This window comes from Phodopus roborovskii, unplaced genomic scaffold, assembly GCF_943737965.1.
Source record: "Phodopus roborovskii unplaced genomic scaffold, PHOROB, whole genome shotgun sequence".
NCBI lineage: Eukaryota > Metazoa > Chordata > Mammalia > Rodentia > Cricetidae > Phodopus > Phodopus roborovskii.
Genome location: NW_026126709.1, coordinates 47,362 through 119,450, shown reverse-complemented (window position 1 = coordinate 119,450; position 72,089 = coordinate 47,362). Strand labels below are relative to the sequence as shown.

The following is a 72,089-nucleotide window of genomic DNA, read 5'->3' as shown; positions in this document are numbered from 1 at the left end:
GTAGCATTTTCTTTTATGAATGTGGCAGCCTTTGAATGTACAGCATTGGTGTTTAGAATTTAGATTTTCTGGTGATGGAATTCTCCTCTAATGAATAAGAAATAACCTTTTTCATCTCTATTGACTGATTTTGGTTTGAGGTCTAACTTGTTAGATATTATCATAGCTACACCTGCTTTCTTTTTGGGTCCATTTGATTGGAGGATCATTTCTCAATTCTTTACCCTGGAGGCAATGTTCATCTGTGAAGCTTAGAAAAGTTTCTTTTATGCAGCAGAAGGACGGATTCTGTCTTCATATCCATTCTGTTAACCTGTGTCTTTTTATAGGCGAGTTAAGACCATTAATGTTGAGGGAAAGTAAGTACCATTGATTGTTTATTCTTGTTTGATTTAGATTTGTTTTTGAAAGTGGTATTTTAAATTTATTTGCCATACTTTTCCAATGGTTCTTTTGAAGTGGGATTATATATTGCCTATGTTTTATGTGTGTTGGGTTAAAAGTTTCCTTCCAGAACTTTATGTAAGGCTGGATATCTAGATACATATTGTGGAAACCTGGCTTTTTCATTGAACAATTTGTTTTTTCCATCTATAATGATTGAGGGTTTTGCTGGGTATAGTAGTCTGTGTTGCCATCCGTGATTCTTGAACCAGTAATTACAGGTATATGGCAATATGCCCAGGTTGATTTTCCTGTTTAAAATGTAACTACAGAAAATTTAAAGTTCTAGAAATCATGCCCTACTTCATTCCTATCAAACTGTTTTGCCAGTGTCAGACTTTGTGACTTACAACTAATGAGAAGAGTTCCTGGAACAAGGTTCTTTGAGAACACCGAATTTCCTCACCAGGAAATGGTGAACTCTATATATCTACATTGTGGAACATTGATATACCATATTTGTTAAGCATATCATGTTACCTACAATTCTTCTTCATGGAAATTACCGCTTTAAAGGAGAAATTTTATTTAATTCCTGCTACTGAAATGTGCACTGAATGGTAAGCACTGACATCCTTTGATTCATATACATATGTGGTTTTGATCATATTATCCCAGAAGCTCCATGTCACACTAATAAGTCCTAGTCATCGTTCAAACTAGCAACAACTTTATCCATAGTTCCAACGCTGAAACATCTACTCTCAAATGCAATCCAGCCCTTTTCGCAACAAACCTTGTAGGTAAAAGTGTTCCTCCTTCTCATTCTGCCTTTGTCTTTTATTTATAACATTGTTTAATCTTCAAAATCAATTATACTAACTTTACAGAAATCCTGAAGTAGGTTCTTACTCAAGATGTAGGCAAGTGGTATATGTGGCCCAGGAGATCTGCTCTGTTTTAAGGTCTACATTTGAACTCTGATCTTTTCCATGTCTGCTTAGAGGTAGGCTCATAATCATTTTATTCAATGTTCTAACATGATGAAGGAAGTACCACTCCTATGTAGAATATGGGTTTTTGAGAGGACATAGGTAAGTCACAAACATTTCATTCTTCAAGTGCATTAGCTATGATCAGGATGATCCCAAACAGTCTGAATGAGAACAGGACCAAGGTTAGTTTCAGATACAGGAATATTATTTAATAAGTTTGTTAAGTCTCTGTGCTCATACCTGTGATCACTACAGATTTGAAAGCACACATATGGCTCAGGAAATATTGTGGCATATGTGTCATGAAGATCTGACTGAGTCAGGGACATTAGACACAGAGAATGGAAGGCAAAAGCCACTTATAAAAACACAGGTCAAAGACACATTTAAGTTGTATGACATCTCTGTACACTAGCCTTTGGATTTTACTTCAAGGCATAAAGACAGGTTCTCTTACTGAGGACTGTGTGCATTCATTAGGCAAGACCTGCTGGCCAGGGAGACCCAGGGATTTCTGACTTCATTTCATCAACACTGAACGTGTGTCACCATTCTTGATTTTTCTTTTTTCATATGGGTGCTGTGGGTTGAACTCAGATCCTCATGCATGTATGACAAGATCTTAACAAATTGAGCTCTCTCATAAGTCCCAAACTGCTGTTGTTAATAGATTTTTTTCCCAGTCTGAAGGAATCTCTTATTGGGGTGTTGTCTCCCTAAAAGTAGATGTCCTAAGAACAAGGGTTCATTTTTGGAGTAAAGTGCCCTTGCAAATAAGAGAAGGCCTGTCCACATGCCACCTAGACTGCCCCCTCGGTAGCTGACTTTGTCCTACTCCTAACAGGGATGATGGAGAAAGACTTCATAGGGGGCCCTTTGGCTTGGCGTCCTTAGCCAATGGAAAGAGAAAATGTCAGGAAGTTTCCTATCATGCTGGGGCGCTATTATGAGCACGTGGCAAAGGCAGACCTATCCCTACAGGGACCCAGGGCATGGCCACGCCCCCTCGCCTCCGGCCATGTCCTCCAGCCTGCTGGCATCCTGCTTCAGATGAGTCCAGAGTTGAGGTTTCCTCAGAGGCAGCACATCCACTTCCTGGCCGCGTCAGTTGGAGTCAGGGTTCTGAAGCTGTTAAGTGGACCACATGTGCAGTATGGGAGACCAGCGACTGGCAGCGAGCAGGCCTACCCGCCTCAGCTTTTCCTGGTCTCTGTCAACTCTTCTTGCATTGGCTTCCACAGAGGTGCTTGATGGTTTCGCCCCCTTCTTCCTTGTCATTGGTGCTTTTCTCATCAGTGCCCAGAACCCAAACCGGGGTAGCCCGGGGTTGCGGTGTCAGAGGCAGAGGCAGCTAGGCTGGCTTCCAGGGCTGCCCCGGTTCTACTGCGAGGACTGTGCGGACTGGCAGGATGCCTCTGTGTGGGCAGGCAGCCTGAGCTTTGTCGCCACCCAGGAATTCACCATGCACATCTCCTTTCTGCTGCTGCCTAATGGGCTATGGACTTCAGCCCTGCTGAGAGTGCCTTTTCTACCCCGCTGTTGACCCAGCTCGGCATATGCCTCTGTGTTTTGCCCATGGTGGCTGGAGTTCCTCATGAGCAAGTAGGGTTGGTTCCTGCAGGAGCTGCATGTGGAGTTTGCCTTGGAGAATGACCTGAGCAGAGGCAGCATCTTGGGTGATGGCAGTGGTGGAGGAGGCGCTGACAATGCCACTGGAGGTGAGGAAGGTGAGGTGATGTATCTCTTTTCTCCCTGGCTGGAAGTGCTGTGCATCTACTTGGAGCTGATCTTATGCTTGCTGCTCAGCAACCGAAACAACAGATAGGCTTGCCTGAAGACAACGAGGGTGTCACACTTCCCCTGCCTGGGGAAAATTCCATGGGATAAACCAGCAGGTCTTAAAGTGGTTTCTGTAGATGCAGCTGTCGGTTCTGACATGGCTATTTCCTGAGACAAGGGGTGATTGGGGGACTTGACCTGACATTTATCAGACACCATTCCAGGCTCCTCCCAGGCAGGGTTCATTCATCCATTCTTGGCAGTGAGGTAGAGCAATGTCATATCTAGGGACCAGCTGATTTATTCTGAAATCAACTAGACCTGCAAAGGTGCTGTAGGTGAAGAGCAACTGTGAGTCCAGTAAGAACCATTTTTACAGTTCTTTTGGGTGGATATATAACATGTCTCCAATTCTCTTTTTCTGTCACCCTTACCAGGTAATCTTCTATGCTAACATATTAGTGAGGCCACATGTGTCTGCCCTTCTGGGTCTGCTAATCACTTCTCTGTTCACAACTGTCAGTCATCTGTGATTGTCAGGTTTTCCTTACAGAATAGTGTCTGTGTGTGTGTGTGTGTGTGTGTGTGTCTGTCTGTCTCTCTCACTATATGGGTGATTGTTTTGTTTGTACTCTAGGGTATTCCTTTTTTAACTGATTAATTTTGGACTGAGGTTTAGCCTTGGTAAGTGTTCATTTCTGGCATACTGGAAGCCATGGGTTTAGTCCCCAACAACAATTAAATTGGCAATGGTAGCACACCTGTTCTTTAATACTTGGAAAAGGCAAAAGGATCCCAGTTTAAGGTCACCTTGGCTGTTTATTTAGTCAGACCCTCCAAGGGGAAGACAGCTGAGGAGGTTCTAGATGGTGTGTGTTGATGCCTGGAAAGAGTCAAGCCCATCATCCCTAGGGTTGTTTTTGAAAGAGCAGCTTTCTTCATGGGCTCAAACTGCATCATTGTAACTGAATATAAAAGACAGGAAGGGTTTAAATTTCAACCCTGAAGCCCTGTCAGTTGTTTTGACCACTCCTCCTCCCCCACAGGACAAGCTGCAGACCTGTGTTTTTCCTTTGCAGGGAAATGTTTCTACAGACCCAGTGCAAATAGATAAATCATAAACTTGAAGTGAGGGTAAAGCACCCAACCCAGGTCATTGATACTCTCTTTTAGATCGATTTTTTTTTTGTTTTTAGAATCTGTGGTCCAGCCACCTGTGCCCCCCCTGCATGTGTTTGTATCAGCCCTGTGGTGGATGCATGCTTAGAGATTTATTCTTCCTTATGAACACCTGGCCTTAACTCAGCTTTTATCTAGTCAGCTTTTCTAAATTAAATTATCCCATTTCTCTTTAACTACGCTTACCCTCTGGGCTTTTTTCCTTTTATTATTCTATTGCCTTTCTTTCCTTCTTACTCCTTGGCTGTCCACTGGTATCCTCCTCTATTCCCTTGTCTTACCTTGATCTTCTTTAGGTTTCTTCTCCTATTTGTTCTCTCTGCATGCCAGCTCTGCCTATCCTTTCCCCTGCCTAGCTATTGTCCTGTTGAGCTCTTTATTAAACCAATCAGGTGTTTTAGACGGGCAAAGTAACACAGTTTTACAGAGTTAAACAAATGCAATATAAAAGAGTGCAACACATATAAAATATTCCACACTCTTCTTTTCTAGACACTATCCTTATTCTCTAACTCTCCTGGCGTTAAGGTCTGTGGAATCTCCTCATAACTCCTGTTTGAAAACTAATGTTTCACCACACTTAGTCCCTCAGTAAGCACAATTATAAGTTGCCAGAAAACATTGTTGGAAGCTTTCTGCTTCGTATTTTATGGTAGCCAGTTTCATATGAATAGAGTTGGCCACAGACACCTGTGCATGTGTTTGTATCAGCCCTGTGGTGGATGCATGCTTATTTGCTTATCTTCTTTGCCTTGAAGCTTGTGGCAGCAGTGTCTGAAGATATGACAGCAAGCTTTGATCCTAGTGAGCCATCTATTAATATAAGTGTTTCAACATGGACTTATCTTACTGGAAAGAGGGTCCTGACCTTTTCTCTCAAGTCTTTATAACTTGAATACCTAACTACAACTCCCAGAATCCTCCTTTCCCATCTGCACCCATCTTGATTTCCTATTTCCTATTGGTTAGTGACTTGGTTATTTACTAACTAATAAGAGATACATATTTACAGAATGACATCTCCCATCAATATTTCATAGACTTTCATTTTGTTTATTAACCATAGGAGAATTAATAATGGTGGCTCCTTAAAATACTTTGATTTAGGGCCAAATATATGTTGTCTCTAGAATGAGACTGCTTCAGAGACTTAAATATGATAACACACAGTGTAAAATTTGAATAGGAGATCTTACTATGTAGCAGTATTTTCATTGGGGATAGAATGCTTTTGGGTAATTCATTTACAGTACAGCCATAAGAAATTTGGTATATTAAAGCTGGTAGTAAAAGTCATATAGATTTACTTGAAGGTATATTTGTGTTAATGTAATTTTGTTAAAAATTTCTTTCTGATTCAAAGCCGACTTTATTGGAACAGGTAGTATTTTTTTTTTATTTAATATCTTGTGGTTGTATATAATTTAAAACCTTATAACACTTGTGTCATAATAACAATAATCTTTCTTTTGATTTCTCAGTAAGAGAGAAAAGACTGGCTCTTGAACTTTCAAGGCAAATCAAAGAGAAATGTGATCTAATTGAGAAAGTGAGCCTTGCTCAAGAGCAGGTAAGAGGTGTTTGAAAATACCATCCACCACTTTGTGGAGCTTATGGGTTATTTTGTGCTGTAAGTGCTTTGTTTCAGAGAAGTGCTGTATTGCTCCTCACCTTCATCACTTACCCATTTTCTTTGCAGTCCCCCTGGTGATATGTAGTGCTTTTCTTCTCTGAGTAACTAGTTGGAGCACCTTGATTTGATTGTTGTTCATTAATATATTCTGAAATGGCCTTTTAAGTCTGTTTCATCCCAAAAGATGACTTTATTTTTATTGTGTGTGTATATTTATGTCTCTGTGTGTGCATGTACCTAAAAGGTGTGGTGATCATAGGATGTGGAGGAGTCATGTTTCTCCTTTTACAAAATGGGTCTCTGGCATTGAACTCAGGTTATCAGTCTTGTCAGAAATCTCTTTAATTACTGAGACAACTCACTGGCTCATTTCTGCCATAATCTTTTTCTCTTTATGCCATTAGATGAGGGCTTTTGCTTTTTAATATTTTATATATTATATGTAATATTTTGTTAGAAATATGGATTGCAAATATCTTCTACTCTGTGGCTTACATTTCTGTTTTGTTTGGTGTCTCAGAAGATAAAGGTTTCGAATTTTAATTTTAATGTATTGTGAAGTGTCATGAAATTTTTTGCTTATCAAGATGCAAAGGTACTTTTGCCTGTTGTCATGTAGAGACTATTTACTGTTTTCATTTGGGAAGTGTATTAGATTGCTACTGCTGCTGTGCCAAAATACTACTTTAGCAGCAGGAGTGACTTTCTTTACAGTTCTGGGAACGAGTCCATGGAGTATTAGGCAGGCTTTGCATCTTCTGTGGCCTGTCCCATGACTTGTTGTTAGTGCTGTCTGCTTGTTGTGTCTCACTCAGTCCCAATGCTCTTATTGTAGGGAATCAGTAATATTAGGTAAGGGGCATCTTAACTATCACATTTATGCTCATTATTTCGAAGGGCTTTGTCTCCAAATAGCACAAATTCTGAGATGTAAGAGACAGGATTTCTCTGTTTAGCCCTGGGTGTCCTGAAACTCACACTGTACACCCGGCTGGTCTCAACCTCACGGATTTTATCTTCTTTACTTATTTTGTCACATGATGTAAATATCTTATATCCAGTCACCACACATTACTCTCTTGAAAGACCGGAGAAGCCATTAATCTTTTCAGTGAATAATAGACGACTCACTTCTTTTGATATGATTTAGTCACTCTTGCTGCTAGAGTTTTCATTCCCAGCAGACTTGGGACAACATTGTTTGTTTCAAGGGTTAAGTTCTGCAAAATGTTGTTCAGGCTGGTGGTTGCAGCTTTTTTTGAGGAACTGGCTTTGATCAGCATGGTGTTTAGATTGCAAAAGTAAGCTCAAAAAATCCAAGGGAAGTTTACATATGTGGAAATAGATTCTGTTTGTCTTTTTGGTATCTATTTAGATACAATTTGAGATAAAATTTGTATTTTCACTCACATGTTGCCTTGTTAACTTGACAATTTGTTAATAGAAGCACAGAGTTTAGAGGTAAAAATAAGTATGATTGAAAAGCTAAGGAGAAGATTGTTATTAAAATAAGTTTTCTCAAAATTAATTATTTTAGAGAAATATGAAATGTTATATCTGGATCTTAAACCATACAGAAAAAGTCAGAGGAAACAAAAACAGTTAGAGTTCATGTTATTAACTTTTTTTAGGGATGCAAAATAAGCTTATCAGAACCTATAGATTTATAGAAACAATTCATTCTGTTCACCTAAGAATGCATTGAAAAGACCATTCCTTTTTTTGACATAGTTTGCTCCATGAAAGAGACATAGAACTCTCACAAATTTGAGCATAGTAGGACACAAGTAAGTTGTGACCATATTATTTTTTTGTTACCATGGTAGTACGCATTAACTATAACTAGACCTGAGGTTTACATTGTAAATAGTGGCATGGTGTTACATATTTAATTCCTTTCTATGGACCATTCCCTTTCTACACACTCCACCATGGCCAGTTTTCAGGCAGTAACATGATCTCACTGAATGGAGAGTTTAGGAGAGATGGACAGTTAACAATTCTCCTGTTTCAGAGGACACAATGATTTGTGTTAGCAGATAGATTATGATGAGATGAAGTGCCTCGATACTGTTTCAGATGGAAGGTTTGTAAACATTAAGTTGTGAGCCTGTTTAGTAAGTAGAATCAGCCTATTCCTACCAATGATAAAATAGAAAAGAAATCATGCCCCTTTGATATATGCTTCAGTACAATGTTGAAGTTTCGTCATCCTCTGGATTCAGTAGGAAGTCTGTGTCTTATGATTTAGTATGCCCTTGTAGAATCCAGAAGAAGTTTAGACTCCATATACATACTTTAATTTTTCTTTATTTGGACATAAAAGTTTTATTGGAATGCAAGTGTATTAATTCCTTCAGGGGTAGTCTTTGTCATGGTTGCTGATGGGAGACTGGAATATATTTTTTATAGAAGTTGCTGGCAATCGCTAGACCTGCTGTCATTTTAATATTAGGAAATTAACAAATGTACAAAGTGTTTATGAATTTAATTATACTCAACTGACTTTGACCCAAACTAAAAACTCTTATGTCTGGCTTGTAAAAGTTAAAAGTTAGCTTTCTATTTTAGGCAACCTATAAAATAGAGAAAGATAAATCCAAACTCCAGGATGATATATTCCTCGTAGAAAAGAAAGTAGAAGAAGGGAGAGCTCAGCATTATGAATGAGATGAATTCGTGAGTCTTGTTTATTCCCAGAGAATTATGGATCTTACATATTAATATGATATTGATTAAAATATTACATGAAAGCCTGCCATAGTGGTGCCAATCATGTGTTGACAGCACTTGGGTGGAGGATGCAAGAGTTCCAAGCTGTTCTTGTCTGCACAGGGAGGGGACACACTATTTTCAAAAATATAAATAAATGAAGTTAATAAATTAAACTAAAAAACAACCAACCAAATAATAAATCTAATCAAAGAAAAATTAAACAAAACAAGAAATTAATGTATGTAAAAATAGAATGTAGGCCAGGTGTTGCTTGCAAACAATTTCAATCCCAGCACTCAGGAAACAGAGGCAGAGGCAGACAGATCTCTGTGAGTTTGAGGCCAGTCTTCTCTATGGAGCTAATTCTAGAACAGGTCCTAAAACAATACATAAACACCCTGTCTTGAACCCTCACCAACAAAAAATAAAAATGTATGTAGAAGACCATGAGAACAAAAATTTCCACATCTGATATTATTACCTATGTTTGCTTGTATGTTGCTTTGCTTATTGTTTTCAAGACAAACAGCCCTTTATAAAAGCCCTGGCTGTCTGGAAACTCACTGTGTAGACCATGCTGGCCTGGAACTCATAGAGGTCCACCCTCCTCTGCCTGGTGTTTGCTGGGATTAAAGGCATGTTCCCCCACTTCTCCTAAAATTTTACTTTTTAGATGTTATGAATATAAGTGGTGTTTCATATTACTGTTTTCTTCTTATTTCCATTTGATGAGACAGTCTTAGAATATAGCCCTGTCTCTATAACTGTATAACTGTATAATTGAGTCTCAAACTCCTGACCTTCCTGCCTGTGACTCCTAAGTGCTGGGATTACAAGTGTATTCCCCAACGCTTTTACATGGAAAATTTCCATATTTACTGTAGAAGTAGCCATATATACTATGACTTCAATTATCATAGTGAAGGATATATACTCATATATACACATATATAACACACACATACACACACATATATATATTATATACATATATTTACTTAGAATATTTATAAATGTTTTACTCCAAATTCTTGTATAAGCAAACACTTGATGTGTGTAAGATTATTTAAAATATGAATTAGTAGGTTCATGTTGAACCTGAAAAGTGCTATGATACATTGAATTTGTGTAGAAATACTATTATTATGTAATTTGTAAAATCCTTGTAAACATAATGTAAGAAATCTGACAAGGCCTCTTTGCTGGCCTCTCACTTTTATTAATAATCAATTAACAATGTACTAACTAATGCATGTTTTCTTGGAGCAAAAGGGCCTCATTAAATACTTACTGATACTGTCATTTCAGATGAGTGATATTTCAAAAGCAAAATAATCTCTAGAAAATGAATCAAAAGTCTATCAAATCACAACTAGATGAAGTAAGTTAAGTTGAATTACTTAAACTGGTCTGTTACTTTTGAAGAACATTTAGGTTTTTATATTATTATTAGGTATATTAGTGAGAGTTTTCTAGAGGAATAGAACTTAGGGGATGGCAGCCAGCTATCTATCTATCTATCTATCTATCTATCTATCTATCTATCATCTATCTATCTAATCTATCTTTCTAAAGGGAATTTATTAGAGTGATTGTCAGGCTGCATTCTGGTTATTCCAGCAATGAAAGTCTAACAACAGAGATTCTAAGAATCCAGTATTTGCTCAGTGTATGAGGCTAGATGTCTCATCTGATACTCAGTATACACAGCAATCCCAAAGATGTAGGCTACGATGCCAGTGGGAGTGAGGACAAGCAAGCTTCCTACTTCCATGTCCTTTAGATAGCCTGCTGCCATAAGGTGTAGCCCCAAATATAGGCGGATCTCCCCATCTCAAAAGGTCCAGATTAAAAGTGAGTCTTCCCTTTTGAAATGATTTAATTTAGAAAATTTTCTAACAGCTTCCTTGGGATTTAGTTAATTCAAAATGTCATTGACAACCAAGAATAGCCATCATATTAGGTGAAAAAATAATACATTAAGATTTGAAATATAGCAGATATTAAATATGCATTTAATTTTAACTGAGTAACTTTGAATAAAATTCATTTTCACCTGAATATATTTAAACTAGGACTGTATCTGAGCACTCTTTAAGTTGTGTTAACATGTAATGATAGTAAATATAGTTACTTCCTGAAGTATGTAGTTTAGCGCAGGAGACAGAATAAGTAGTGTGGGATCTTTCTGGAATATCTACTCCTGAACTAGTGAGCATGAAAGAGCGTTGTCACCAGTGTACTGTCTGCATGACACTTCCAGAAAGCCTCAATTCTGGTTCCGGTTTCTTTTCTAAAATCACAAAGTGGGCAGGGAAGCTAGCTAGAGTTTTCTGAAGTGTACATGGCAGTAGCAGGTTGCTAAGGGCAACAACCCATTGTTTCAGCTATTTCTCCAGGTTATTCCCTTCCTGGTAGCAAATGAAGCCATGCATAGAAAATAGTCAGTACAGGCAGTGTTTTAAGTAAGTCACTAAATAAACCAATATGTCGGTATTTAGTAATTGTTCTTTTCTAATTCAGTAGTTAACAAAAATGTCTGCATACTACATGGAAGGTTCAATAATTTGCTCAAGTCATGTTGCAAATGAGTGTTGTATAAAATTGGGGTTGATACTTCCTCTGCTGTTAATAGTGGAATGTTTTGGCCTTAGATTAAATTTCATGTTCTTTATTGGAGACACAAACAGGAGGTTTTCTGTTAACTTGTTATAAACTGTGTATTTCTATTATTTAAGCCAATATTTGAAATCAATGAAAAAATAACTTAAGGGAGTAATAAGAGATACCTTGAATGAAAATTCTCAAATTCTGGAAAACCTGCAGCAGTTTTGTAATATACAGATATTCTCTGTTTGATCTGAATATAGCCTCTCAAGATCTGGGCAACCTGTGACTTTCATTGTTGTCTTGTAATGTTTTATGAAATAGTACAAATCACTAGGTGGGTTTGGGTGGTGTATGTAATCCTTGCATTTTGGCAGGCTGAGGCAGTAAAAAGGCAAATTTAAAGCCAATGTGGGCTATATAAGCAGAACTTGTCTCCAAAAAGCACATAGGCTGAGTCTATGGCTTACAGGTTAAGAACACAGGCTGCTCTCCTAGAGAACTTGGGTTTGATTCACACAGCACCTGAGTGATGGCTCACAACCATTCTTAACTTCAATTTCAAGGGATCTGAAGCCCAATTCTATCCTTCCAGAGATAGCATTTCGTAGTAGCAATGGAGCCAGTCCTGGAACTCACTCTATTGACCAGGTTGGCTTGGAGCTGACAGAGGTCCACCTCTCACTGCCATTGGAGTTCTGGGTTAAAGGCCTGTGGCCCCACCTCCTGTTTTATGTTTATTTTACAAAATGCCTGTTTTGATATGCCCTAACTGTACTTGTGTTTGAGCATGCAACAGGCAGAGTGTTACTACCATGCTTAAAGATTTCTATTAAGCTCTAAGGAGTACTTAAAATAGGGAATAATCAGCTCCTACACTGGTGTGGAAAAAGTAGCTTATTCTCAGGTTTTCTGGAATGTCATGGACCACTTTCCTCACTGCCTGACACTCCCAGGAATAGAACTGTGCATGATGCAGCTTTACTGACTGTTGATTGTCATTTTGTTTCAGAAGGCAACTTTGCCCACCTCTGGTCATTCTGAATGCAAAGCAGCTGACTCTGGCATGACTCCTCCAATGGTTCCAAAGGTTAGAGGCCCTAGAGTCCCTAAAGGACCTGCCTTTCCAGGGAATTCAAGAGGCCAGATCACACCACCTCCTCCTCCAGGAAACATCAGTGGAGGTCCTGGATAGTATGTCCCACCATGGGATTTTGGAGGCCCATAGTTTCCTCCAATGCCAGGTAGGCATTGCTTAAAAAGTCCATGTGTGTGTGTCAATATTTATCTGTGCTTTCCTTCAAGTTTGTTTCCTGTTACTGAGATAAACACTGGCTAGTACCATATTGAGAGGGAAACAGGCTATTGTGGAGGCTAACAGGTTACAGTCCAGCAACAAATGAAATCAAGGCTTCACCTTGATACACCTTAGGGTATTTTGAAATTGTACTTTGCTGTGATAGGCCAGAAGATCAGTAAATTTACAAGCAGATTTTTTTTTTTTGTTTTTTGTTTTTGTTGTTTTTTGTTGTTGTGGTCTTGTTTTCTTCTCCCCAAGGCAGGGTTTCCCTATAGCTTTGGATCCTAGTATGAGTGTTTGGAAAACAGAATTGGGGCTGGAGCTAGTGGGTTAAGATGTGTATGGTACAGGGTTCAACTTCCACTGTCTTCTACCCATATCTTGCAACAGGGGGTAATGTGTACCAACCAATGGACTTTACATCTGACCTTCCCCCAAGAACCCAGGTTTTCCTGACTCTCATACGCTAAAGTAGAAAAGAGCTCTCTCCAGATGTGATTCCCCCTTTCCAACAATCTGCACCTGAACCTCTAGCCTGCACTGGGACCTCCTGAAACACAAGGAGATTTGGAACTTTCCACGGCAGTCATTGCTTTTCATTTTCAATTTTAGCAGCTGCGGTTCCTAATGATTCTGTTATTGTTGAAAGAGAAGCTAATGTGATTATATTTTCAGGATAGTAGTTTGTAAAGATAAATGATGTATATATTTATCTTATGAGTAAATTATTTCTATATATGTTATTATGGATAGTAGCTTTTACTTTTATTATCAGCACATCCATAATCTTTGTAGTTTTATTCATGTAATCTCATAGTTGTGGATATCTTAAACTCAAACTGCTGTGTCTTTAGACTAGAAATGTGTAAAAAACATCTTGTGGTAGACAAGTGTAAAGTTAACTGTATGTGTAATCAAATACATTTTAATTGAATTAAAGACTTGTTTGCCATTGATTACAATTAAACATTCCAATGTCCTATAAACTTGGTTCCATAAATTAGTCATTTTACTTTTTATAAAATAGGGCCTGGAGTTAGTGGTTATTAAGTGTGCAGTACAGGATTATCTCCTTCCACTTTACTTCACCGTCTCTTTGAACAGGGAGAAATGTGTATGCACTAAGGGGCTTTCCATCTCATTTTCCTCCAAGAGCTGGGTTCTTTCCCTCACTCTTTAATCCTCAAGAAAATCTATGGGGATATTTTCGTACAAGAGAGTTCATTGGCCCACCATATCCTCCAATGCCAAGTAGGCTATTTTAGAGGTACTTGTATGTGTCAATGTTTGCCTGTGCTTTCCATCAAGTGTGGTTCCTGTTACTGTGCTAAACTCTGGCCACAACCAACTTGAGGGGGGTGTTTGTATTGCTCAAGTTACAGTTCAGCAACAAAGGAAGTCAAGGATTCACCTTGTTTCTTCTTAAGGAATTTTGAATTTTTACTGCATTTAATAGGTCAGAAAATCAGTGAATTTACCAGAGCATTTTGTTTTTGGTTTTGCTTTTCCCACGTTAGGCTTTCTTTATGGATTTTGAGCCTGTCCTTGAACTCAATCTGTAGATGAGGTCAGTATGCTTACCTGTCAAGTTAGGACAAGCACAGGTGAATCTGATGGTGAAGTTCTCATTGATCCTACGTAGTTAAGAAGTGTACTTTTCAATGTTAAGATTTGTTTTGGAGTCAAAATACTGTGGTGTGAGTGTTTGGATATTCCATTCTACCCTTCACCAAAAGCAGAGTTTTCAACTCCTCTCACATCCTGAAAATAGAAATGAGTTCGATCTAGACTTGAGTCCCCATGCCAAACAAACTGCACCTGAACCTCCATTCTGCACTGGAACCTCCTGAAACACAAGGAGACCTGGATGTTTCCTTGGCAGTCATTTCTTCTCATTTTCAGTTTTAGCAACTGCTGTTGCTTATTTGATTCTTTTGTTGCTCAAATGGAATCTTAATGCAATTGTAAATTCTGGATAATATTTTGTAAGTAAGGATGATTTAAATATATATCTTATGAGTAAATTATTTCCATGTTATTTCATTCTGTATGGTATCTTTGCTTTTCATTATTACCTCATACATAATTTTTATGCTATTATATGTGTAACCTTATAGTTGTGGATATCTTAATCTCAAAAGGTTATGTCTATATACCTGTGTTGTGTAGAAAGTTCTAGTTGTAGACAAATGTAAAGTTAACTGTAAATTTAATATGAATTTTAATTGAATAAATGTTTTGTTTCACATTGAGTGTAATAAAACTAGGCAGTATCCCATTATCATGGTTGCATAAATTAGGACCTTTTACCAGTACAGATAATTCAACTGTTCCAGAGGGAAGTGTCTGTGGCTGGAGAGATGGTGGCTCAGTGGTTAAGACTGGCTGCTACTCTAGACCAGATGACTTGGGCTTGGTTCCCAGCATCCACATTGCAGTTCACTGCAAGGCATTTTTCTCTCCTGGGAGGTGTGCCTTCCTGTTAACTACTCTCTTTGGCTTGTATCCTATGACTTTGTCAATTCTAACATGTTATTTCTGTGTATCACATGCATGCATGATGACTGAGAAGGACAATGCATGGCATCAGACCCCCTGGAATTGGTTTTACAGATGGCTGTGAGCTGCTGTGTAGTTGTTGGGAATTAAGCACACGTCCTATGGAAATAAAGCCATAGGAGTTGTGCTTAACCATGGGAACCATCTCTCATATATCAGGGATGTCATCTATTGTATGTGCTCATGCTAATTTTTTGTGCCTTAGTAAGGGTTTCTGATATCTGGCTAGAATACAAACTGTACTCTGTTCCATGTCTAACTTCTCATTGTTTTTAAGACATTTATATATATCCTCTTTAGCAGTCAAGGATATTAGGCAGGCAAATGTTAATGGATATGTAAAAGTCTACCAGTAAAATAATTTGTGTTCTTGTTCATAATTGTTGCCTCATGTGATCAGTTTTCACTCAGTAGATTCAATCTGTCAGGACCTCTTCAACTATCACTACCCACCGAAGCTGTTAAAGATATATATATATATATATATATATATATATATATATATATATATGCCATTAAACTGAAATCATGATTTTCACCGTGTCACAGAGACTCCACAAGAGTTGGTGTGGCAATTAACCACGGAACCCATTGCTCCAGCCGTATCTTGTGTTATATTTCCAGGTATCCCATCTGACCTGATGTATGTGTTGAAGGTTAGCTTTGCTGCCATAGTAAGGTTTTCTTGTATCTGGCTGTATTACAATCTTTACTCTTCTCCATATACAACTTCTCATTGTTGTTATGTCATTTACATAATCTGGTTTAGCAGTGAAGGCTATTAGGCAGGAAAATGGCAATAGATATGTAATTACTAGCAATAAAATAATTTGGGTCTTGTTCTTAACTAGTTACTTTATTTATGCCTTTCACATTTGTTGATTGAATCTCTCGGGACTTCTTCAACAATCACTCACTATCCATTTAACTGGGAAAGATGTGTATCTACTATAGGTATTAGAGTAAATCATATTAAGAACGTATAAGTTTCAAACATTTAAATTTATTTTTTTCATTCATAGATGTTTTTCCATTTTTTAATTATTTTTATATTACATATCCATCCCAGTTCCCTCTCCCTCCCACCCTCTTTCCCTCTCTCCTGCCGTCCCATGCCCCATGACCATTCTTCCCTCCCATCCCCTCCCCAATCTACATGTAGGGTGATGCCTTCCAGGAGGGGTCATCTAAATTTGTCAAATCATTTGGCATAGAGACTAGGCCTTCTTTCCTATCTCTACGTTAAGGCAATATCCCTCCCTGAGGATTGTGCTCCCAAAGTCCTTCTGTTTACAAGGGATATATCCTGGTTCCAATGTCCGAGTTCCCTTTGACTGCCCAGGCCTTCTAACTGAGACTCATGTTCAGGGGGTCTGAGTCAGTCCAATGCTGGATTTCTAAGTATCAGTGTTGGGCCCATTAGCTCCTCCTTCTTAGGGTCAACTTTCTCTATGTGTTTCTGTAGCCTGGTCCTGTCCTCCCTCTCTGCATCTGGATTCGTGTTTGACTCAGTGTTTAGTTGTGGGTGTTTGACTCTGTTTCCATCAGCTATTATATGAACAATCCATGATGTTGGATAAGTTAGACTTCGATCTCATTATCAGGGAAAGGCATTTATGGTAGCCTTTCCACTGGTGCTCAAATTGTTAGTTGGGGTCACTGTAGGACGTCTGGACATTTCTCCAGGTTCAGTTTTCTCTTTGAAACTATAATGGCTCCTGCTTCTCTCTCTCTCTCTCCCTGTCTCTCTTGTTTCTCTTATCTATTGACCTTTGACTCAGTCTTTCTAGTCCCTTTCCCATCTGTGAGGATCCTCATATGAATTTCTTAGAATCCTCCTTGTATACTAGTTCCTTTGGCAGTGTGAATTATAGGCTGATGATCATTTGCTCTATGTCTAAAATCCATGTACGAGCGAGTACATACCATGTTCCTCTTTTGATTAATAGGTTACCTCATTCAGGATGATTTTTTCAAGTTCCATCCACTTGTCTGTGACTCAAGTTCCATCCACTTGCCACTTGCCTGAATCAATCAATACTTCTAGTCCCTTTCCCATCTGTGAGGATCCTCATATGAATCTCTTAGAATCCTCCTTGTATACTAGTTTCTCTGGCAGTGTGAATTATAGGCTGGTGATCCTTTGCTCTATGTCTAAAATCCGTATATGAGCAAGTACATACCATGTTCCCCTATTTGTGAATGGGTTACCTCATTCATGATGCTTTCTTCAAGTTCCATCCACTTGCCTGGGAACTTCAAGATTCCATGTTTTTTTCCTCAGAGTAGGATTTCATTGTGTAAATGTGCCACATCGTCTTTATCCATTCTTCAGCTGAGGGGCATCTAGGTTGCTTCCAGATTTTTGCAATTACAAATAAGGCTGCTATGAACACAGTGGAACAGATGTCTTTGTTGTATGGATGTGTATCATTTGTATATATGCCTAAGAGTTGGATTTTCGGATCCTGTGGTAGACTGATTCCTATTTTCCTGAGGAACTGCCTGTTTGAGAGTTCTCCATTCATTTCTGTATCACATTTTTAATAGGGTTATTTGGTGTTTTGTTGACTAGTTTCTTGAGTTCTTTGTATATTTTGGAGATCAGCCCTCTGTCAGATGTCTTTGTATCTTTTCTGCACCTGTCATTTTCCCTTCTGCAGGATCAGGACAAATATATCACCACGGCTCTGACCAGTACAAACCAGCTAACATGTCCCTTGGAGTTCTTTCCTTTGGCATCTCCAGATGTAGCTCCCTTGCATGCAGTATTCTTTACTACTCTTCATATTAGGTATGCAATTTAAGGTAAGCTATGTGAGTTGGAATTCTCATTGAGAAACTAGACTTTGTGTTTTATATTGTACCTCAGTGAGTATCACATCCAAAATGGTTGAATTGAATAGCGGATATAGCAGTAACCACTTGATGCTAGGCTGTGAGGAATGAGTTTTCCGATGGAATGTGTTTAGTTAAGTACTTAGTCCAAAGTAATCTCTGGTCCACTCCAGTAAGTCAGTCAGGCCCCCATAAAGACACCAAGTGACCCTGAAAAACAAGTATCACATGAGGATAAACTGAGCAGTGACAATATATGATTGAGGTTGGCCACATTTGTTTCAAGGGCCCCCTTCCCCCCAAGGAAAATAAGCTCCTTTTCAAGAAGAGGCATTTTTCTTGTTGATCAGAATGCCATCTTCATTATTCACAAAGACTTTCTTCTAAAAACCTCAAGTCATGGATAAACAACTATATCCTCAAAACATTTTCCTGTAACTTTTGCATTCAGAACTTATATATGCAGTTACCTCAGGCTTCAGGACCCCAAGTACACTATATAGACCTCACCCTCAAATTGGTAGGTGCTACTTTCTCTGTCCAAATGGGAATCATATAGATGTAACACAAAATGGTAGAACCTAGGCTCTAAAGCTAAAGATATTTCAGTCAGCTTTGCAAAGTAATTACTGTCTGGACAAGAACAGCAATTTAATCTCTTTCAGGCCCAGTTGATTCAGCTTTAATACCTATAAAGCTTCTAGTTTGGTTTCTCAAAGAAAAGTACTTAATAGAGAATAGTAAATTCCCCTTGCTTTATAGATAATCAGCTCTCTGTCCACCCCCCCCCCCCTCCGTCCCCCTCCATGCCTTCACGATGATCCCAGGGTTCAGCCAACCAAGTTCAATGCCCTTGGGTCTCAGTCATTCCACAAGTCCTCCCCCCTTTTTCCCCCCCTTCCCACAACCCAGTATAACAATGTCACCATACTGACATAACCACCTTGGACCATCTTCCACCTTATTTTCTGACTCCCTAGAATTTCCAGAAGACTTGACCTCCTGGACGTGCCATAAATGAAAGCTTCTAACTTTCCACATACTATAACTGGTTAAAACTCACATATTACTCACTAAGATGACTTTGATGTTTTTCTTGTTTCATTCTATTAACCTATGCACATGAAGGATGATCCACTACAAACAGAAAATGGATTATGTCATACCTCTGCCAGTCTACTCACAGAGCCCCAAACTACTGAAAGCAAAGGAAACATTATATTGTCAGTGAAATGAGTAAAAGGGGGGGGGGTGGCGAGTGTAAGACTGAAGATCATGTCTGAGGCAATATTCATGGAATACTCCAATGTCCTCTTTATTCACTTAATTCAGTAGAAGCGTAACCCAGGGATGGCATCTGGCAAGAGGAAACAGGAATCTCTTCAACTTCCTCATGGACAACTGATGACTGGCTTTCTACATAGACAGAGAAAAAGACATGGAAGCCCTAAGTTTTCTCTTCCAAAAGAGAAGATGTAGGCTAACGAGGCACACAAACATTCCTTCAAGACTCTTTACTTGACTTCTCTTCTTCCCACCACAACAGATGACAACTCTCATTGTCTCTTTAATATTCACTGATTTATTTCCTGAGCCTGGCACCCAGTAGGGATGCAGTAATGATTGCAGAATAAATGCACAATTAAACACTGAACATGAGCATAAAAGCAGAGATGAAATCAAACTTACTTAAAGACAAACTGTCCCCAGATGAGTTCAAAGTGGCTTTGAAAGGAGGAGAAAACAAAAGTTACAGTATAATTTGAGAAGAGCAGCAGACAGGAGCCAAGGAACATACCTGTTCAGAGTTTGGTTTTGAGCAAAAATCTGTACCCATGAAAGCTTATTCAAGAAGTACAAAGATGGATTCTGACAAGCTAAGAAATAAAAGAAGGAGAGACACACACGTTTTCTGTTTTCTTAGTTCTGTCAAATGATCTCTTCCTTATTGTCATTACTGACTCACATAAATATGATTTCATCTTGATAAAGGAGCATCCCAGAGATTACTATTTGATCCTCATGCTTTCTAAGTATTTTGTTCAATTAGTAGAGAACTATCAAGCCCCCACAATGACCAAGGAATGAATAGGGTAGAGAAGGAATTTACTCTCTGTTATGAGAGGAAAGAGAAACCAATAGGTATATCCCAAGATTAATGAGTATACTGTGGTCTAAGCTCCTGGAATGCGATTTCTCCCTCCAAACAACAAAGAGTAGAGGTAGAGAGATTTTCAACAGGAAAGACCAAGTATTACTCAAATAAGAATAGAACTAAAAATTAAATTAAAAGTAGGAGCCTTACTACCAAATTTCTCTCCCAATGTATTTGGACAGAATGTGGAAGAAATTGAAAAAGCAGAGATCAAGAAGACCTCTAGGAAAGTGATATTAAAATAGTCTACAGTCTGTGTTAATGTGATATTTCTCTCATGTATACACCCTCATGACTTGACCTTAGATAGTTTCATATACTGTGAAGTAATGACCGCTGGCTCAAATAACATTTAAGAAGAGGGTCTTGTGAAATGGCTCAGTGGGTAAGAGTATTTGGTCCAAAACAAAGATGATTAATAATCCTCAGCACCCACTTAAAAAGCCAGGCATAAATGCATATACTTCAGCATTGAGAAGCAGAGAGACAGATGCGGTGAGCTCTGGCCACATATCCTAAAAAAGGCAGTTTTCATATACAAAAAAAGATCCATTTTCAAGACAATAAAGTAGAATATTGTAGAAATCAATTGATGTCCTGTTGTGAACTCCATGTGTGTATGAACAGGTGTGTCTATCTGTACACTTGTGTTCATGTACCTCACACATTTACAAATATAATAAAAACCTAACCAGACTAGAAGAGAAAGCTACAAATCCAGCTTTACATACATGCTTAAAATATTAATGCATAGTACTACTGACAGCAAAACCAAGAAAATGGTTCAAACTTTCCAAAACCCATAGTCTTTTTACTACCTCCCAGATGTTCTCAGCAATAAAGTCATCATTTGTTACAAAAAAGAAGACAAGGAGGGAGAGGAGGAAGAGGAGGAGTTGAAGGACGAAGAGGAAGCAGCAGCAGCTTCGTATGTGCATATCTCTACATATCTATATCAACATTTGGGAACTGGAATGGAAGGGATCAAGTAGGGATGGAAAAAAAGTGACAATGGAGAGATACAAAAGGATACAGTAAAATCAAAGACCATATGAAGGGCAGTATAGAAGCACAAAACAGAAGAAACATCCTAAAATACATGAAGCCAAAGAATGGCTATATATTCTCAACAAATGAAGCCTCTATTACCATGAATGTGTTACATCTAACTGTGCTGTTGGCCCCACGGGAAGCCACACACAACCCAGACTGTTGTCAAGACTATAGGTTGTTCTTCCCATCATGACAGCTGGACCCTACTGAACATTTACACATAGAGCTACTGCCACCATAGAGCCTTCACCCCAATGAGCTAATGACTTTGGTGCATGAAAGTACTGAAAATATTCTGCAAACTACCCAATGAGAAATATAGACATCAACCCAGCTACAAACCATTTGATCAATAATGGTGTCCTGCCTTCAAACAATGTAAGTACAATGGTGGTACAAAATTTGTGGGGGTAACTAATCTAAACTATATCTGATTTGACTTAAGGTCCTTCTCACAAGGTGGAACCCATATGCGGTACTGCCTGAGTAACCAGGAATCTGAGACTAGGCAGCCCAGAGACTGAGGGTAAAAGCAAACACTACTGTTCTCCTGAAAGAACATGACAAAATGACTCCTGGGGACAATTCGTTCTACTCATTGATCAGTGCCTTTCTCAGCTATTATCAGAGAAATTTTTTCCTGAAGCATATGGGAACAAACCCAAATGTGCAGAGAGTGTGAGATCTTGTAACACTTAGCGCTGGATATGATATCAAATCCCAGGGCTCAGAGAACCCTGCAGAAAAAGAGGGGCACATAATGTCAAAGCCAGAGCAGAGGGAGGGAGAACACCAATGATACAAGGCCTCTAAATCAAGACAATGGACTCATATGTGAACCACAGAGACTATGGCAGCATGCACATAGCCCGCACAATGTCTGATTGATAGAGTCGAGCTGAAAAGTGAAATAGACACCTTCCCTATCCCATCCCATCACTAATCCAGCCACTACCAACAATTGATGAACACTTGTAACTGAAGGTTTGGTGTTCTCCAAGGGAATCCCACTAGAGAAACCACACTTAATGCCAAGCACTAGTTGACCAAGAGGAAACAAATTCAGTGGATGATACTTTTCTCATAACAGCCCTGTATCCAGGGCTGTTATTTGTTTGTTTTCTATTTTTATACTTTTTCTATTTGCTATGGTTTCCCTTTTGTATGAAATCCCTGAGTGTGTGACCAATTGAGTCTATGCACCTTTGTCACCTGAGCATTTCCTTGTGCTCTCTACCTTACGTTTGATTTTATTGTCCTATTCAAATATGACAGTTTCTGTTCTATCTTGTTGTGCTATTTTTAATTTAATTATTATCCCTCAGAAGACTGTTTTCTCTCTAAGAGAGATGATAAGGTGGTAGATCTCGATGAAAGTGTAGATGGCAAGGAATTGGTAAGAGCACAAGGAGGGGAAACCACAACCAGAATATAGTATATGTGAAAAAATAAAAAAAATCATAATAATTTATCAATACAAGGAAAAATTAAAATTTAAAAATATACATAGAAAAAGCATATCAACATTTGATCATCTGCACTCGTACAGCCATTTTGCAGATCAGTATGGCGGTTCCTCAAAAAATGGGAATTAGTTAACCACATGACCCAGAAAACCCTCTCTTAGGCATATAGCCAAATGATCCGCATCCATGCAACAAAGACATGTGCTCAACTAAATCATAGCAGCATTATTTGTAATAGCAAGAACCTGGAAGCAACCTAGATGCCCCTCAACTGAAGAATGGATAAAGAAGTTGTGGCACATCTACACAATGGAATACTACTCTGCAAAAAAAAAAAAAAAAAAAAAAATGGAATCTTGAAACTTGCAGGCTAGTGGATGGTACTGAAAGAAACCATCCTGAATGTGTTAACCCAGTCACAAAAATAAGAACATGGTATGTACTTGCTCATATATGGATTTTAGACCTAGAACAAAGGATCAGCAGCCTATAATTCACACCAACAGAGTAACTAGGATACAAGGAGTATTCTAAGAGATTCATATAAAGTCCTTCACATAAGGGGGAAGGGACGAGTCCCCCAGAGCACATGGGAAGTGGGGGGGCATTGAATGGAGAGAGATGTAGGAGAAAGAGAAGGGGAGGAGAGGAAACGTGCGACTAGGAAGATTGAGTAAAGGTAGGAATTGAAAACAGAAGAAAGAGAGAGAGAGAGACAGAGAGACCCACACAGAGAGAGATAGAGAAAAAACATAAAAGAGGGAGCCATTATTGGTTGAAGAGAAAACTGAAACTAAACAAAGGTCTAGGGATCTATAAGACTGACCCCCAACTAACAATTTGAACAACCGTGGAAAGGCAACCATAAATGCTCTTCCCAGATAGTGAGATCAACAACTAACTTATCCACCATCATGGACCCATCATCTAGTACCTGTCAGAAACAGAAGCAAACACCCATAACTAAACACTGAGTTGTACTAGAATCCAGATGCAGAGGGAGAGGACAAGAACAGGTTGCAGAAACTGCTGACCTGAACAAGGAGGATCTAATGGGCTCCCAGACTGATAGCTGGGAATCTAGCATGGGACTGACTCAGGCCCCCCTGAATATGGGTCTCAGCTAGAAGGATTGAGCAGTCTAAGCGAACTCAGTCAGTGGAACCAGGGTGTATTCCTAGTGCACAAATAGACCTTGTGGACACATCCCCCATGGATGGATACTGACTGAACCTAGAGACAGGAGAGAACTCCTAGTCCCTACTTCAAACGACTTGACAGATCTACAAGACCGCACCTGGATGGCATTGCACTACCTGTGGAATTGGGGTGGGGGAATGGGATGGGAGGTTGGTCAAGGTGCACATGAGGGGGCAGAGAGTGTAAGAGGGAGGAAAGGTAGGAGGAAGGGAGGGAGGGAAGGAGAGGGAACTGTGATCTACATTTAAAAATTATACATAATTATTTGCTAACTATGAAGTCTCCTAAACTTGGTTTTTCTATGAACATGCATTCGGTCTCTTCAGTTTCTAAAGTAAAGCAATATTTAGTTTTGCTTAACTACTTTGAAATTAGAGCTGACTTTCATTTTTGTGATTTCTTATTGACACTATCATTAAGCTCATATGACACTATCATTAAGCTCATATCCAGACTATCGCTCAATGGCATGTGCTTGCCTGCCACATAGAAGGCTCTAAAGTCAATCCCAACATCAACATTAAAAGCAAACTAACACTGGCTGAGAAAATGGCTCAATGAGTTAAACTGCTTGACTTGCAAACCTAGTCATCTGAGTTCAACCCCTGCTATTGAAAGTGGAAGGAGAGAATTGACCTCAGAATTTTTCTGATGCTCGCATGCATACTATGGTATATACATGTATACAAACACACACACACACACACACAGAGATCATGGTCAGGAGCTCTGCTATGTCGGTTGCAAATGTGATGTCAGTGTCTAGGACAATTACTCTCTCTAGGTTGGCAGGAAGAGTCTGGTCAGAACCCACTTCATCAGTCCATAAAGCCCAGAGTAGAGTTTGTTGGGTATTCAGGACACCAGACTAGACAGGACAAAATATAAAGAAAAAAGTAGAGTGTTGTGCCCACCCTCGACCATCAAGGAATACGCAACTCAGGGGAGATCTTCTTCTAGCAGTTTAATCAGGATCCTTGAACAAGCTTCTTCTTCTAACACCAGGGAAATGCCATGTGCATCCTGCAGATAGGCTGCTCTTATATGGAAGCAAGCAAGCTGAACAGGCTTAGCCAAATAAGGACTTGGTTACCACAGAGAGAGCTCACCATCGGGGAGGTGGAAGGTGGAAGCCAGTGCCATCTTTAAGGCCTGGCACTTCGCAGCTCTCTACAGTAGAGAAGGAGGGAGGGAGGAGAAGGAAATACAGGGGGAAGAATATGGGTAAAGAGAGGGGGAGGGATAGGGGAAAGAGAGGAGAGACATGGTAAAATAAGAAAAAGGGGAAAACAGCCATGTGGATTCATTGCTTAAACATTAAAAACCATGCTGAGAAAGAAACATTATCCAATTTTACAAACTTTTTAAATAAATAAATGAATTTTCTTTAAATATTTATTCATATAACTTTGCCACATTAAGTTTTTTTCTGGGAATAAAAATGTATTTGAATCAATGCAGGCATAAAATCCTAGTTGTGATGTAATTATTAAATGTAAATTCTATGATGGCTTTTGAAAAGACTTTATTATTATTAGGGAAATTATATAGGTCCAGGGAAGAAAATAAGTATATGAAAACAAAACAACCCCCCAAAAAACAAAACAACAACAAGCTAGCACCTCATTTTTTTATAAGTAGAATCATTTCTTTTATTCACTACATTTAGGTGCCATTAAACATCACTACATGTTTTGGTGACTATATAACCTGGAGAAACTGCAGAACCCAGAAAAAATGGACAACAGTGTGGAAAGCAAGGGAGGGAAATGGCAAGGCATAGCCACATAGAATTAAACCCTGGTCAGAGTAAAGCATAATACCTCACAGATCATAGGGGCAAAATTGAAAGTTGTGTCAGGTGAATGGAGGGCATTAAAGGAGAACAGTAACCATCCAACCATCAACCCCACTTTACAGCAGGTATTATGTAAATCTGTGGTTGGGATTGCTAGAGGAGGAGCTGGCAAGATAGCTCAGAATAAAGTATTTCCTGTACCATCAGGAGGATCAGAGTTTGGACAATAATAAACAACACAAAAGGAAGGAAATAGACCCTATGCAAACACTCATCCCACAACATCCAACAGAAGCAGAGTACCTGGCAGAGACACTTGCCACAGTGGATAAATGACAAAGGGTCTACATAATAATGAACACATTACCCTCATTGTAATGGACAGAACAGTATTCCTATAGTGACTGTTAGTAATTCTAAGCACATGTGGCAGGAGCTTTAATTAGCAATAATCCAATTGAATCCAAGATTTCTATATATGGCACATATATAAGGGAGCAGAAATAATCGCAACTTACAAGTTCCTTCTCAAGTGGTTGATGGAGGTCACTATGAGTTAGAAACTCACCTTGCTGAAGCTATGACACTCTGGGTATTCATGGGAACTAAATGGCATTTCCTCAAAGCTCTCTAGCTGACTTGAGCATACTGAATATTCGGTAGCCTTGTAAAAATAACCTAGAAAACCTGAGTTAGTGTAGTGATATGAGTTTGAGGACACTCCTGATTTATCTTCAAAAGTCAAAAATCCCAAGCCAGGAAATGAAGGACAGTGGTGTGTCAGTCATAATGTCAAATTTTTGGACTTTGACAGGTAATACACAGGCAGTTGAGGAGGCTGGTTTGGGCAGGAAAGGCTGTCCACTTCTCATTTGGAAATGCTGATTTTCAGTAGTCTCTAGGCTACTGCAGTAATGATAGCAGGGACAAATGTATTATCCTTCACTGAGCGTCAGAGATTGGGGGAGAGTTTGCTACCATATTAAACTCCTTAGAAGCATTCCATCAGTTGTAGTTAGCCATAGTACCCAAAGCCTGAACTAATACCTTCCATGTTCCTTTTCCCTGCAGAACTTCTACATTTCTGGGTTCCTGTAAGGTCAGAGGAGAACTCTCTATCCATATAAACAGCTTAATGAACCAGCAAGCCAAGAATGTGTGCACTATTGTGCATGTGAGTGTTTGACTGTGGAGAGTACAGTACAATGTCAGGTATCATCTTTAAGAATGTCTTCCATGCCTTTTGAGTCAATGTCTCTTTGGCTTGAAGCTCATCAATTGGGCTAGGCTAACTGACCAGTGAACCCCAAACCTCTGCCTTTATTACAAGAATACACAAGTATGCCTACACAACCATCTCTAGCATGGTTCCAGAGATCAAATCACATCCTCCTGCTTAAAAGCCAAATAATTCATAGGTAGAACAGTTCTCCCCAGCAAGGAAGACACTGATTTCTAAATATATTAATTATTTAAGTGTGTGTATATTTGTATACATTATAGTGTACATGTGGTAGTGGGAGGGTAACTTATGCAAATTTCTCATCTCATATTACCATGTAAATCTCAGGGATCAAACTAAGGTTTTTAGGACTAAGCAGCAAAGACTTTAAATGCTACAGCTATTTGATCGTCCCAGGAAACCATTTTTCTTCCTTCACCTCTGCTTTCTTCCTTTTCTGCTTTGTAAGTTAATTACATTTAGGCATCACTAGCTTTTAAATGTTTAAATAACCCTGGGCCTTAATTTTCTCACCTGTAAAATAAAATTACTCCATTATAACAACAAAGTAACTGTATTTATAGTCTGTAAGCTTTCTCTCACTACTAAGGAAATATTTACTCGTGAAAAATAGTTTCCTTACCAATTTGAACCTATTTCTCTAAATGAAAAATCACACTGACACTGCAAGTGTGGATAAAAATATGTGGTCAGTTTTACAATGGATTATTACTCGACTATTAAAAAAAAAAAAAGGGGGGACACCAGGAAATTTTCTTGCAATGGGATGAAACTAAAAAAAAAAAAAAAAAAAAAAAAAAAAGAAAAAAAAATCCTAAATAAGGCAGCCCAGACCCAGAAGACTAACATGTTATGTACCCACTCATATTGGATATTATTTTTTAAATAAAGGATAACCATGTACAATCCACAGACCAAGTGCAGTTAGATAAAGGGCAGGGATGGCACAAGGATATCCCTGGGAAGGTGAACTAGAATAGATTTTGTGGGTGGATTGGGAGCAGGTTGAGAGAGAGACTGATGGAAACAGTACAAGGGGCAGAACTGGAATAGGTGAGTGTTTGGGGATTAGGAGACAATGTTGAAACTTTCATGAGCATGAGCCTTGTGCACACTCCTTGTAATGGATTATATGGAGCTTGTACTGGCTATGTTCTGTAGTCAGACTAGGCTCCCAGTAGCAGGTCTGAGACACCAACCTAGTCAAAACAAAACAAAACACTAACAACAACAAGAACAACAAAAAAGAAAAACCCTGAATACCCATAACCTGTCTTGCCTGTAACATGCACTGGGGTAGTGGTGGGTGGTCCAGAGCTTGTAGGAGTATGGATGACTGTTCTCACTTCAGACCCGAGCCACTAGAGGGAGCGCTTCCCCAATCCTGCCTGAATGGCCAGATCCAGATGCTGGAAGGTGAAGAAGGAAATATGGACTAAAGGAGGTGGTTGGTGGGAGGGTGGGAGGGAGGGAGGGCAGGAGGAATAAGAGTGAAATTACTCCTAGTGATATTCTGCTATACACATAGATTGAGGCCTAGCCTAATCACCATCAGACAGGCTTCCTCCACCTGATGGGAGCAGAAATGACACCTACAGTAAATATGAGGCAGAGCTCAGGACCCCCGTCCCCTCAAGGAGAAGAGTGGAGAAAGGATTGTAGGAGCCAGAGGGATAAAGGACACCAAGAAAACACAGCATACAGAATGAACTATTAGGAACCACGGGGACTCAGAACAGAGACTAAAGTAACCACAGAGCCTACAAGGGTCTGTGCTAGGCCCTAGCAATATATGCTGTATTTGTTTACCCTGGGGATTTTGTTGAACTGCTAAAATTTGGAGTAAGGTGTCTATTACTCTTTTACCTGCTCGTGAAACCGACTTGTTGCTACAGGGTTACCTTGTTATTTCTTGATGTGAGTGTTTATGGTTAGTATAATTGCATCTTGTTATGATGTGTTCAGTTGATATTACTGGGAGATCTGCTCTTTACTGAGGGAAACAGAGGCAGTAGATCTATGGGAGAGATAAGCAAAAGGGGACTGGGGGAAGGGGAGAGGTAGAGTCTGTGGTTGGGATATAATGTATGACAGAAGAATAAAGAAAAAGAAAAATGTTTTGACACATAGAAAAGTCATTTAAGTTCTGGGTGGTTGTTCTGGCAGTGTTCTGGTTCTGTGTAAAACCACCTGAGCAGGAACTGTATCATGCAGTCATAGGGTGGGGGCACCTGAAGAGGCTTGTGAGAACCAGCTAGGGAGTCCTCTGAGATGAATTCCAAAACCTGTGTTCCTCACAACCACTCTGGAAAATTTACCTTCTTTGACTCAATCTCCTGACTCACAAAACAGGGGGAACTAAGTGATAGACATGACACACAATTGAGAGAAGCATTCAATGAGGAAGGAGAACAAAAGTGGCCAGCAGAATGTGTGCCACAAGATATGGGACAAAGATGAGCTTTTAAATATCAATCAATACATTCTGAAGAGCAGCTGGCCTTCAGTCTAGCCATGGTTAACTAGGTGGTCTCTTTGGCAGAGTGGCTAGAATTTTGGGTATATCAGTTAGATGACGACACACTTATAGTACACCCTCTCCAGTGTGTGAACATCCTGGTGCTTCATGGTAGCATGAGTAGGTATGCTCCTTCTACCTACAGTGAGAGCAACAGAAGTGGCAAGACCCATATTTATTTCTCCTTGCTATTAAAAAGGAACATTAGGAGGTTTGGGAAATGGCTTAGTCTAAGAGCTATACATATAATACATATGAGAACCCGAGTTTAATTTTTAAGAATTTGATAAAAATCTGATGAGACACTATACATCATGAGGCACAGACTGAACATTTCCTGAGGCTCAATATCTCCTTGTTCTAACTGAAATCAGTCACATCCAAGATCAATGTGAAATGTTCTTAAAAATAACATATAAAGTGGCTGAGGAAGATCTTTAAAGTGAATTTTAGCCCTCCACTGACACATGTACATACTCCTGTACACACACGTAAATATACCGCTTATGAGTTCCTGGGGCTAAGGAGAAGCCAGAGGCCAATATCAGTGATCTGAGGTATCGACACCATCATTACATAGTGTCACTGTATGAGACACACCCTCCACATACAGGAATAGCTATTTATCATTTCACCTGGTGTTTGTATAACAGAATTAGGGAATACATCTGCCAGATGGACTCTTTGTAAAATTATGTACTAGTGGAATCTCTAGTCACCAGAGTCTGGGATTGGGCTTAAAAATCTGCATGCTAATAGAAAGACTCTGTTCCTCAAAACTGGGTGATTCCAGAGGCTGTACAAGTATCAAAATGGCAGCTGCCCTTTCCAGAGTCCACGAGAGATGTGGAAGTCATTATGTTTACATGTAGCAGAGCAGGCCTCAGAAGAGCACGGTGCCATTTCTTCACTCTTTCTCTACAGCCACACGGGTGTTGTGTGGAAAGGGTATGGACAGTACATACTAGACGGTTTAATGGTAGCCATTTGGTAATAACCTCCCACATCTGTAATTACAGAATACAATGAACTCTGCTGGTATAAATGATAAGTGGGTGCACAGCATCCATCTGATAGAATGACAATTAAAAGGAGGGGGGAGAATATGGACACAATCAGATGGAAATGTCCAGAGGAGATTAACTTTCAATTTGGTCTGCAAAACAAGTAGGAAGCGGAATTTCTCAAATACCTAAAGGGAAAAAGATAGAAGAGGTGTCCATATATATAAACAGACTGCCAAGCATGTGCACACACTATGCACACCTGACTGTATGTGTTTTTGTGAAATAAATATAGCCTGAAATCTTTCTAATATTTATGATTACTCTATGCACTCATGTGTACCACCATGTGCATATGAATGCTAAAGGTGAACTTGTGAAGTCAGTTTTCATTCCCTGTTTAGATGTGCCTATTCTTGTGAAGTCAGCTATAGGTTCAAAGGTAGGTTCAAAGGTTGGAATTGAAGGAGGTTCATATCGAAAGAGCAGAAGGTTGCAAAGTATGTATAGCCTACTAAAGAGAATGGGGAAATCCCTTAGAGTGGAAAAATAAAAGAGTTTTTAATACGAGATTGATCCAATCTCAGATGTGTTTTAGGAATGCATGATATATGGAGGTTGGAGTAGGAGAAGGCAACTTCAAAGCAGTAGAAGGATCATAAGGGTTTATTATCCGGGGGTAATATACCAAAAATTCAAGTTCTGGTGCTCATTCTAGATTCATTAGGTCTGGAGGAGGGTTCAAGAGTCTGGAGTTTTCTGTCAGCATTTGCAGGTCATATTAAACTCCGCAGATTATAACTGAAGTAACATTAAAAACAAACGACATCCCAACATCAACACTTCTCCATGTCTCCTTGGCTAGTTTTCTCATGTAGCTCCCAATTAGCTCATTTCCAAGAAACATTCATAGACATCTCTGAGCAACAGTGACCACTGACAGCTGACAGTTTCCTGAGAGTACAAGGATAGAAGATCTTTCTCGATATAAGTAAAGACCTGACTATTTTGAGAGAGCCAAACATGGGAGTTGCTTCCACATCTCTTGTGATATTGGAAACTTAGAAATTCTGTTCCCATATACATAGCCAAAGTTGTAGTGATGTACTTAACCAACATTAGCTGCAGTGCTGAATTCTAGGACTCCCATCTCCCAACATCAGCATCTCTGAAAGAAAGTTTGCAGAAACTGAAAGCTGGTCTGTATAGGTAGTAACGCATCAAGGGAAACTTGTTTAGTGTGTGATCATAACCTAACTAACATACTTGCCTTATTCCACTGAAAAAGCCACAGAAACCTACTTACAAATCACCTCTGTGAATACAAGTTACTGTGGAAGGACAGAAGCTCAGTGAGGCAGAGGAACATGATCCCAGCCAGATCTACCTACAGGAAAAGAACCCCATCCCATCTTTGCAGTACCTTCCTTTCATCATATCACATCTCAGAAGCAGATTCTGTTTAGATGCATGGAACTTAAGGAGACTGTCCACTGGAGCATTCCCTGACTACTTGCACACTCTTCAGAATGTCACACTCTGAAATGAAACTCGTCTCAGCATCAAGCATTCTTCTTTGTGAACTGGGCTGTTGTAGCAATTTAGTTTCCTGAAATATTACTGCCTTAACAACTATTAGATTTTTCAGTGCACTGAGGGAAAAATTACATTAGATCCCACATCGTGTGAAATTAATAATGTTTGAAATTTCAGTAATTGATATAGTTTCAATATATACTTATATATGTATACTTAAAACTGAGCTGTAAACAGAGAGAACAGTCTGGGAAGAGTTTAAAAGTTAAACAATACAGCAACACAAACAATGCTGTCTAAAAGGACATGTACTCAGCTCAGTTAGTAGAGTACTTACCTAACATGCAGGAATCTCTAGGAATAATGCACACCCACCACCACGCCTACGAGATATAAATAGTGGCTCATTCCTGCAATACCAGAATTGGCGAAGTAGAGGCAGGAAGGCCCAAAGTTCCAGGAAGTCTTGAGTTATACAATAAGTTTGTGGCCAGTCTAGGCTACAAGAGCCCGTGTCACACAAATACCCAAAGAAAGAAATCCACTGCTTACTGTGTACCTTACCTACCAATGAGTAATGGACTGTTGAACTAGATTCAGCATGCTTTCAACCAACACTCAGTTGGGTCTTTGGGATTCTGCTCTAAGGGAGGAATGACAGTTTCTTGACACCTAAGAGTATTTCAGGAGATGATGGCTCACCTGGAGTGGTATGGTACTTCTAAGATATAGTTCTAGTTCTAATTCAGGCACATAGTCTTTGGTCAGTCTACATCAGAGTTTTCTTTAATCACAAGAGTGGAGAGGCCTGACATGGCATGTGATCTATGGACAAGAGTGTAGCCAACAGAGAAAGTGCTCTAGTTAAATTGCCTTCAGCAATGTGAACTTTATCTTGTACCCATGTTTAATTTTCTAAATTACAGTGCCAACAGAACAAACAGATTGTGTATCCGTATGCCTGTGATTATGTCTACTTCTGATATATAACTCACTCTTAAAATTATACTTACCTGTTACTATGAATAAAGATAATTACCTTTACCTGAAGGGAGAGAAGTGGGGGTAGGGGTGGGTATTTTCTCAGTTTCTTGGAGAGCATCAGAAGGGCAGAGACTGCATCTTCTGAAGCAGGACCGTTTCAGGGGTTCTTTACTATTAGCTGTATAAGTTGTTCACTAAAAAACTGTTTATCATTTATCTTTGGTCTAATGAACTCATTAATAACCCACATTCACATGGAGGTAGAAAAAATAAGTTATTCCAATGGTTTGAAATTAAAATCCTATTGAAGAATGTAGTTATTGAATTAGTAGGAAAACTAACTCCTTATGACTGGACAGATCATTTCAAAAAAAAGCTGAGAACTGATCTCTGTTAGATTACAGCACACTGACTTAGCCCTGACAGGGAGGTGGGGGGAAGTAAACACAGCAAAGTCACAGCACAGAACTACACAGATGTGTTTGTCATTATGGATTTAATCACAAGAAAGCAACTTCTCTGTCCTGGGGTCATCTGCTGAATATTATTCTCATCCAACTTCTCCTTTTTAGTTGTCCCTCAACTCACTTGGAAGGACCACAAATTAAAGGGCAGCCATGTATGTGAACACCAGACACATGAGTGGTTAAGGGAAAAAACCCTAGTTGCCACTTGGTTAATTTCTGGTTGTTTTAAATTTGTTTTCTTTCACAACACATGGAAAGCAAATCTCTCTCATGTGGCAGTCTGAATTTCTTCATCTCACTGACAAAATGACCCTCCTCAGTGGTCACTCACGAAAAGAGTATAACTTCATTCTATTCATGCAAGACATGCAACTAACATTAACCAAAAAACTTCAAATATTTTGATCCCGACATTGAGGCTTTTTTTCCAAACTAGTTAGAATATGGTTATATTGACATCCACCCTCCATTACAGGCCCTTACTATTTATATTATGGTTGGTAAGAAATCCAGATATTGAGTATAGCTAAGTGTCTATGTAGGGAATTTACCATCCCAGAGAGTGCAAAAAGGAAAAGAATATCATCCCTAGATAGTAAAGTAATAAAACATAGCTGTGAGTGTAGCTCATGTTAAAACACACATGGCTCTTGATCCTTTCTGTAGCGCGCACACACACACACACACACACACACACACACACGGCCAAACAGACAAGTAAAATAGGAAAAATAATTCTATTGTTCCTTCATTTCACTTAAATTTGTTCATTTGACTGATCAAATAAAAATAATAAATCAAATTCTTATGATCTGATTCATTAGGCCTTGAGATAGCCTTGTGGGTAAAGATGCTTGCTGTCAAAGCTAAAGGCCTAAGTTAAGTCTTCTAGACTTACACAATTCAAAATTAGTAGGGAACAATTCAAATCCTAATTTGGCCTCTGACCATATGTTTACAATGGCAAGGGTTCACCTGCCCACACAGACACTGACAAATAAATAATTAAAATTGTAGAAAGAGTTCACTTAATTCTTCAAGACAATATCTAAACATTTGCTGTGCTCGCAAGTTTTGTATATCAGTGAAAGAATTCCAAAGGTGGAGTGTTCCTGGGACTCAGGAGACCATCTAAAAAGAATAGGATCTTCTTGTGTTTATGTGAACATTGACGTCACATTTGAGAAGTGTTTGTTAAATAAGAGACACTATTGTGAAGCAATTTGTAAATATTATGCCCCCTCTACACAATAATCCTGAAGCACACACCAAGGAAATAACAGAATTATGAAGAGTTTTGAAGAATTATTGGAGCTGGATTTGAAAAGTCATATGTGCTTCAATGTGTAGCTCTTGATGTTTGTGGAAACTGATTCAAATAAGATGTTCAAGTGAACACTGAGAAGTGAAAACAATAAAGAAGTTAGTAGTGCAATTCTTGGGATGGAGTAACAGATTGGAGATGGTAATTCAAAGCAGAAAATATGGAGGTCAACAGAGCTTGTATTTTAACGTAAATGAATACTCCCTGGGGTAATACCAAAAAGTACTAATAAAGAATAACTTTTTGTGGTATATATCATCATGGCTCCATCTCCAAACTAAAGGATTATAACAGCTATTGAAAATCTATTAAGAACCAATCAGGAGTGTCGCAGGCTTTTAATCCCAGCCTTTGAGGCTGGGGTATGCGGCTCTCTATGAGTCCAAGACCTGCCTGGTGTATAAGAGCCGGTTCCCAGGCAGCCTCTGAAAAACCTGTTCCAAGAAACAAAAAAAAAAAAAAAAAAAAAAAAAAAAAAATTCTACTAAGAAAACTATGAAAATGAGTCATCAAGAATGAAACCAGATCCAAATTATAAAGGATCTCAGTCTGTTCTTCACTACCTTGCCAATATGCCATGTTGACATTTTCTGCTTAGTGTATTTGAACAGTGTCACTACTGGCCTACAGCACACATGCACTGGAGTTTAAGGCTTCTTCTGCATGTAAGAAAGCTTAGTTGGGGCCAAAACCCAACTCCAGTCAGCTCTGTCCTAAAACCACATGGCCCAAAGTGATAAACTAAATTTGGGCAAGTACAGTGGTACCTAGTTTTGCAACTTGGTGTGGTTCAGTGAGCACAGCAAACACAGGTAGCTCCCAGAACTTCCTTGAGGGCAATTAATACTTATCAGTTGATCTTCTGTTCAATCACCCTGAAGGTAACAACTGGGGAAATGAACTGACACATCAGCTCTAACTTCCAATTTAGGGAAAAACAAACCAAATTTCTGATGCTTAAAAACTTTAGATGGTCTGTTTTATTTGTTTGTTTGTTTTTGTTTTCTTTTCCAACATACTTTGCCAAGTTCCTACATAGTTTTCTTGGAGGAAATTCAAAGCAGTCATTACTTGGAAGCACATGGAGCAATGAAATGAGATCTGACACTGAAAAATAAAAAGACATTTCAGAGCAGTGACTCTCAGGTCCTACATTTGAGATACACAAAAGCATCAGCTTATTTCATGAGGCCTACAAATAGGATGCTAAATAGGGCAGTGCTGAGCAGAATGTCTCCATCTCCAGGAATTAGTACACACACACACACACACACACACACACACACACCCACCCCACCCACCCACCCACCCACCCACCTACCTACCTGCTATTAATTCCGAGTCAAGAAAGGATATTTCTTAGGAGTCAAGTGGTATAACTGGGCTGATCACAGTGAGTTCGAAGTGTGAATGCGTCATCGTCTCTTACGTCAGAGGCCGTTTTCTGACACTGATTATGACGGAGGACGACATCTCTGCGTAGGAGCGTTTCCCCCTAGCTACTACAGTGTGGCTTTTGGACTGGAGAGGATAGGACAGAGCGTGATAGTAGCTGTAACTTGGGGGCTGAGCTTTCACTCCGGGGCTGTGCCCCAGGCCTCGGAGTGTAGGCCTGCAGCCCCAAACTGGGTGCTTTAGGTTTTCTTGCTCCAGCTCTCCAGGACTCTGGTGCTGGAGGTCAGAGTGCCAGCGTTGACGCGTCAACTGAGATAAGGAGGTGGAGAGGGCAGTGGTGCCAGCCGGCCCCAGAAGCCTTCCCTTTCCCAGTGTCCCACTGACTGTGCTCTGCTCTGCTGCTGTCCATCTGTCCAGCCGCAAGGCCCCCCATGGTGGGCACAGGGATGGCGGTGCCTCGTACTGCCACCGTGGTGTGCCCATGGAGGATTTTTGAGCTGCTGCCAGTTCTAATTATCTTCATGTTCTGTGAATTTAAAGTAAGTAGTGCCATGCTCATGGTTCATTTGCCCATGAATAAAAATGCTCTATGGAGGTTCTAAATGAAATAAGGATTTTGGTCATTTTCATCATGTTTGGGGAGAAAATACACAAAATTAATCCACAGTTGAAGTCTATTGCCTATAGAAGTACACATGCAAAATAAGGGAAGGGAGTGATTGTTTTTCCTTGGGTTGCTGGCAAAGTCTTTAGACTGAGCAAATAAGTTTCAGTAGATGAGGTGTGAAAACAGCATACACAGGAGCTCACAGCATAAGTGAGCCAAGGGCCTGATGTGACATGATGCTCACTGTAGACCAGTGGGTCTCAAGGATTGCTGTGGGGTGTGAGATCCAGCACAGGCTCATCAGTGATGAGACCCATAGAAAAATGTATAGATATTCCTGATAGTATGAGAATCAAATGTCAGGGGAAAAAAACACAGGAAGGAGAATTGATAGGGATAAGGATAGAGAAGTTGGTCCTAAATGGGGCAAGAAGAAATAAGAGCTAAAATGAGTGTGACTTTCTTGATTAGCTGCAGAGAGGGGTGGGATGTGTGAAGAATCTGGAATAGTCCCAAGTTCCTGGCTCTGTCAGCTAAGTTACTGAGATGGGCCTTATGGGAAGAGAAGCATATTGTAGATGAGAGATGATTTCAGATCACACACATCTCCCTCAGAATCCACAATCAGGGCCTAGGGAGATGACTCAGTGCCGAAAGGAAAGTGCTTGCCATGATCTGGAGTAGGAGCCCTTAAGGCAATGTAAATGCTGGGTGGAGGTATGAATAGAGGAATCCCAGGTTCACTGGTCATCAGTTTATCAGAGAATGTGTGAGCTCTAGATTCAGTGAGAGACTCTGCCTTAGAAAAATTGAGGTAGAGAAGGAAGACATTACAACAGCAGCCTCTGGCTTTTCACATAAAATACACAGGCACCTAGCAGTTACCAACACTTATTTTTGATAAGGTTGGGGGTGAGGAACACGGAGGGATTTTGCAGACTTGGCTGGATTTTCTGTGGTTCAGTGGGCTGTGTGGATGTGTGTTGCATTTTGTAAGGGAACAATTCTCTCCCCTTCAGGATGGTGTTAGCTATGAGTCTTCTATTGGTGCTGTTTGTCAGATTGAGAAAAGTAGTCCTAGTTTGCAGTCTCCTGATGATTAGACGGTCGATTTTCTTACATGTTTTATTACTATCTGTTGAGATCTTCTTTTTCTTCATTTCTTTTACTGTGGATTATGACATTGATTTTTTTTAACTGAGCATTACATTCCTTTCTGTGTATATATGGTGTGTGTGTGTGTGTGTGTGTGTGTGTGTGTGTGTGTGTGTGTGTAAATCCAAAGCCCCAAGAGTCGGTTTTTTCCTTCTACCACATTGGTGATGGGGGTCAAACACAGGTCCTGAGGATTGGTGGCAAAGTTTTTACCTGCTGAGCTATCTTCCTGGCCCAATAATATTTAAAATTTTTATTTAGATTTATTTATTATATATAGTGTGTTCTGTCTCCTTATATCCCTGCAGGCCAGAAGAGGGCACCTCATTGCAGATGGTTGTGAGCTACCATGTGGATGCTAGGACCTGAACTCAGAACCTCTTGACAACTAGCTAATGTTTTTAACCATTGTGAGATCTCTCCAGCCCCTGCCCCCACATATTTTTTTTTTACAAAGTCTTTTATGACTATAAATTTTCCTGTTACACACTGAATTAGTTGTTTTGTGTAAGTTTTATGTTGCATTTTATTATTTGTTTTAAAAAAAACCTTTTATGTTCATGGATGTTTTGCTCGTGCATGTATGTCCATGCGTCACATGTTTGCTGTGCTTAAAGATGCCTTAACGGGTGACATATTTCCCTGGAAATGGAGTCATAGATAGTGGTGAGCCACCAAGTGGATCCTGGGAAACAAACATGGGTCATTTATCTACAAGAATGACAAATGCTCTTAACTGCTTAGCTCTCTCTCCAGCCCTTCCTGTTTTTTTGATAACTAATTTTAACCCGTTGTAATCAGAGAAGATGCTTCTTGACATGGGAATTTTTTAATTGAATTTTTACTATTTTAAACTATGTGTATGTGTGTGTATATGTGCTTGTAGCTTCAGCTGCCCAAGGAAGCGGCAAGAGGGCATCAGATCTCACAGAGCTGGAGTCATGGGCAGGCACTTAGGGACTTCTTGACATGGATTGCTGCAAGAGCAGCAAATGTTTTCAGCTGCTGAGCCATTTCTCTGGGCTTGGCCATGTGGTTTGATTATTTAAAGAAACAAAACAAAAAACAAAGAAAACATTGATGTGTGTTTTAGCTTAATGCCTGGATTTTTTCTGAAGAATCTTCCATGTACATTTGAGAGTGAATGTATTTTCTGCTATTATTGCATAGTATTTTGCTAGTATGATAGTCTAATTTATTTGTTGTGTTTTTACCATGTTCTCTTTTCATGCTGACTCACTGAAAATGAGATCTAAAAATAACTAACTACTGTTGATGAACGGTTTGTTTTATCCTTACTTCAACAGATTTACTCCATTTTATTGTTCTCTTGCATAAAATCCTACATCTTAAAGACTGAGCTACCCTTTTCCATCACATCTTTGTTTCTAGTAACAGTTTTAGTCTTAGTCTTTTTTATCTGCTATCAGAGGAGTCTACTTGTTTATGATCAGTTAGTATTGGGACCTGGTGATAAAGACTAGAATAACCCACTGAGGGAAGATGGATTCAGGAAGAGGTAAAATATGCAATTAACTGCAGGCCTTACTCTGTGAGGTGTGGAAGAATATTTTAGAGGGTATGTGGAGGGCTTGGATATACATTCATAGTCTCTGGAGTGAGATAATGGAAATATTTGCCGTGCCTGAATATCTATTCTTGTGATCCTAGAAGCAAATCGTTATCATTGCCTTGCAACATGATATCACACTTGTTTGTATGTGGCTCAGGTGAGAAAGAGAGAGAGGACCAGGATAAAATATTTTCAACCCTTTTCTGAGCCCTTGTAAGGTCAGTCCTGTACCTTAAGGATCTAAAACACAAGGTTAAAGGAACTCTCCATGAAACCCAAAGCAGAGGCTGTGCACCTACACTTTGGATCCTTTCTGGAGTCACAGATGTAAAAAGGAAAATAAAGATACAGGGAATAAAAAAAAGAGGATACTATTGCATGTATTTTTTTTTGGTAGAAGTTAATAAGCTGTAGATAGCAGCTGGTAAAAGGTCCTTGTCATGTACTAGCATAAAACAGGTTTTATAGATAGTAATTATCTAAGGATTTGTTGTTCATTTTGTCAGACCCCAAGGAGAAGACAGCTGTGGAGTTTCTAGATGGTGTATGTTGATGCCTGGAAAGAGTCAAGCCCATCATTTCTAGGGTTGTTTTTGAAAGAGCCATTTTCTTTTTGGGCTCAAACTGCATTAATTTAACTCAAGAGACAGGAAGGAAGGGTTTAAATCCCAACTCTGAAGCTCTGTCATTAGTTTCTTATCACTCTCCCTTCCTCAGAGGACAAGCTGCAGTTCAGTGTTTTTCCTCTGCAGGAAATGTTTTTTCAAACCCAGTGCATATGGATAAATCATGAACTTGAACTCAGGGAAAAGAACCCAACCCAGATCATTGATACTTTTTTTTTTTTTTTTTTTTTTTTTTTTTACTGGATTTTAAAAATCTTTGGTAGGGACGGTGTCCCTCACCCATCTCCTAAAATAAATACATTGAGATTTATTCTTACTTACGAATGGCTGGCCTTAGCTCAGCTGTTTCTAGCCAGCTTTTCTAAATTAAATTATCCCATTTCTCTTTATGTGTTGCCTCTGAGCTCTTTTCCCTTTATTTATTCTATATGCCTTTCTTTCCTTCTTACTCTATGACTGGTGCCCTTGGTGTCCTCCTCTTGTCCCTGGATATTCTCTAGGTCTCTCCTCCTATTTATTCTCTCTGCATGCCAGCCAGCCCTGACTATTTTTTCCTGCCTAGCTATTGGTCTGTTCAGCTATTCATTAGGCCAATCAGGTGTTTTAGACTGGCAAAGTAATGCAGCTTTACAGAGTTAAACAAATGCAACATAAAAGAATGAAACACATATAAAATATTCCACAATGTTCTTTTCTTGATACTATATCCTTATCCTTTAACTCTCCTGGAGTTATGCTCTGTGGAATCTCCCCATAACTTCTGTTTGAAAACTACTGTTTCACCACACTTAGCCCCTCAATAAGAACAATTGTAATTTACTAGAAAACATGTTTGGAGGCATTCTGCTTTGTATTTTATGGTAGCCCATTCAATATGAATAGAGTTGGCCACAGCCACCTGTGCCTGTCTTTGTACCAGTACTGTTGAAGAAGCATGCTTATAAGTTTATTTTCTTTGTCTTGAAGGTTGTGGCAGCAGTGCCTGAAGATATGACAACAAGCTTTGATCCTAGTGAGCCATCATTAGAATCGCTGATATGTGTGGTTGCCATTGGACTGGTTACCATTTTCTTATTTCTTTGGAGAGGATACCGATCAGTAAGTAACCACTTATAGTAAGTGAATGGTCATTCTAAGTTTTTTGTTTTTGTTTTTTAAGTTTATTTCCTTTTATGTGTATGCTGCTTTGCTTGTATGCATGTGTGTGTGGTATGTGTTCCTGGTCTACAGAAGTGATTAGTGGGCCATTGTTGGATGCCCTGGAGCTGGAATTACTGATGACTGTGAGCTATAATGTTGATGATGGCATTTGAATCTTGGTCCTCTACAAGACTAACAAATGTTCTGAGCCATTTCTCTCTAACCTTCATTTTGTGTTTAGATTGAACATCTAATTGGAGAAACTTGTTATTTCAGGGAAATGAGTTAGGTCTTAGTGTTCTGCGTTATGCTAACAGGTGGTTTTTAAAAACTGAACAGAGATTAACAGAAATATTTTTATGTAAGTGTATTTTAAAGGATTTTATTGTAGGGATACTACACACTAGTACTAAAGCCCCAACTTTCTTTCTTTCCCTTTTCTTCTTTAAATTTGGGGTGTCTGTGTTTGTTTTTAACAATATTAAAAAGTTTGCAGGTGTATCTACTTCCCAACTAAGAGTAAAAATCGCTACTTTCATGGCTCTCCTGGATCCTATATTGCTTTTTCCTATGCCGTTTTCCTAGCTAACTGTTTTTAAGGAGGGAGTCATAACATAGCCTTTTCTTTCTGAGACTTCTTTTTAGATGTTGGCCTTTGTGCTTCTGACTGACTTCATTTCTAATATCTTCATGGTTTTTTCTTCCTTACCTTCTGCTTACATATATCCTACTGTTTTTTTTTTTTGTCATTTTTTTTCTTCCAGTTTTCTGTCTCTGTTTTCTAGGTGGCATGAGTGTTCTTGTTTGCATCCCTTGATCACTTTACCCTATCCCCACTGTTCTCAAGGGTGGATTTATCCCTTCCTTATCGAAAGCTGAAGTATGAAGAAGAAAAAGACTAATGAGTTTTTTTAGTCAGTCAAGGTCTAGAGTCCAATGATATTTCATATATTTTTATTTTGATTATTAACCGTAGGAGATTTAATAATGGTGGCTCCTTAAAATACTTTGTTTTAGAGCCAATATATGCATGGGAAACATGGAGTTAAGTGGAATTATACAGTTTTCTTTAGAATAAGACTGTTTCAGAGCCTTTAATATGGTAACACACATGATACCACACAATGGGAGATCTTACTATATAGCATTGTTTTCATTTGAAATAGAAGGCTTTTGGGTAATTTATTTACCATAAGGCCATAAGAAAGTTGGCATCTTAAAGCTGGAAGTAGAAGTCAGATAGATTTGCTTGAAGATATATTTGTTTTAATGTAATTTTGTTAAATTTTTTTTTCAGATTCAAAGCCGACTTTATTTGAGTAAGTAGTCTTTTTTGATTTTAGATCTTGTGATTGTATATAATTTAAAGTGTTTTCACACTTTAGTCATAATAATTTTTTCTTTGCTTGCTCAGTAAGAGAGAATAGACTGGCTGTGGCACTTGCAATGGAAATCAAAAAGAAATGTCATCTAATTGACAAAGTGTGCCTTGCTCAAGAGGAGGTAAGATGTGTTTGAAAATACCATCCATCACAGTGTGGAGCTTAATTATTCTCCATGGGTTATTGCCTGCCATCAGAGCTTTGTTTCAGACCAGAGCTCTGTTGCTGCTCAACTTCATCACTTAGCCATTCTCTTTGCAGCCACCCTGGTGATGTGTAGTGTTTACCTTCCCTGACTAATTAGTCAGAGCACCTTGATTTGCTTATTGCTCATTTAGATATTGTAAAATTGCCTTTTAAGTCTTTTCCACGTTAAAAGATGACTTTATTTTTATTGTGTGTTTCTATTTGTGTAGGCGTGTACCAAGAATAGGACATGGAGGAGTCACTTTCCTCTTTTTATTACGTGGGTCCCTAGGATTGAACTCAGGTTATCAGTCTTGGCAGCAAGCTCCTTAACTACTTACTGAGCCATCACACTTGCCCATTTCCATCCTTTTAAATGCACTCATAATCTTTCTCAGTTTATGCCATATAGATTAGGGCCTTTGCTTTTACTATTTTATGTCATATATAAGAAAGAGTTTTGTCAGATATATGGATTGTAAATCTCTTCTACTCTGTGGCTTACATTTCTGTTTTGTTCAGTGTCTTAGAAGGTAGAGGATTTGAATTACAATTTAATGTAGTGTAATGTTTCATGAGATTTTTTTTTGCTTATCAAGGATGTAAAGGTACTTTTACTTGTTATCATGTAGAGACTTTATTTACTGTTTTCATTCGGGCATGCTAGGGCTACTGTGACAAAATACCTTTAGCAGCAGAAGTGAATTTCCTTACAGTTCTTGAAATGAGTCCATGAAGATATAGCCAGGCTTTGCTTCCTCTGTGACCTGTCCCTTGACTTTAGATATTGCTGTCTGCTTGTTATGTCACTCTCTGTCCTAGTGCTCTCCACATAGGATACCAGTCATATTACGTTGCAGTCATCTTAAATCCCTCATTTTACCTAGCTGTATTTAAAGGCTTTGTCTCTAAATAACACAAATTCTGAGGTGCTGAGACAGGGTTTCTCTGTGCATCACTGGCTGTCCTGAAACTCACTCTGTAGACCAGGGTGGTCTGAAACTCACAGATTTTATCTTCCTTACTTGCCTTATTTATCACATGATATAAATGTCTGATAGCCAGTTACCACATATTGTTCTACTGACAGACTGGAGAAGCCATTAATCTGTTCAGGGGATAGTAGATGACTCACTTCTTTAGATCCACTTTAGTCACACTTGCTGTTAGGGTTTTCAGCCCCAGCAGATGTGGACCAACTTTGGTAGTCACAAAGGAAACGTTCTGCCATATGTTGCCTAGGCTGGTGGTTGTGGCTTGTTTGTAGACTTGGCTTTCCTCAGCACAGTGTTTAGATTGCAAAACTAAGCTCATAAAAGCCAAGGGTACTTTACATGGTGGATATAAATTCTGTTTCCTTCTTTGGTGTCTATTTAGATACAAGTTGAGTTAAACTTTGTATTTTTTTCCCTCATGTGTTCCCTTGTTTTATTCACTATGAAGGCTTAGAGTCATCCTTAAAGGAGGCCAACTTTGACAAGGCATCAACAGAAGTACAGAGTTTGAAGGTAAAAAAAAAAGTATGATGTAAAAGCTAGGGAAAAGATTCTTATTAGAAATATCTTGTCTCCTCAAAAACAATTATGTCAGAGAAATATGAAATTGTGTATCTGGATCTTACAATGTACAGAAAAAGTTAGTGGAAACAGAATAGTTGTAGGTGGCATAAAATATTTTAAAACATAACAGTTTTATCTCTTGTCATTAACTTGTTTTGAGGGATACAAAATCAGTTTATCAGAAGCTATAGATTTATAGAAAGAAAGAAATTCTGCATTCTGTACTCTGGTGAATGGATTGGAAAGACAATTCCTACTTTTGACATAGTTTGCTCCAGGAAAGAGACATAGAACTCTCACAAATTTAAGCATAGTAGCAGACAAGTAAGTTGTGACCATATTGTTTTTTCTTACCATGGTAGTAGATATTTACTAAAATTAGAATTGAGGTTTACATTGTAAAGAGTGGCATGGTGATAAATATTTAATCCCTTTCTGTGCATCAACCCTTGTCTACACACTCCATCACAGCCAGTTTTCAGTCCATAACCATGATTTCACAGAATGGAGAGTTTAGGAGAGATGGACAGTTAACTCTCCTGATTCAGAGGACACAATGACTTGTCTTAACAGACAGAGTATGATGTGATGAAGTGCCTCAATACTCTTTGCAAGTGGAACGGTTATTAAAACTGAGTTGTGAGCCTGTAGAGTAAATAGAAGTAGCCTGCTCCTACCAATGATAAAACAGAAAAAAAACTTTGTCCCTTAGATTATGTGTTCAGTCCAGTATGTCAGTTCTGTCATCCTCTGTCCTGAGTAGCAAGTCTGTGTCTTATGATTTAGAATGCCCTTGTAGAATCTGCAGGGAGTTTAGACTCCAAATAAACTCATTAATTTTTCTTTATTTTTACATAAAAGTTTTTTTGGAATGCAACTGTTTTAATTCCTTCAGGGGATATTCATTGTTTGCCGTGGTTAACTGGTGGGCACACTTTTTTTTTATAGAAGTTGCTGGCAACTGTTAAACCTGCTGTTATTTTAATATTTGAGAAATGAAAAAATGTATAAAGTGTTTATAAATTTGAGTATACTCATCTGATTTTTACCCTACAATCATCTGATTTTTACCCTAACTAAAAATTCTTATGTTTGGCTTGTTAAAGTTAACTTTCTATTTTAGGCAACTTATAAAAATCTAGAAAGAGATAAATCTAAACTTGAAGAAGAAATATTACTTATAGAGAAGAAACTAGAAGAAGAGAGAGCTAAGCATTATGAAGAAGAGAAATTGGTGAGTCTTATATATTCCAAGAGAATTATGAATCTTACCTATAAATTAAATATTGATTAAAATATTATATGTGAGCCAACCATAGTGGCACAAACTTATAATACCAGCACTTGGGAGGAAGAAACAACAGTTCCAAGCTATCCTGCCCTGAACAGGGAGGGGATATACTATCTTCAAAAATGTAAATAAACTCATGTATATAAAAAATGGAATGCAGGCTGGGCATTCTTGACAAATGCCTTTAATCTTAGCACTCTGGAGGCAGAGGCAGGTTGATCTCTGTGAGTTTGAGGCCAGCCTGCTCTACTGAATGAGTTCCAGGAAGGTTCCAAAGTGACACAGAAAAACCCTGTCTTGAAAAATCAAAAGAAAAAAAAAATGATGTAGAATAATATGAGAACAAAATTTTTCACATCTGATCTGATCTTTTCACCTCTTTTATTTATTTGTTGTTATGTTTTGTTTTTTCAAGACAGGATTTCTCCATGTAATAGCTCTGGCTGTTGTGAAACTCACTATGCAGACCAGGCTGGCCTGGAACTCACAAAGATCCACCTCCCTCTGCCTCCTGTTTTCTGGGATTAAAGGCATGTGCCAACACCTCCCATCAAACTTTTACTTTTTAGATGTTATGATGAGTGGCTTGTGCATATTCCTGTTTTCTTATTGTTTATATTCATTGACATAGTATTAGAATATAGTCCTGTATGTATAAGTGAGGCTGGCCTAAAACTCATGACCTTCCTGCCTGTGCCTCTTAAGAGCTGGGGTTACAAGTGTGCACCCCCACACTTGGCTCGCTTGTTATTTTAAATGGAAAATTTCAATGTTTACGTTGGAAGTAACCATAAAGAATATAACTTGAATATTCATAGTGAAAAATATATAACATATATAATATATATATATATATCATTTATTTTACTTTAAATTCTGGATTAAGCAAAATCTTGATGTGTGTGAGATTATTTAACATACGAATTAGTGGGTTCACCTTAAACCTGAAAAGTTCTATGATGTATTGCTTTTTTAAGGACATCATGTGATTACATAATTTTTAAAATCCTTGTGAGCACTTGGAATGCAAGCTGACAAGGCCTCCTTATCTGGCCTCTCCCTTTTATTAACAGTAAATTAACAATGTACCTCACTAATGCATGTTGTCTTGGAGCAAAATGGACTTATTAAATACTTACTGACTGATACTGTCTTTTCAGATGAGTGACCTTTCAAAAATGATCCAGTCTCTAGCAGATGAATCACAGTCTGTCAAATCACAGCTAGCTGAAGTAAGTTAAGTTGAAATAAATTAGTCTGTCACTTCTGAAGACCATTTATGTTTCATATTATTATTAGGTATATTTGTCAGAGTTTTTTAGAGGAACAGAACTTATGAGATGTCATCTATCTATCTATCTATCTAAATAGATATCTATCTATATATCAGGTATTTATTAAAGCGATTTCCAGGCTGTGTTCCACTCAGACCAGCAATGTCAGTCTACCAACAGAGAGTCCAAGAATCCAGCACTTTCTCAGTCCATGAGGCTGGATATCTCACCTGATACTCAGTATACACTGGAATACCAAAGAAGTAGGCTGTAATGCCAGTGAGGGTGAGGACCAGCAAGCTTCCTCTTCCATGTCCTTTAGATAGGCTGCTGCCAGAAGGTATAGCCTGGAATATAGGTGGATCTTCCCACCTCAAAAGATCCAGATTAAATGTGGGTCTTGCCACTTGAAATTATTTAATTTAGAAACAGTACTCACAGCTTCCTTGGGTTTTAGTTAATTCCAGTTATCATTGATAACCAAACAGCCATCACATTAGGTAATAAAATATTGTTAGTATTTGAAATGCAGCCAATCTTAAATATGCATTTGTTTTAATGTGTTACTTTGATTGAAATTCATTTTCCTCTAGATATATTTAACCTAGGAATGTATCTGAGCACTCTTGAAGTTGTGTAACATGTATCAATAATAAATAGATTTGCTTCCTGCTGTATAAAGTTTAGGTCAGGAGACAAAGTGTAAGGAGTGTGGGGTCTTTCTCTAATATCTACTCCTACACTAGTGAGCATGGAAGAGAGAGGTCACCAGTGGACTGTCCTCCTGAGACCTCCAGAAAGCCTTCAATTCTAGTTAGAGTTTCTTTTCTAAAATCACAAAGTGGGCAGGCAAGCAAGCAAATTTTTCTGAAGTGTACATGGCAGTAGCAGGTTGCTAAGGGTGACAACCCATTCTTTCAGCGATTTCTCCAGGTTATTCCCTTCCTGGTAGCAAGTGAAGCCATGTTTGGCAAATAGGCAGTAAAGCAGTGTTTTAAGTAAGCCGCTAAATATACCAATAATTCTGTAACTAATAATTGTTCTTTTCTATTTCAGTAGTTAACAAAATGGTCTGCATTGTACATGGAAGGTTCAATAATTTGTTCAAAGTCATGTGGCAAATGACTTTGTCTATCAAAGTAGTGTTGATACTGCCTCTGCTGTAAATAGTGGAATGTTTTGGCTTTTGCTTACATTTTTTATGTTCTTCAGAAAAGACATAATCAGGCGGCTTTCTGCGAAATTGTTATAAACGGTGTATTTCTCTTACTTAGGCCAAAACCACACTAAGAATATTTGAAATAAATAAAGAACGACTTAAAGGAGTAATAACAGATACCTTGAATGAAAATTCTCAACGTCAGGAAAGTGTGCGTCAGGTTTGTAGACTACAGATATTTTTTTAGATATGAATATAGCCTTTGATGTTGTGGGTACTCACATATGAACCATGTGTGGAGTTGTGTAGTGAATGAGTAAGCTTATGAGAACAGAAAGTCTCCCCTGCAGACTCCCATAAAGGATTTAAAAGTGTGTTCTTCCATCTGTCTTCTCCCCTGATAGAAGGCAGTCAGAATTTTTACTCTCACAGGAGACATCGGCTAACAGGATTCCTCACAATAAAGACTGCAGTAAGAGTTAACAGATTACCAATTGGGGTGCTAGAGGAGGGAGGAGTTCTTGGGTAATGTAAAGTGAAATCTTACCTTTTATCCTCACCCTCTTCTCTCCTAGACACTAACCCACAAGTGCTCTCGCTGCTGTTGTCATAAATCTGTTTGTCTTCCCAGGTCCCAGGCCCCTTCCCCTCTGTCTCTTTTCTTCCTTCCTTTCCCTCCCTTGCTGTCTCTCTTTTCCTTCCTTTCTATAGTGTGCATATTGAGATGGGGGTGTTTGTGGGGGTGTGGTGTGAGAGTTTGACTGTGCACAGGTGTGACATGGTGTTTGTCCTTACCTTTACTTTGTTACAGACATACTGTCCTTTTCCTCTTGTGGAAACGCCTTTACTATCTTCCCAAATTACTAGTGTGACATTTTCTTCTTACAGTATTATGGATCTCTGAATAGTAGTCTGTCTGACTTGACTATATATCCTGAGTTGCCCGATGTTTTATTTTACTACTTGGCTTCCTGTAATGGATATTTGTAATCTATCTCAATGGAAATGCCAATCACTCAACTACCTTGGCTAATTTGTTCATTTACAATTCTATTATTGTCATTATTGTTATTTTTTTTGAGAGTGTCTTGTATTGAAATTCAGGGTGACCTGGAACTTACTGAGGTACTCAGTCTCCTAATTGCTGGGTTCAAAGTTATGTGTGTGCCTACTGCCAGATTTTTCCTGTTCTATTTTTTATTTTAATTATGTGCATGTGTGTAACTTGATTGTAGATATGTGCACACAAGTGCAGGTACCTTTGGAGGCCACAAGCATCAGATCCCCAACATGGTCTGTAAGGGGAACCAAATTCAGGTCTCGTGAAATAACCATAGATACTCTTGGACTCCTTCATTTTCTTCTGGGGGCCATTTTTCTTGGAATCTTAGATTCTCCTAGTCCAATAAGAATGTGTAATGAGTGGCAGTGGTGTCACATACCTATTTATCCCAGCACTGTGAACAGAAGCAGGTGGATTTCTGTGACTTTGAGCCCAGCCGGGTCTACAGAATGAGATCCTGGATAGCCAGAGAAACCATGTCTCCAAGAAGGAAAGAAGGGAGAAGGAAGGAAGGAAGGAAGGAAGGAAGAAAGGAAGGAAAGAGAAAGAGCAAAGAAAGAAAAAGAAAAATGTGTTCTATAGATCTACTGGGCATTTTTGTCCTGATACTACAGTTCACTCAGCAGCCAAGGATTCTTGTTTCCTTATCTTAAATGTTCTGTTTCCTGTTTCAAAAGAGAACATTTGTGATTAATTAACTTGTTTATCTTTCAGATAATAAGGTACAGTAGGTAATTTTAAAAGGCAATTGCATAGCTGTAAAGGTCTTATTTTCCATTTTTAAAAAGATTTTATTTCAAAATTAATTATTATTTTTTTAATTTTGTGCATGTTATATTTGTGTGCATTTGTGTTCATGATTAAGGTGCTCTGAAAGGCCAGGGAAGGATGTTGAATCTCCTGTACTTGGAGTTATAAGTGGCTGTGATGAGTCCGATATAGGTGCTGGGAACTGAACTCAGGACCTCTTGGAGAACAGTGCATGGTATTAACCACTGAGAAATTGCTCTAACTCCTTGTTCTCTTTCATGTTTCTGATATTTCGATACTTATTTGCACTTCTTGGTGTTTTGATTCTGCTTTTGTTGTTGTTAGTGTGACAGGGTTTCTCTGTGTAATAGTCTTGGCTGTTCTGGAACTCACTATAATCTCATGCAGGTCTCAAACCAGGAGATCTTTCTGCTGTGCTGCATTTTTTTTTTAAATAAAATTTTGATATTGCTGCATTGTCTTCCCTTTCCATGTTTGGTTTTGAAACTTGAATGATGTGTTGATTATGGGACCTTCTTTGCTTGCTGCCCTTTTTTTCTTCTCGAACATTATCTTTCTGTTGTCTCTGGCTCTCTGAGATTGTGTGATGATGTGTCACATAGGGTTTCATTAATATGTTGGATTCTTACATTCTGGAAACTCTTGAAACTGTGGGTTACTAGAACTATTTATTGTGACAATTTAAATTTTGTTTTTTTTTCCTTTTTATTTAAATTTGAAAAAATGTTGTTTTACATGTCAATCCCAGTTCCCTCATGTTCCCATTCACCCCTATAACCCCCACCAAAACCCACCCTATCCCCTTTCTGCTTCTCAGGGAGGGTAAGGCCTTCTGTGACCAAATAGCAATCCAAGATTGGAGAGACTAACTTTAAAGCCCTTCCATATAATGATATTGACGACTACCTGATTAGTTGAGTGTGTGTGTGTGTGTGTGTGTGTGTGTGTGTGTGTGTGTGTGTTCATTTGTTCACGTGGATACATATGTGTAATTGTGTGTAGTGACTAGAGGCCTTAATAGTGTCAGGGATGGTCCAGTTTATTTTTTTAGAAAGAATCTCTCTAAGTAATTCTGTCTATCCTGGAGCTCCCTATGTAGATCAGGATGACTTTGATCTCACAGAATTCCCCCTGCATCTGCCTCCTGAGCACTGAGGTGAAAGGTGTGCATTGCTGTACTGGACAACATGTCATCTCATTGAGCTGGTTGGCCTTAAATCCAATTAGAAAGTGGTTGCTTACTTTAATAACACTTATGCTACTGTGGTACCATAAGCCACATCTTGCTGCTGGGTTGTTATTTCAGCTTGTGTGCTTCACAGGTAGGTGACATTGATGAATATGTTTGGACTGCTGTATGCATAACACCTTACAGCACTATTGAAGCTTGCCAGTAGGGATGAAACATTCAGCTATATGTATGCATAAAAGAAAAAATGAGATGAGTGGCAGAAAATGTGATGTGTATATGCATGTTTGAGAGAAGACAGGTACAGGGAGGTAATAGGAGAGATATCAGGAGCATGTGTATACATCTGTGTGTTGGTATGTGGGTATATGTTCAGGCATTTGTAGGGACTAGAGGAGGACATTAGATCATTTAGAATTACAGGCACCTGTGAGCTACTCAGTGCAGGTGCAGGGAATTGAGTGTGGGTCCTCTGCAAGAGCAGTATGTGCTTTTAACTACTCTACTGTCTCTCCAGTTCCCTAATTCTTCCCTTTTGGTTTCCATTCCTCCCTCTACTACTACTGCTTTCAATCATGAGCCTCTCTGGATTGTGTCAAGTCATCTTATTTTAGGATTTTCTAACTGGCCTATGTTTCTTTTATTGTCTGTGGATTGTTTGGTCTCACGTGTTCCTTCTGTTTGTCCATTTTCTTTTGGGGTTGATGCCTTCTCCTTTCACATCTTTGTTCTATCATCTCAGGCTTTAGAAAACATTGTGGTGAGGACTCCTGTGTTGATTGTCCTTACTATAATAAAAACTGAGTCATCCTCACTTCAAAGTCCTACCATGTATACACCTGGGAGGCAGAGGCAGGTGTATCTCTGCTGTGAGTTCCAGGCCAGCCTGGTCTACAGAGTAGGTTCTAGGACAGGCTCCAAACAATGCAGAGAAACTCTATTGGGAAAACAAAACAAACAATCAAACAAAAGTAATGAGATGTAGCAGAGTATTTAGGGTACAAAGATAGAAAGAATTGACTAGATTTTTCATACAAGTATGTGTCAAAATCGTGTACTTGATTAAAATTTTCCTTGTAAATGAATTGAAGAATATTTCTTATTTTATAGTCTTCTGCTTTGAAAGTTCTTTATAAAAAGGAACCACATCTGAGTCCCTATTTACGTAGCAACCCTATCTTTTTTTAATATCATTTAATAACACATTTAGTATCTTTTAATGATATTGAAAAAATTCTTCTAAACATTGTGCTATCTTTCACATCGTTGTTATTGTTTTCCTGTCAGTATTTAGAAGAAGCTAAAGTCATGAAAGAACAAATGAATCAACTCAATAAACAGAAAATAGCAATCGAAGTATCCAACGTACAGGCAGAGCAACTCCTAAAGGTTAAGGAAAATCAGATCAAGGTAATGGCTTGTTGGGTTTAGTTCAAATTATTTAGTTCAAATAATTTTAACAGCTTTTATTTGCTATTGTGTCTTTTTGTTACATTTCAAATGCTTCTAGAACATACATAGATTTGTAATATATATGTTAACACTCCATGTCTTTGTTCGCCAGTATTTTAGCCTAGTGTTCATGAATAAAGAAATAAAATAATGATTTTTACCTTTTTGTTATTTTATATAACCAATTCCATTTAAATGAAAACAAACATTAGACAATATTTGGCAATTTGGGCATCATTCCTTCCAAACTACTTCCTGCTGGTAAGGGGCTCTGACAAGGTAATTCCAAGAAGATGCAGAAATCCTGGCTGTAGTCTGTAAGGATGCTTTGTCCAGCTGTTTTGAATGTAGGATCACCTGGTACTCTGTTTCAGGCAGTCTGGCTTTATCAAACCACATTAGTCTGGAAGGAATCCACATCTTTTCATTTTCTGTGGAAACAAAAATAGAAATCCTTTTCCCCAGTAACTTGTCCTTGAGCTTAAATTTTGGAGTCAAAGCATTTTTTTTAATTTAATTTATTATTTTACATGTCCATCCCAGTTCCCTCTCCCTCTCTGCCCTCTCACATGCACTCTATCCACCCTCCCCTCCTATCCTCCCACCCCAATTCCATATGTAGGGGAATGCCATCCAGTTGGGGTCATGTAGATCTGACACGTCATGTGAAGTAGGGACTAGGGATTCTCTCCTGTCTCTAGGTTAAGGCAGTTATCCCTCCATGGGGGATGTGTTCACAAGGTCCTTTTGTGCAACAGGGATACATCCTGGCTCCACTGTCTGAGGTCCCTTAGACTGCTCAGTCCTTCTGGCTGAGAGGCATATTCAGGAGGGCCTGAGTCAGTCCCATGCTGGCTTCCCAGCTATCAGTCTGCTGGCCCATTAGCTCCTTCTTGTTCAGGTAAGCTGTCTCTATGTGTTTCTGCAGCCTGGTCTTGTCCTCTCCATCTGCATCTGGGTTCTACTTCGACTCAGTGTTTATGTATGGGTGTTTGCTCCTGTTTCCATCAGGCACAAGTTTAGTACTACATGGATAAGTTTGTTGTTGATCTCACTCTTCGGGAAGGGCATTTATGATAGCCTTTCCACAGAAGCTCAGATTGTTAGTTGGCAGCAGTCTTGTAGCTCTCTAGACCTTTCTTTGTGTTCAATTTAACTTCAAACCATTATTGGCTCCATCTTTTATGTTCTCTCTCTCTCTCTCTCTCTCTCTCTCTCTCTCTCTCTCTCTCTCTCTCTCTCTCATCTTCTACTCCTAACCGGGCTCAATCTTCCTGGTCGCGCATGTTTTCCTTTACTCCCTCTTGTTTTCTCCTACTTCTCTCTCCATTTGCTGCCCCCCCCCACTTCAACTGAGCTCTGGGGGACTTGTCCCTTCCCAGTTCTGTGAGGGACTTTATATGAATCTCTTAGAATACACCTTCTATCCTAGTTCCTCTGGTGGTGTGAATTATAGGCTGGTGATCCTTTGATCTAGGTCTAAAATCCACATATGGGTGAGTACATACTGTGTTCCTCTTTTTGTGACTGGGTTACCTCATTCAGGATGGTTTCTTCAAGTGCCATCCACTTGCCTGCGAATTTCAAGATACCATTATTTTTTTCTGCAGAGTAGTATTCCATTGTGTAGATGTGCCACATCTTCATTAACCATTCTTCAATTGAGGGGCATCTAGGCTGCTTCCAGGTTTTTGCTATTACAAATAGTGCTGCCGTGAACATAGTTGAACAGATGTCTTTTTTGTGTGGATGTGGATCATATGGGTATATGCCCAAGAGGGGGATTGCCGGGTCCTGTTGTAAACTAATTCCCATTTTCCTGAGGAACCGCCATACTGATCTCCAAAATGGCTGTATGAGTTTGCGTTCCCACCAGCAGTGGAGGAGTGTTCCCATTTCTCCACATCCTCTCCAACATGAGTCACCATTGGTGTTTCTAATTTATCCATTGTGGCAGGAGTAAGATGGTATGTCAAAGATGTTTTGATTTGCATTTCCCTGATAGCTAAGGATGTGGAGCATTTTCTTAAGTGTCTTTCAGCCTTTTTGATTTCCTGTGTTGAGAATTCTTTCTTCATTCTGTAACCCATTTTTTAATAGGGTTATTTGGTGTTATGTTGACTAGTTTCATGAGTTCTAAAATTTGCCCTTTGTCGGATACAGGATTGGTGAAAAATCTTTTCCCAGTCTGTGGGCTGCCATTTGGTCTTGTCCACTGTGTCCTTTGCCTTACATAAGCTTTTAAGTTTGAAGAGGTCCCTTATTAATTGTTTTTCTCAGGGTCTGTGCCAATGGAGTTATTTTCAAGGGTACCTCCTACTTTCTCTTCTAAGAGGTTCAGTGTGGCTGGATTGAGGTGTTTGATCGATTTGGGCTTGAGTTTTGTGACAGACATGGGTCTATCTGCAGTCTTCTACACACCCTCATCCAATTGTGCCAGCACCATTTGTTGAAAATGCTGTCTGCACCCCATTGTATAATTTTAGCTGTTTTGTTGAAAATCAGGTGTTCATTAGGTGTGTGGGTTAATATCAGGATTTTCAATTCCATTCCATTGATCTGCCTGTCTATTTTTATGCCAATACCAGGCTGTTGTCAGAACTATAGCTCTGTAGTAGATTTAAAAATCAGGAATGGTGATGCCTCCTGAAGTTCTTATATTGTTTATGGTTGTTTAGGCTATCCTGGGTCTTTTGTTTTTCTATATAAAGTTGATTATTATCATTTCAAGGTCAGTGAAGAATTGTGGGGGGATATTAATGGGGATTGCATTGAATCTGTAGATTGCTTTTGGTAAGATTGCCATTTTTACTATGTTTATCCTACCTGTTCAAGAGCATGGGAGATCTTTCAATTTTCTGGTGTCTTTCTTAATTTCTTTCTTTAGAGCCACAATGTTCTTGTTATATAGGTCTTTTATTTGTTTGGTAAGCATTACACCAAGATTCTTTATGTTGCTTGAGGCTATTGTAAAGGGTGATGCTTCTCAATTTCTTTCTCTGTCTCTTTGTCGTCTGAAAAAAGTAGGGCTATTGTTATTTTTTTGAGTTTATCTTGTATACTGCTAATTTTCTGAAGGTGTTTATCAGCTGTAGGAGTTCCCTGGTAGAGTGTATTGGGTTGCTTATATAAACTATCATATCATCTGCAAATCGAGACAGTTTGAGTTCTTCCTTTTCAAATTGGATCACGTTGATCTGCTTTTGTTGTCTTATAGCATTAGCTAGATCATCTAGTACGATATTGAAGAGATATGGAGAGAGAGGGCAGCTTTGTCTTGTTCTTGATTTTATAGGAATTGGCTTAAGTTTCTCTCCATTCAGTTTGATGTTGGCAGTTGGTTTGCTGTATATGGTTCTTATTATGTTTAGGTATGTTCCTATTATCCCTGACCTCTCCAAGACCTTTATCATGAAAGGGTGTTGAATTTTGTAGAAAGAGTTTTCAGCATCTAGGGAGATAATCATATGGTTTTTCTTTTTCTGTTTGTTTATATGGTGGATCACCTTGATAGATTTTTGTGTGATAAACCATCCTGCATTCCAGGGGTGAAGCCTACTTGGTCATGGAGTATGATTTCTCTGATGTATTCTTGAATTCAGTTTGCCAGTATTTTATTGAGTATTTTTGCATCGATATTCATCAGGGATATTGGTCTATAGTTTTCTTTCTTAGTTGTGTCTTTGTGAGGCTTGGGTACCAAGGTTATTGTGGCCTCATAAACAGAGTTTGGCAATGAACCTTCTGTTTCTATTTTGTGGAATAGTTTGAGGAGTAGTGGTATTAGTTCTTCCTTTAGTGTTTGGTAGAATTCTGCACTGAATCCATATGGCTCTGGACTTTTTTGGTTGGAAGGCTTTCGATGACTGCTTCTATTTCTTTGCAGGTTTTAGGTCTATTTAAGTTGTTTTTCTGTTCTTAATTTAATTTGGTAAGTTATAATTATCCAGAAATTTGTCCATTTCCTTTGAATTTCAATTTTTGTGGAATGCAGATTTTCAAAGTATGACCTGAAAATTGTCTGCATTTCCTCTGTTGTTATATTCCCCTTTTCGTTTCTGATTTTGTTAATTTGCATATTCTCTCTCTGCTTTTTCGTTAATTTGGATAAAGGTTTGTCTATCTTGTTGATTTTCTCAGAAAACCAATTCTTCGTTGCATTGATTTTTTTTGTATTGTTTTCCTGGTTTCTATTTTGTTGATTTCAGCCATCAAGTTGATTATTTCCTGGCATCTACTTCTACGGGTGAGTTCACTTCTCTCTGTTCTAAGGCTTACAGTTGCGCTGTTAATTCTCTTATGTGACTATCCTCTGTTTTCTTCATATGGGCACTTAGTGCAATGAACATCCCTCGTAGCAATGCTTTCAAGGTGTCCCATAAGTTCGGGCATATTGTGTCCTCATTCTCGTTGAATATCAGAAAGTCCTTAATTTTTTTGTTTATTTCCTCTTTGACCTAGGAGTGGTACAATTGCACATTGTTCAGTTTCCTTGAGTTTGCAGGTTTTCTGCTATTTGTGTTGTTGTTGAATTCCAATTTTAAAGCATGGTGGTCTGATAAGATACAGGGGACTATTCCTATTCTCTTGTATCTGTTGAGGTTTGTTATGTCACCTAGTATGTGGTTGATTTTAGAGAAGGTTCTATGTGGAGCAGAGAAGAAAGTATATTCTTTTTTCTTTGGATGGAATGTTCTATAGATGTCTGTTAATCCCAGTTGAGACATAACTTCTGTTAGTTCTTTTGTTTCTGTGTTGAGTTTCTGATTGGTGGTCCTGTCTAGTGTTGAGAGTGGTATATTGAAGTCTCCCACTAAAAGTGTGTGAGGTGTTATATGAACTTGGAGTTTTAGTAGCGTTTCTTTTTCAAATGTTGGTGCCTTTGTATTATGGGCATAGATGTTCAGAACTGAGACTTTGTGTTGATGGATTTCCCCTACGATGAAAACGAAATGACCATCTTCATCTTGTTTGATTAATTTTGGTTTGAAGTCTAACTTGTTAGATATTAGGATAGCTATGCTTGCTTGCTTCTTGGTTCCATTTGATTGGAATATCTTTTCCCAACCCTTTACCCTGAGGTAATGTCTATCTTTGGAGCTAAGATGTGTTTCTTGTATGCAGCAGAAGGATGGATTCTGTCTTCGTATCAATTCTGTTAGCCTGTGTCTTTTTATTGGTGCGTTAAGGACATTAATATTGAGCGTGAGTAAGGACCATTGATTGTTGATGCTTGCTCGATTTAGGTTTGTTGTTGGCAGTGGTATTTTGAATATATTAGTTCTTCTTTACCCTTGGTTTCTGGTGTAGTTGGATTATCTGTTGTCTACATTTTTGTGGGCGTAGTTACCTTCTTTGGGTTGGAGTTTACCTTCCAATAATTTCTGTACGGCTGGATTTGTAGATAAGTTTTGGGAAAATCTGGTTTTGTCATTAAATATCTTGTTTTCTCCATCTATAGTGATTGAGAGTTTTGCTGGATATAGTAGCCAAGACTGGCATTCATGTTCTCTTTATATTTAAGAACATCTTTCTAGGATCTTCTGGCCTTGAGGGTTTCCATGGAGAAGTCAGGTGTAATTTTGATAGGTCTGCCTTTATATGTTACCTGTCCTTTTTCCTTCACTGCGCTTAATTTTCTTTATTCTTTATGCTAGGTGTTTTGATTATTATATGTGGAGGGGTCTTTTTTTTTTTTTGGTCCAGCCTATTTGGGGTTCGGTATGCTTCTTGTACTTTCATGGGCATGTCCTTCTTCAGATTTGGAAAGTTTTCCTCGATGATTTTGTTGAATATGCTTTCACCAACTTGAGCTGGGCTTCCTCACCTTACTCTATGCCTATTATTCTTAGGTTTGGCCTTTTCACGGTGTCCAACATTTCCTGTATGTTTTTTGTTAAGGATTTGTTGGATTTATGATTTTCTTTGGTCGATGAATCTATTTCTTCTAGTTTATCTTCTGTACCTGAGATTCTCTCTTCGATCTCTTGAATTCTATTGGTTATGCTTGTGCCTGTAGTTCCCGATTTTTTGCCCAGTTTTTCTATTTCCAGCATTCCTTCAGTTTGTGTTGCCTTTATTTTCTCTATTTTAGTTTTTGGTCTTGAACCATTTCATTTACCTGCTTAATTTTTTATTTATTTATTTATTTTTTTTTTGGTGGCTTTCAGTACTTTCTTTGCTTTCCTTAAGGAATTTGTTCATTTCTTCCACTTTTTGTTTGTTTTTTTCCTCCATTTCCTTAAGGGATTTTTCTCACATCTTCTTTGAGGGCCTCTATCATTTTTATGACAGAAATTTTTAAGTCGTTCCCTTCTGCTTCCTCTGCTTTGTTGTTGTGTTCCATTCTAGTTGGTGTAGATTCCTTAGATTCTGGTGGTTTCATGCTTGTCTTTCTGTTGTTAGGTGTTTTCTTGTATTGCCGTCTTCTCATAGCTTCTTCCAGTAGGTGTTGATGGGGTCTCCCCCTCTCTCTATGATACTTCCCCAGTGGGATTTTGTGGTCAGTGAGTCAATATCTATATCTCTGGGTAGTCCAAGCTCTATAGGAGGTCTCTCCACAGACAGGGACCCAGGGATGGGGTCAGGGCTGAGGATAATGTAGAAGATGCCACTAGCCAATGGCTCTAGTCAATGGCTGGGGGAGGAGGACAGAGGCTGAGCTGAAACTTGGCAAGTTTCTGCATGATAGTCTGATCTCACTGGAAACTGGGACTCTCCAGCTGAGGCCTCTTTCTTTAGTAGAGGCCCTGCTTTAGGGGTCAAGGATCTTGCTGGCGGCAGGAACTCAGAGTGGACTCTCAGATATAGGCGGATTTCACAAAAAAAAAAAAAAAAAAAAAAAAAAAAAAAAAGAATATCAACAGCAGCAGAAAAATCAGTTGATGGTCTTCCAGTACTCCTTCAAAATATTTTACAACGTGTCTTTGTTTGTCTCAGTTGGACTCTCCAGCTAGTTACTTCCTTGTATAAATCAAGAATCTGTATTTTAGTTTTTTGTGGGTATAATCATGTGAGTTTTTTGGCCCTCAGAAACCAGAAAGGTTGTAGTCCCTGCAGCTGAGGTTACAGGGAGTTGAGAAATGCTAGATATGGGTAGTGAGATTGAATTTGGGCCTTTGTCAAGATAATATCTGCTCTTAACAGCTGAGCCATCTCTCCAGCCAGAGATGTTAATTTTTTAGTTGGTGTGTATTTGTATGTGCCCATGTATAGGAATGTGCATCTGAGTGCAGTGCCCAAGATGTCTATGATGTTTTCATAGATTTGTATGAATCTTTTTTATAGCTTTTGTATGTCTCGGAGATAGATGAAACACCACACAACATATCCCACTCCATATGTTATTGGCCACTGCATGCTTCCCACAGAGGCCAGAAGAGACCACTGAATATCCTGGAGCTGGAGTTACAAGTTACCCATCTGATGTGGGTGCTGGGAAAAGAGCTTAGATGCTTTAGTAGAGTAACAAGTCCCAAACTGCTCAGCTATCTCTCAAGTCCAACTGTAAATTAGTAAAAAATATAAAGAATGTCAAAAGAAAGTATTTTAGGGAGTGGGGAGATGGTTTAGTGGGTTAGTGCACTTGGTCTGCAAACATAAGGTCTTGAGTTTGAATTCTAAGCACCCACATAAGAAGATCATGGCTGCACATGCCTGAGAGTCCCGCACAGGGGACAGAGACAGTGGAGATTAGAGCCTGTTGAGCAGCCATGCTTTTGAGATAGTGGAGTTCTTATTCCATGAGAGGTCCTGTCTCCAGGCAGTAAGGTAGAGTATGATGGAAGAAGACACTTGCATCTTCTTGCCTCATGCTCTTGCAGCTGTATGTGCACCTGCATACTCATGTGTGTATGATACGCACAAAAGAAAATATTTTATTGCTTTGTAGTTAACAAGAATGAACCATTATAAAACACTGTATTTGATTTTGTTTTCTCTTCTTTCTTTTCCTTTTTCTCTTCATCCTTCATTCCTTCCTTCCCTCACTACCTCCCCTTCCTCCATCCCTCCTTTCCATAATATCCATAATATTTATTTTTGCATACAGTGTTTCAAGAGGTAGTGTTTTCTTACCAGAACTCACTTTATTATATCAGGCTGGCTCCCATCTCACATAGATCTGCCTGCCTATTCCTTCTGAGTGGTGGGGTAAAAGATGTACCATGTTCAGCAAGTTAGTTTTTCAGGATTAATAGTCCCTAAATGTGGAGTTAGAAGATAAAACCAACTGTTTACATATCTCAATTGCAGAGAGATACTTAGGGTACAAAAGGATTTATTTATGGGGATTGATTTAAAAAATTATAATATTTAAAAATTTACTTGTGTATGTATGTGTCAGGTATGTGCATTCCATGATGTGGGTATGGAGTTCAGAAGACAAATTTTGGGAGGCAATTTTCCTACCATGTGGGTTCTGGGGATTAAACTCAGATTATCAGTCTAAGTGGCAGATGCTTTTACCTGCCGAGCCATCTCATTGGCTCAGGATTGAATTTCAGATGAGTTAAGTTCTAAATTGTAAAGCTATTATCATGAGTCATTACCTTCTCTTTTTGTTTTCTCTTTTTACTCAATATCCAGTCTCTGATGGAGAGCCTGCTAAGGATGAAAGACTGGAATTCTGTGCTTGGGGAAGATGTAACTGATGATGGTAATCTGGATGTAGAAGTGAACAATGACTTAGAGAATAACGTGCACTGACTTGTGGCGACTGGCTCCTTGTTTCCTCTTCATTCCACATGTGTATCGAGCTCCTCATATACTTAGACTTGGCACATTTTGTCTATCTTCATGAAATACCACGCTCCCTTTCCACCTTATTTAGCTAGTCTTTTGTGTAAATATTTCTTTACCTCTTCAGAGTTGTAGACTTCTTCTCTTTTGTTCTTCTCTATAGCCTATATTTCTTCATTATAACAACACAGCTCTTAAGTTCCATAACAAAAGGGGAACTATAGTAAGGTATAGTAATATAAAATATTTGTATTTTTCATTTTTATTTTATAATAGAAGAAACATAAATTCTATTTATGTTTAATAGTACTTAACTGGAGCCATGGTTCATTAATAATTTTAGTGTTGAAGCCACGGTTGACTAATTAACCTGGATGCTGTAATGCCATAAGAATCTAAGCATAGTTAAGTCCATGGACACTGTTTAGGTAAATATTCAGTTCTTGTTGGGTCTCTGTAGTACACTGTCTATCTTCCTGAGTGTAGATCACTCTACCTTATATAAATTATTATTTTATTTTAATTACTCTTTTTACTGAGACAACATCTTGCTGTAGGTCAAGCTGGCCTGGAATTCACCTTGGAGTCCAGGCTGGCCTTATCCTCATGGGAATCCCCTTGTCTTAGCTGTGAAATGTTGGAATTAGAGTCAAGAGCAAGTAAGCTCAGCCTCAAATTATTTAATTTTGGCCAGAAGAGGGGTTGCAAGACTAGATAAAGAACTAATGTATTCATTTGGATGTGTTCACTAAGTATGGTTTTATTTTTCACTGTAGGTAATCAGCCTAAGGGAGCTTTGAGGAAGCTAATATATGCTACTGAGGTTTGTATTAGTATGTAAAAATCTAGATGAGAAGGAGCAGGACCTACAGCAGACATGAAATCTGTGTGTCCTTAGTAACTAATTTAAAGATTGCTTTAATTTTTTTTGTATAAGGTTATATGATAAATGATGAGAATTTTCTTTTTCTTTTGATGTATTAATTTTCTGTGCATTGGTGGTTTGCCAGCATGCTTGTTTTTATGAGGGTTTGAGATTCCCTGGAACTGGAGCTACAGACAGTCGTGAGCTGCCATGTGCGTGTAGAGACTTAAATTCAGGTCCACTGGAAGAGCAGCCACTGTACTATCTCTCCAGCCCCTAGGATTTCCTTATCAATTTCTTTTTTTATATCAACTTTAGAAATTTTTATAATTATAGTATTTAGAAATGTTCAAATTGTACACTCATTTCTTCCATTAAAGATATCTTCAGAATATTATTGTTTTATTTAATCATTCCCCATGTGCATTCTTTTCTTCTGGTTCCAATGGTTCTATATACTCTTTTGAGAAATAAATAATAGCTGTGTTTTCTTCTGGTTTATTCCCTCTGTCAGTTCTTAGTTAATCTGTGTAAAAAGTCCTGATTGTATAGGGTGAAGGCTGCTTTGGCAGCTGCACTGATGTCTTTATGTTGTCCATGATAACATCATCACGGGGAAAATAACTGCAGAACAGTAGTATGGGGTATATTGGGGATGTGTGTTTCTTTTGTGTAATTGATAATTGCTTTTCTTCTTCTTTTCCTTCTTTGAAGTTAAGTGCTTCGTTAAAAACCCTAGAAGGAGACAGAAACCAAATTTATACTCAGTTATCTGAAATAGATGCAACAAATGATGATCTTACAGGTAAGGGTTCTTGACGAGCACGTCTCCTTAAAGAGAATGAATTACTTCTGAGTTTTACTGTCAGTGGTAAATGTATTCCATTATCTCTTATATTTATGTAAATTATTAAAAGTATGTAAGAATGTGGAGTATGGTGCATCTTTGTTAGGGTTTCTATTGCTATGTAGAGACACCTTGACCATGGCAACTCTTATAAGGAAGACATTCATTGGATCTGGCTTATAGTTCAGAGTTCTAGGGCCTGCAAATTATAAGTATACCATAAAGTAGTATTCCATAGTAATTGCACTGCAGAAGATCACACAGGCAGACATGGTGCTGGGGAAAGATCCAGGAGTTCTATATCTAGATCTGCAGGCAGCAGGAAGAGTGCCCCTGGGTCAGTCTTGAGCATCTGAAACCTCAAAGCTCACCCTCAGTGACAACTTCCTCCAACAAAGCAATACTTCCTAATAGTGTCACATCCTCTGAGCCTAGGGTGACATTTTCACTCAAGCCACCACAAGGAGTACAATGTTGGATATAGTTTTAGATGTTAAAAAGTTTTAAATTTAATTTTTTCCTTACATTTTTTAAAATTGAGAAAGTGATCTTCAGGACTTGAGCTTGTAATGTCTACTATTTTAATATATTCATATAATTTATTAGCATACACAAGAGTGGCTTTACACCTGTAAAAATATATTTTTTTATGGAAAGCATTAAAAAAGTTTGCTGATTTTGTTCACATTGAAAAATAGTTTTTGTCAGTTGTGTTTGTGCTGTAAAAGGTATATCACATCTCACTGTGTTAATGAAATAAATTCATATTTTTATATCTGAAAAGAATGGATGGACATATTCAAATGTCTGTGCTGGTTAACTCAGAATGGAACCACAGGCATCTTTTTTTTTTTTTTTTTTTTCTCCTCATCTATATTTTCTTTTCAAAACAGGCTTTATTGATCCTGTTACACTTGCTTAAATGATGCAACATAAGACAAAAACTTCTGCTTGTAGAGCTTCATTTTTACCTGCCTGATGCTTTTCCTGCCTGTTTCTAACTCTACACCTATGATCACAGGCAAAGCCCCTTCACTGATTACACAGCTGAATATAAACCTACCAGAAATCAACATCAACAAAATAATCCTCTCAATGAATACAAGAAACGTCAATATGTAGTCAACCATTGCCACGGCTGCCCAGAACTTCACATTTCTTCCTTTTCATTCTTAACTTATTCTGTCTTCCAAACGATAGCCAGAACCATTTGAATCTGGACCTATGCTCTATACCAGACTTCATCGTTGTGAGGCCAGCTTCAGTGTACTTTATCTTCTTTATAACCTTCAAGACCAGGGTTGAGATCTGATGAGAAAAAGACCAAAAGGGTCTCAAAGGCCTTTAAGACTTTTAATGAGCAAAATGCTTAAAAAAGATTGAACCATTGGATTAAATTGCCCTACTCACTGATTATACTAATTGTATTGTTATTAGACCTGAAAAAACATTAGTCTAATTAAAAAAATGCTGCTATCTGAGAATAGTAGTAACAGTGTGGAAGATACAGAGAGGAATAGGCACTCTGTTTTCAAGGCAGCTTTATCGAGGCATACATTAACGTACATGTATCTTAGTAGGAAGTACCAGTGTAGCAAGCAATTAGTTCACCAGTTATTCCATTGTTTACTCCTTCTCTTGGCCAGTCTTAATCCCCCCCCCACCAAATAATATGGGAAACTCTTGTGTGTGTAGAGCGTTCCTCCAAATCCACCTTTTCTTTTTCCATGGTGTTTTAAAAAATTATTTAATGTTTTTTATTTATTTACTTTATTGGGAGTTTGCTCACATATATGTCGGTGTGAGAGTGTCAGATCCTCTGGAACTGGAGTTACAGACAGTTTTGAGCTGCCCTGTGGGTGATCGGAATTGAGCCAAGGTTCTCTGGAAGAGCATTCATTGCTCTTAACTGCTGAGCCATGTCTCCAGCCCCAACATTCTTTCCTTAATGCGTCATAAAATTTTTCAATAATTAATTTTTAACATATGGGAGCATTTTTCTCTAACCATCTCTCATCTCCCATAGATTCTGGCCTTTTTGGTAATTTATAGTGTCCTTCCTTTAAATGCATGTTTCTATGTAACCCCAGGCTTCTTGAAGTCCTCACATTTCTACCTCAGCTTCTCACATGTCTGCTTTATATAGGCTTAAAATTACTGCACCTGGCCTGTACAGTGCCCTATTATAGTGTCTGGGTTCAGTGCATAAAAGCCCCTTCTTCTGAGCCTGATGGTCTGAATTCAGTCTCCAGTGGAAGGAGAGAACAGACCCCTGCTAGTTGTCCTCTGACCTTTGCCCACCTGGGCATGCAGGCTGAGGTGAACACACACACACACACACACACACACACACACACACACACACACACACCCCCGTTTTTTGAATTGAGCTATACTTTTTCCCAGTCCCCTTCCTTCTGAGCCCCTGCCCTCCACGTCTCCCAAACACTTAGTTTTAAAAGTTTTAAAATGAGATAAAGTAAGACACTAGAAAAAAGAGCTTGAGTGTATAATGGTAAAATAATCTGTGTTGTTTTTTAAGGCTTCTTTGCATTAGTATGATTCAATTATATTACAGCTTGTATTGACCATTGATTTCTTGATAAGTGACTTGTTAGATCTGGCAGACAGCATGGATGGGCATTTTTTTTTCTGATATAACTTTACAATTTTTGCAGAAGTCAACTATTCATGATTTCCTGTACACGTTCCCTTTGCTATTACTGTATCGACACAAACTTTTCTTTTGGTCCATATGTTTATTTAGCTTGCATTTTAGAATAATAACATCCCATTGCACATAGTTACTAAACTTTTCCTTGTTATGATTTTGAAACGGCCCTTTTGAAGTATAGTGCATTTTTTTCTTGTATTCGATTGGTTCACATATGTTTTGGGAATGATACCTTAGAGCAGGTCAGAGTTGAGGTTCTCATTTTAATATTAGAGCTGTGTAGAGTTGTATTAATCATAATGAAAGAAAAAATGAGATATGTAAAAATAATGGTATGCTAGTTCATACAGAATTCACAATCACTTATAATTGTTAATCCATTTTGTGTGTGTCTGTATTCATATGTATATAGAGGACAAAGGTAGATATTCAGGCTTTCCTTCAATTGCTTTCCCCCTTATTCATTGAGAAAGCTGTCATTAAACCTGGATTGTGCTGCTCAGTAAGCCCTAGGGATCTTGTTTTTTCCCTTTTCAGCACTCAGACAGGTCTTATATGGGTGCTCATGACCCAAACTTTGGTCCTCATGTTTGTTTAGCCAGTACCTTACTGACTGAGCTATCTCCCCAATTTTGTGGGTGATTCAGTAGTATAGCAGTTGAAATAATGTAAAAGTCATTATTCTTTCCAGTCTTCATTTTGTTTGAGTCTTGGTCTCTCAGGAAACTGGAAATGAACACTTATTATCAGCTAGTTTGAATGACAGCACATGAACAATTTAGACTGAAAAAAAGACTGATTTATTATGGTATTAGTAACTGAACTGTTGTGTATAGTAATTGTCTATAGCTGTATGTCCCTGGGCATGTCCAATCTTGTCAATTATCTTTTTTTCTCTTAAGATTTATTTATTTATTATGTATACAATTTTCTGACTGGATGCACACCTGCAAGCCAGATGAGGGCACCAGACCCCATTACAGATTGTGTGAGCCACCATGTAGTTTCTGAGATCTGAACTCAGGACCTTTGGAAAAACAAACACTCCCCTTACCATCTCTAGCCACTAAATTTTAAGACATATTTTTAATTGTATATTGTCTGAGTGATTCCATATACATTTAAAAAAACCCTAGGCATGTGATTAAGGATTTTTGTTTTCAAGATAGGCTTCTCTGTGTATCTTTATAAAGTAGGTGGGTTTTGAAGTCACAGTGATCTGACCAACTTTGTGTATCGTTAATATTTTTAATATGTTTTTAATTGTATGAAATTCCTTTAATTTCTTTATTAAGAACTGAAGAATTTCTTTAATTCCTTTAGTTTCTTTATGATTTTGTACCTTTGTCTAGAGCATATGCGAAGTCTCAAGTCTGAACAAGTGTCTTTGCAGTCAGGTAATACACAACTTGAAATCGAGAAACAGAAGCTTCAAAGGAAAATCACAGTGATGAGGGAGCTGTACCAAGACAATGAAAGGATGCTTCACAGGTGAGAGGTGTTTGGTAACTCCAGTGAATGGCAAGTGAAATGTCTTTAAATGCATGTTATGTATTAGAGGCTTTACACATTGATTATTGGATGTTATCAATTACATAGAATCATTCATGTTGTTTCTTTTTTTTTTTTTTAATTTGGTGTTTGTTTGTGTTTTCAAGACAGGATTTGTCTGTGTAGCTTTGCAGCCTATCCTGGAACTCACTCTGTAGACCAGGCTGGCCTTGAACTAAGAGAGATCCACCTGCCTTTGCTTCCTGACTGCTAGTTTTAAAGGAGTGCCCTACATCACCTGGCTACATCATTCATTTTTAAGAATGTTATTTTGTCTTGGACGATTTTCTTCATGAACAAAATGTAAATATGTTGGAATTCCCAAGCTACCTTTCTCAGTATCTGGTAACATTTATCAGATTATTGCCTTAAACTCATGCTGACATACAGGGTCCAGGAATCTGAGCGGTGTCTTTGGATGGAACTTCCTATTGTATATAAAACTGACTCCTTTCTTCTGCGCAAGTTAGTCTTGCTTAATATTCTTTGATGTAGTTACTAAATGGCAGTATCATTGTATTTGTGAACAGGGCAGCTGCTAGTCATCCTTCAGTGCCCCTTTTGTGTCCCATATTTGTTTGTCTTATCATCAAATTCTGTCAAATTTCTTAACCTTTAATCTGATGGCTTTTTATCATCTACCAATACTCTGGTTAAAGCCATCATTAGCAGTAGTTGGTTCATTACAGTAGCCCTATGAATGTCTTTATATCTTCCTACACTGTCTTTTCTCTGTAAACTCAGAATAACTCCTAAAACATAAATTGTGCATACTGTCACAGTCTTTCCTGCACCCCCCCTCAAATGTTTTAAACAGACTTAAAACAAGATTCTCAGAACCAAGTTTACCATACCCACCTTGTGAGAAGCTATAGACTATTCTATGTCTCTTTTCTTTGTTGCTATCTATTGCCATTGGCTTTCTTCATTTTTGGTGTGCCCAGCACATCTGTATGGTAAGGTCTTTCATCTTTCAAGCTTTTTCTTTCCTTCTTTTTATTTTTTTCACTATGTGGTGTTCTATGTGCTTGCATTTTTGAATCTTTGTTTCATTCAGATGTGGGGTCCCGCTGTCATCTTAAAGAAGGCTTTCTCGGTACCCTAACTAAACCAATATCTCTTATTTTGTTCCGTTATTTCTCGTCACATCTTGTTTTGTTCTCTAAACGTCCTCCGCTTCACATTAATTTAAACTCTGTAAGAAGTATGGTATTTTTATTTATATTCCCAGTGCCTAAACTGAAAGGAAAATAGTGGGTTTCCAATCAATATTTGTGCTCAATCAATTCTTCAATATCCTTGAAAGGATAATAATCAACTTTATACAGAAAAAGAAATAAAATCAGGATAGCTAAAACAATCCTGTACAATAAAGAAACTCCAGGAGGCATCACCATCCTCAACTTTAAGCTCTACAACAGACCTATAGTCCTGAAAACAGCCTGGTATTGGCACAAAAACAGACAAGGTCACCAATGAAATTAAATCAAATATTCTGCCATTAACCCACACAGCTACGGACACCTGATTTAGGACAAAACAGCTGAAAGTATATACCGTGAGGAGGAAAACATCTTCAACAAATGGTGCTGGCACAACTGGATGATGGTGGGTAAAAGACTGCAGATAGACCCATGTCTATCGCCATCCACAAAACTCAAGTCCAAGTGGATCAAAGACCTCATCATATGTCCTTCCACACTGAAACTCGTAGAACCTCATAGAAGAGAAAGTGGGAAGTACCCTTGAACAAACTGGTACAGAAGACTGCTTCCTGAACATAACTCTAGTAGCACAGACACTGAGATGTACAATTAATAAATGGGACCTCCCCAACTGAGAAGCTTCTATAAGGCAAAGGACACAGTTGACAAGACCAAACGGCAGCCCACAGAATGGGAAAATATCTTCACCGATCCTACATCTGACAGAGGGCTGATCTCCAAAATATACAAAGAACTCAAGAAACTAGTCAACAAAATACCAAATAACCCTATTAAAAATGGGGTCCAGACCTTAATAGAGAACTCTCAATAGAGGAAATTTAAAAGGCTGAAGGGCACTAAAGAATGTACTCACAGTCCTTAGCTATCAGGGAAATGCAAATAAAGGAACTTCGAGATACCATCTTACTGCTGCCAGATTGGCTAAAATTAGAAACACCAAGAACAACTTATGCTGGACAGGATGTGGAGAAAGGGGAACACTCCTCCACTGTTGGTGAGAGTGCAAAGTTGTACAGTTATTTTGGAGATCATTAAGGCGGTTCCTCAGGAAAATGGGAATCAGTCTACCACAGGCCCCGGCAATCGCCATCTTAGGCATATACCCAACTGATCCACATCCATGCAACACAGATTTCTGTTCTACTATGTTCATGGAAGCATGGTTTGTAATCACAAGAATCTGGAAGCAACCAACATGCCCTTCAACTGAAGAATGGATAAAGAAGATATAGCACATTTACACAATGGAATACTACTCTGCCGGAAAAGAAAAGAATAGAATCTTGAAATTTGCAGTAAAGTGAATGGACCTTCAAGAAACTATCCTGAATGAGGTAACCCAGTCACAAAAAGAATAAAATTGTATGTACTCAATCATATATGTATTTTAGACTGAGCAAAGGATCACCAGCCTATAATTAACACTGCCAAAGAAATTAAGATGCAAAGAGGATTCTAAGAGATTCATATAAGTTCCCTCACAGAAGGGGAAAGGGACAAGATCTCCTGAGCATATGGGGAGTGGTGGGGCAGTGAGTGGAGAGGGAGCTAGGAGGAAGAGAAGGGGAGGAGAGGAAAGCATGTGGGCCTAGGAAGATTGAGTCAGGGGAGGAATAGATGAGAAGAGAGAGGGAACATAATAGAGGGAGCAATTATATGTTTGAAGAGAAAAATGAACCTAGAGAAATATCCAGAGACCTTCAAGTCTCACTGCAAGTAACAATTTGAGCAACAGTGGAAGGGCTACCATAAATGCCCTTCCCTGATAATGAGATTGAGGACTGTCTTATCCACCATCATAGAGCTATCATCTAGCAGCAGATGGAAACAGAAGCAGACACCCACAAGTAACCACTGAGCAAAACAGGAATTCAGAAGCAGAGAGAGAGGACAAGACCAGGCTACAAATATACATTGAGACAGCCAACCTGAAAAAAGGAGGAGCTACTAGGCCCCCAGACTGATAGCTGGGATTCCAGCATTGGACTGACTCAGACTCCCTAAACATGGGTCTCTGCCGGAAGGCCTGGGAAGTCTAAGGGACCTTGACAGTGGAAACAGGATATGTACCTGGTGCACAAAAGGACTTTGGGTGCACATCCCCCATGGAGGGATACTCCCTTAACCTAGAGACAGGAGAGAAGGCCTAGTCCCTACTCCAAATGATGTGTCAGATTTAGATGACCCCTCCTGGAAGACATCACCCTACATGTGGAGTGGGGGGTGGGAGAGGAGTGTGGTCGGGGGCATGGGGGTATGAACAGAGGGAAACAGGGAGGGAGGAAGGGGGAACTGGGATTAATATGTAAAATGAAAATAAATAAATAAAATTGTACTCAGTGTATTTAAATATTGATGGCAATATGAGACATTGCCCTGACATGTCCAGATAAGGCAGAGAAAAAGACCCTTGTGATACCAATCTTGCAATTGCAGATTTCCTAATAAGAATTATAGTTTAGAGTTTTCATTATAAAACCAAGCACACTTTGACTTTTATTGCCCTTTGGAAGTCCCTTGTCTGTCCTATTCCTTCATACATTAAGTGTGCATGTATTTATGTATGTGTGTGTGCGATGTAAAGTCCATTGTTAAATTTGTTTGTAACCTTAAAGCCTGTTTTTTTTTCCCCAGATATTTGCTGGCCTTTGATTTGTAAACTGAGAATGATGAAGATTCTGAGAGGCCCAGTGTGAGAACTCCTGGTTGAGGGCTAACACAGCAATTTCTTTCAGTTCTCATTCTGTAAACAATTGTCTTCTCTGACTACCTCTTCTTTTTAGAATTGTTTATTTGGTGAGGTACCTGTTCACATAGAACCCAAGCATGTGCTTGAGTGCTGTCACGTGTTCTTGATGGTGAGAAGGCCATAATATACTTTGTGAAAAAAATGCCATGTATAAGATTAACTTTGTTTTGTCTTAACTTACAGTGCTGTTGGTTGGGAATTTACTTTAGGAAATACACAACTTATGTTAACCAAGATGTGTTTTATTTTGTTCGAGACTGTTTCATGTAGTCCATGCTGGCTTGACCCTGATTACAGTCAGCTGTGACTTTTAACTCCTGATCTTTCTGCTGTCACTTCCCAAGTGCTTGGAACAGATGTTTTCCACCATTGTAGATTTTATCTAGTTTTAAAAAATGATTTATTATGCTGGGCATGGATGGTGTACACGTTTAATCCCAGCACTCAGGAGGCAGAGGCTGCTGAATCTTTGTGAGTCTGGTCTACAAAGCTACATAGAGAAACCCCATCTTATCAACCAAAGCAAAATAAAGAAACAAAACTGTGATTTGCTCTTTTAAATTATGTATGATGTGTGTGAACCTGTAAAAATAAGTGCTGGTGCATGTAGAAGTCAGAAATGTTGGCCCTCCCTGGAATTGTAGATAACATGCTGTTATGAGTCACTGGATATGGGTCTTGGGAACTGAGCTCAGGTCCTCTGCAAGAGCAGGATGTACTCTTCTTAATGGCTGAACTATTGCTCCTGCCCATGGATATTTATTTTCATTTTATGTGTATGTGAGAGTTCCTGTATGTATGTCTATGCACAATGCCTGTGCCTGGTGCTCTCTAAGGCCCGAAGAAGGCGTTGGATCTCTTGAAACTGAGTTACAAATG

General features: G+C 38.7%; 1 protein-coding gene and 2 non-coding genes across 3 annotated transcripts; 2 read left to right on the top strand and 1 right to left on the bottom strand.

Annotated features, from left to right (window-relative positions):
• The first annotated feature begins 36,598 nt into the window (after nt 1–36,598).
• On the top strand, nt 36,599–67,179 carry LOC127214432 (melanoma inhibitory activity protein 2-like). Its single transcript, XM_051174845.1, has 13 exons — nt 36,599–36,671; nt 41,060–41,191; nt 42,531–42,556; nt 42,652–42,736; nt 45,484–45,594; nt 46,812–46,883; nt 48,200–48,304; nt 52,395–52,517; nt 61,146–61,256; nt 61,856–61,934; nt 62,075–62,121; nt 62,878–62,968; nt 67,037–67,179. The coding sequence occupies exons 1-13, from the start codon at nt 36,654–36,656 to the stop codon at nt 67,177–67,179; spliced, it is 1,143 nt and encodes a 380-aa protein (XP_051030802.1). The 5' UTR covers nt 36,599–36,653.
• LOC127214436 (small nucleolar RNA SNORA26) lies at nt 39,673–39,794 on the top strand. The gene has a single exon (XR_007833839.1). It is a non-coding gene; the product is annotated as a small nucleolar RNA SNORA26 (small nucleolar RNA).
• LOC127214434 (small nucleolar RNA SNORA61) lies at nt 64,215–64,343 on the bottom strand. Its single transcript, XR_007833837.1, has one exon. It is a non-coding gene; the product is annotated as a small nucleolar RNA SNORA61 (small nucleolar RNA).
• Nucleotides 67,180–72,089: the final 4,910 nt, after the last annotated feature.

Bases quoted from the DNA above. Each gene is read 5' to 3' on its own strand.
- LOC127214432 (XM_051174845.1), top strand. The intron at 46,884-48,199 runs GTAAGTTAAGTT...TCTCTTACTTAG, and splicing joins TCAAATCACAGCTAGCTGAA to GCCAAAACCACACTAAGAAT. The intron at 52,518-61,145 runs GTAATGGCTTGT...CTCAATATCCAG, and splicing joins TTAAGGAAAATCAGATCAAG to TCTCTGATGGAGAGCCTGCT.